This window comes from Cupressus sempervirens, chromosome 4, assembly GCF_028749045.1.
Source record: "Cupressus sempervirens isolate cs-2001-9-10 chromosome 4, ASM2874904v1, whole genome shotgun sequence".
In the NCBI taxonomy this organism is placed as follows: Eukaryota; Viridiplantae; Streptophyta; class Pinopsida; order Cupressales; family Cupressaceae; genus Cupressus; species Cupressus sempervirens.
This window is the reverse complement of record NC_143121.1, coordinates 640,290,735-640,362,823: the sequence shown is the minus strand read 5'-3', so window position 1 is coordinate 640,362,823 and position 72,089 is coordinate 640,290,735. Positions and strand designations below refer to the sequence as shown.

General features: G+C 36.3%; 2 long non-coding RNA genes and 1 pseudogene across 6 annotated transcripts; 2 read left to right on the top strand and 1 right to left on the bottom strand.

Annotated features, from left to right (window-relative positions):
* Nucleotides 1-21,675: 21,675 nt before the first annotated feature.
* On the top strand, nt 21,676-68,807 carry LOC149562861 (uncharacterized). Of its 4 annotated transcripts, none has more exons than XR_016364002.1 (3): nt 21,676-22,018; nt 22,529-22,684; nt 68,064-68,807. It is a non-coding gene; the product is annotated as an uncharacterized LOC149562861 (long non-coding RNA). The 4 variants fall into 4 exon arrangements; XR_016364003.1 differs by having other exon boundaries at nt 22,344-22,684; XR_016364004.1 differs by having other exon boundaries at nt 66,837-68,658.
* On the bottom strand, nt 36,583-68,399 carry LOC149562863 (uncharacterized). Its single transcript, XR_016364006.1, has 2 exons — nt 68,265-68,399; nt 36,583-36,944 (listed from the first exon to the last, which is right to left on the bottom strand). It is a non-coding gene; the product is annotated as an uncharacterized LOC149562863 (long non-coding RNA).
* Nucleotides 66,784-68,658, top strand: LOC149562862 (protein OVEREXPRESSOR OF CATIONIC PEROXIDASE 3-like; annotated as a pseudogene). Its single transcript, XR_016363607.1, has 2 exons — nt 66,784-66,915; nt 67,278-68,658. The product of XR_016363607.1 is annotated as a protein OVEREXPRESSOR OF CATIONIC PEROXIDASE 3-like (transcript).
* Nucleotides 68,808-72,089: the final 3,282 nt, after the last annotated feature.

The following is a 72,089-nucleotide window of genomic DNA, read 5'->3' as shown; positions in this document are numbered from 1 at the left end:
GACCTTGTAATGGAAATATTGGAATGGTATTTATGTAATGTATTTAGGGATCTACCAATTTTATCTACACATCCTTCAAATCAACATTTCATTGGTAGATTATAAAAGGTGGATCAAAACCAACCAATCATGAGGTGACAAAGAAACCATATTAAAATTAATAAACCAGTTTTGCATGTGCAATGGGTGATCTCTCAACTTCCATAGACCTCCATGCAAATTTAAGTATTTCTTATGTTTCATAGTTTTCATTTTTGCGTACCTAATTATTTTTATATCTATCTCAAAGTGAATGATCAACATATAATTGCCAGCTCTTAGAACATGGCAACATCATCTTGGGACTCAGTTAAGCTATCGATAACTTTCATGCATTGCGACTCCTTGTCACACATCTTTGGAAAATGTTAAAAATTTCATTAATTAATGCTAGAGTAAAGGGTTAATTTAATTTCTTTTATTAATTTACCTTTACTCTCTTCTTAAGATTTCCCTTTATGCACATGAATTCCCATTTAATAATTAAATGTCATTTACCTCTTAGGATTTCCCTTTTAGGTTTTACGACCTCCTTCTATAAGGATTGATCAATTGTAAATTTCATTCATTCTTTTAGTCTGATAATATATTCTTCCATATTTTCAAAGCTAAACCCTTACCTTCTCTTTGTCTTTTCTTCTTTGTGACATGCTTTTGCATGTAGGTGTTCTTTAGGTTTTTTATATTTGTATTGCTAAAATCCTTCATGGTATCAAAGCTCGATATGTTGTAGCTTGTTTAGTTTTTTTGACGAAAGTGGGAACGAGAGTTTGACACAATAGATCTAGCTGTTTTCAGATTTTTTGTGTGAAAATAGGGGGGTCTCTGAATTTTTAAGCACTATGAGGGAACAAAGACCTCACGGTTGGATTCAAAGGACATCAAAACCCTTATTTTCATATAAAATTCATTGTTTTTGGACAACGTTGACTGGGGAGGCAACCATTTTTTGCATACAAGGGTTGTATGGGCCTAACATGCATTTTGATGCGATTGTTTGCAAATAAATAAATAAATAATAAATGTGTTTTTAAACTATTGTGGTTATTAAAATTGCACGATGGTTATATACCTACTACAGTGGTTAAACTAATCACGCGAGGGTATAACTTGCTGCTTGCAGTTAGTATAAACATTGTCGGTGGTTTAAATCCCCTCGCTGACAACTCACCTCCTCTGTCGGTGCCACCACCCTGCCTCCACCCATGTGCAACTACCGGGCTACCACCGGCTAGCCTCACCTAGCTTGTGGTCATGTGGGGTGGGTGTGGACTTTGTTTTAGCCCCTTTCCAATTTTTTTAGGGGTTTGCAATTTTTTTGGCTTTCTAGAGGCCCTATCGATTTTTTGGCTCTAACTTGAGCATACTGTATCATTGTTTGGAAAAAGAAATATTGTCAAAAATATGATTTCGAGACGGATGTGATGGCAAAGGTATTTTTTGAAAATAAAATAAAATTTTATACCTATTTTTTTGCTTGAAGTCAAATGATGCTTTCTACCTTATAGGGGGCATAACTTGCTCATTTTAGCTCCGTTTTATGATTCAAAAGAAGCGCAAAAAAGCTCTTCTTGAGCATTATCTAGATTATCTAATATTTTCATTAGTATTTTTTAAAGGTACAGGTGATTTCCAAACTAAAGTTTTTTTCTCTTTGCTTGTATACACATTCTTTCTAACATCTAGGGTTCAATTTTTTGCATTGTGGGGGTGTTTAATTTTTTATTTTTGTTATTTATATCAGTAAACAAGAACTATTCAAATAAAAACCAAACACCTTCTAAAAATAATGGTTGAGATCTCTTCTTGTCTAAAATTTCTGACCCCTCATAACTATCACACATGGAAGTCCCTAATGACACGACTTCTCCAGTCAAAAGGGTTGTGGTCTTATTTAGACATAGTAAAACTAGTTTTACAGAGGCCTTTTGAGGTCATGCATCACAAGAAAAAGATGGATGAGGAAATGTGGTTGATTTCTTTACAGGTATTTGACAGTTTACAGTTTCATCTTGATGGGTGCAATACCCCTCTAGCTATGTGGACCAAACTTGATGACTTGTTTAAAATAATGACTGATTTTAGGGCACTTTAGATTGAGACAGAGCTTACCTCTCTTGTATCAAATTATTTTCCTTCAATTGAGGACTTCTTGATGAAGTTCAAAAAACAAAGATCTTTATTGCAGGGTTGTGGGAAAACCAAGACTTGCATTGAGTGGATTTACCTGATTCTTTCTAGGCTTCGTGGAAACTTTTAGATTTTTGCTTTGACTTTCCATTCCACCATGTATGCTTTGGATACTAGATTTACCATGTCATCCTTTGAGGTTTTTTGCGATCATTTGACTTGAGAGCAAGCTAAGCTCTCTCAGTTGGATTCTCTCACAAACTCATAAAATTATGTATTGGTAGCTCAAACATCTTCTAGAAGAAGGAGAAGAAACAAAAGTCACATCCTACAGAGTCTTAGATTGATTCTAGCCCTCACATATCATCATGCCCACCTCCTCCTAAGGGGGACAAACCAAAGCCATATATGCTAATGTGTGCTTATTGCAATAAACCCAATCATAATGAGTCACCTTGCTATGTGAAGAATAATGTTAGATGGCTATGCCAAATAGGTTTTAGATTTGACTGCTCTCCTTCAAAAGACCAACATTGATATTCCTTCTACTTCTCATAGATCTTCTTCTTCATCATCATTTCAGTCAGATGGTAAAGACATAGGAAAGGGTCATGCACTATGTGTAACTACTACTTCACATTCTTCTAGATGGTTACTAGATTCAAGTGCTTCACACCATATGCCATCTTCTTAGGATTTTTTCTCTTCTTTTGAGGCTTCTCCTACTCCACACATTTTGATGGGGAACAAAACTATTATGACTTTATGTAAGAAATGTTCTATTGACATTGATGATGGTACATTTCATGATGTACTATGTGTTCCATCTTTATCCTCTAACCTTCTCTCTATTTATCATATTATACACAATGGGATAGGGAAGACATTTGAGTTTGCACAAGATTTAATGCACATCAGAGAAAGCAAGACAAACAATATTGTTTCTACATGGATTGTTGATCGTTCTTCTCACTTATACTCTTTCTCTCATTTTGGTCCACCATTTCTACTATCAGAGACCTACTCTCCTTCTTCACGAGAGAATACTGAGGCAAAGTCGGGTCACTTGAGCTTATGTGTTGTTCTCGATATTAGTTTTGTGACTTCTACACCTCCACCTCCTATTTAGATTCCATCTATTGCACAAGATTACTCTTCAACATTTCCTAACATTGTAACTCTAGTCATCGAGCCACCTAGTGGAGTTGTTGAGGATATATCAAAGGACATACATCTCCTCTCAAATGATAGATTCAACACACCTGTTATCCCACCTCCATTGGAAATTCCATTTCAGGATTCTCATGCATTATCTTTTGAGCATCAGCTGAGACTTCTAGCTTCACCTTACATTTAGGTTTCATCCTCCTTTTCCAATGTCTTTGTTTCTTTCAGATTGGAGCCACATTGGTCTATTCATCAACACAGTATTTCTACCATTTTTAAGGGGGGGCAAGGAGTCTCAAGCCTCTATCATAGGGGGTTTCATTGTACTTATGGTTTTGAGAGAGTCTCTTGAGACATATCATTTGTACTTTTTCTTTCTATCTCTTTTTGGAGTAGGGTTTTCTCCATTTCCTTGTTTCATAGAGATTTGGTTATTAGGCCTTGTTTCTAGGACCCAAGTCTGCTTTCAACATTGTAGTTTCCTTATTTTTTTATGCATTATCGTAGCTGCATTATTGCTCATCTTAAGGGGGGGTGTTAGATTAAAGGGATTCTTTTATTAAATTACCTTTACTCCCTTCTTAAGATTTCCATTTATGCACATGCATTCTCATTTAATAATTAAATATTAATTATTAAATCCATTTACCTCTTGGGGTTTCCCTTTTAGGTTTTATGATCTCCTTCTATAAAGATTGATCAATTATAAATTTCATTCATTCTTTCAATCTGATAATATATTCTTCCATAATTTCAGAGTCAAACCCTTGCCTTCTCTTTGTCTTTTCTTCTCTGTGACAGGTTCTTGCATGCAAGTGTTCTTCGAGTTTTATGGATTTGTATTGTGTAAATCCTTCAATGATTTTTTTCTCTTCCTCACAAATTTTGTAATGTCCCCATTTTGGCTAGCATCATTTTGCGTGCCAAATCAGTCTATCACAGACTCTCGTAGATGGGTGGTTGTGATGAGAGAGTCATTCTAGCATTTATTTGAGGATTGGATGGTTTATTATGCTTTTGGAGATATTATTTATATTTTATCATTACTTCTTATATTGGGCCTACATGTTATAATTCTAAGTTGAGTTGCACTTTTTATTTTATAAAGTTATTTTATTATAAAAGTGCATTATAATGGAATTTTATAATGGATGTTTCTAGAAGTTCTTAGTAACTTCTTAGAAAATGATGCTTCTAGAAGTCCTTAGTAACTTCTTAGAAAAGTAAATAAATAGACGGCTTAACCTCTCATTTCGACAGATAGGAATTGATGATTCTACTACCATTCTCTTTGAGCATTTGTGGCACCATCCAGGTTTGCGAATATTCAGCATAATCCTTGAGAACAATACCTCTCAAGAGATTGCATAACTAAGGAAGTGAAAGACCTTATGAAGGGTTGCACTTTGAAGTGGTATTCAGCCATTTCAAGTTGAGCTTAATTTATATACTCAGACTACCTGAGGGTTTGAGTTTTTGGAAGCAAATCTGAAAAAGTAGTCTGAAAAAGCTATTTGAAAAAGAAGGTCTGAAAAAGCAATCCAAAAAAGAAGATTTGAAAAAAGCAGTCCAAAAAAGTAGATTCGAAAAAAGCAATTCTGAAAAGCAAACCGAAAAAAGCAGATCTGAGAAAAAAAAGCAAGTGAAAAAGCATAACAGGAAAAAGCAAAGCAGAAAGGCAGCATTGGAGAAAATTATTACAGCCATCTACAATTAGGTTCCTTTGGCTATTACATGCATTGTTCTTATCATTTAGATGCATATTAGGAGGTAAGGCTGTAGGTGAAAATTGTAACAGATTTAAGCATTATTCATGCGGATGTAAGCTAAGAGTCTTGGCCATTTCATACTAGCATTGTAGTTGACATTTTATGTGCAATAAAGGAGACATAAGTTGTTGGTTTGATATAGTGTAATTGAATATGCATTTATCATTCATGATCAACTTATTAGTTTGCATGCCAATTGTTTGACAAAATGTCAATTGGTTGTAGGTTCTCTTTTTTGGCATAAATAATGTTATAATTTTGCATCCCAAGTGTTTGTCAAAATTACTAGTTGTTGCAGCTGCAAATTGCAAGTAGTTTCAGTCACATATATGCATTAAATATTGTCAAAATAAGTTGCACATTCATGTTAGGTCATTGTTTAGTCAATTCAGAGTCCTCTTGCAAGTATTCTTATTGATGCTAAGTGAAGGAAAGAGCCATAAAAGAAAACTAAAATTTTATATCAGTCATATGACCCTTGTATGCAAAGTGTTTTCTTGAAACTTTATCAGCATTTTGGGATCAGACTTGAGCAGGGTCACTACAGTGGTATCAGAGCCAGATTATCCTGCCATCCTAATGGGTACAAACATAATGGAAAGGTGGTGATATGAAAGATTGGAATGTTCAATCTTTAACTCATCACTATAATTTAAGAAGAACCAGGGCTCGTCTAAACACAAGACAAGAGGAATAGGGAAATCTAAAGGATCATATTGATATAGGTGAACAAGTTATTGGCAATATGGGAGACAAGAATACTAGGGATCCTGGAGAGGACAAATTTTTATAGTTATTAGAGACCTTGGCATAGGGACAACGATTAGCAGAATAGAGGGCGCAGGAACAAAATCAGAGATTGAAGCTTATGATGCAGATGATGGCTCCTCAAATGGGGTTGAATGTTAACATGGTTGGTGGAAATAATCAAAATGGTAATAATCTAAATGGGAATAACTAGGATGGGACACAAAATGACGGTGAACAAGTTGGGAACAATGTCGATCATGTACCCCAGCAAGCTAGGATAGTGAGTTCAAGGCCTATGATTCCCACCTTTCCTCTTAGAGCTCTGGAGCGACCGGAACCAGAGCCCTCGATCACTGATATACAGGATCAGTTGAGGAGAGATTGGGAAGCTGGAGGACTAGACTTTACTGCTGCAATCACCTTTAGGGAGTATATGGATGTGTGGATGAAACATATGCCACATGGACACGATAGGAACCGAAATTGTGAGCTACGAAAGAAAGTAGTAAAACTTCAGTTACCATATTATGATGGCTTGGGGAAGTCTAAAACAAGAGCTTGGGTTCAAATGCTTGACACATACTTTCAATTGAACCCTATGCCTAAAGAAGAAGCTATTAAGTATGCAACAATTCATTTGGATGAGATAGCACACGAGTGGTGGCATCATGGTATGGTCACTATGGGTCATGCACACATTACCTCATATGTGGAGTTTATGGAGAGACTGATTGAATGTTTTGATACGAAGGAGCCAGAACTCCATTTCAAGGAGTTAGCTTAGCTTAAGCAGTGGGGATAATTGGAAACATACATTTTAGAGTTTTAGAAACTTGCAGTGTTAGTAACAGATGTATCTGAATGGAGGATACTGGTTTTATTTATGGATGGATTAGCAGATCCATTGAGAGGGTGGATTAAAGCTCTTAACCCTCCCACTTTGTAGGAAGCCATTAAGAAAGCTCATGACATGGATTCCTCTTCAACGTCTAAAAACAAATTCCAGGCAACGAGTTTCCCTTCAAGAAAAGATAAGGACAAGAAACCTTTTCATAAAGAGGCTCGGCTACCTAAGGAGGAAAGTAAGAGGTTGGACAATGAGACACTTAATGACCTGTGTAAGAAGAAGTTATGCTTCTATTGCAAAGGTCCCTATGAGTATGGACATGACTGTCTTATGAGGTCTAAAGGGAAGGCCAACCGGGTGATGTGGGCTTATTATGAGGGTTCAGATTCAGATAGCTCAGAAAACCATGATGAAGATCCTAATGAAGCAGAGGGTGAGCAGGAGATAGACAATCCAAAGCAAAAGAATGAACCAAAGCTACATTTATAGGAGGCACGTCCATCTAGTATCTAGAGAGAGGGATCTTTCAGACTTCGGGGAGTCTTGGCTAGGCAGAAGGTTATTAGATTGTTGGACACAGGTGCCACACATAATTTAATTGATGCATGATTTATGGAGAGGCGTGGACTCATTATTGAGGAGTTCGAGGGACTAAGAGTCAAGGTAGGTGATGGGTATACTCTTTGTTGTGGGAGGATGGTACAAGATCTACCTTTATGCCTGAATAACTATGAGTTTAAGGCGGACTTTCATGTGGTCAAAATGGGTGACATGGACATAGTACTTGGGATGCAGTGGCTAAATTCTTTGAAGGAGGTTACCTTGAGATTGGAGGAAATGGAGATACGATTCGAGGTGGATGGCAGGACTCATGTGTTGAAGGCTATCCGTAATGGTGATGTGAGGACTATCTCTTTTAGGCAGATGTAGAGATTAACCAGGCATAATGATATAGAGTGGGCAACAGTTTATACTTTGATGCCTACTAGTGATGAGCAAGGAGGTAGTTATCTTTCCTTGATAGAGATCCACTCTTTATGGGAGGCTATCCGGATTCTGAGATAGAATTATATGCAGTTGGTAGCCAATAGAGATTATCTTATGGAGTGGGACAGTATAACATATGACATATTATTGGACAAGGAAGATGAGGTGAGTGAGCTTACTCAGCAGCTCAAGGTGACTTCTGAGTTCCTTGAGAGTATACAATTGGCTTTCGAGGAGTCACATTTTCATTTGGCTAAGGTGACCACAGAGTTAGAGCGACTTCAGTCTTTACCAGAATCTATACAATCATAGGCCACGGTGTTTGGTGATCTAAGGATGTCCATGGTCAAAGTTGATAGAGGTAGCAGAGATGAGGATATATCTGTCCTTGATACTAGTATTGGCATGTTTGGTTCATTTCCACTGGAGGCAGGATCAATTGAGTTGGGTGCTACAGCTGAGCATGGTGGTATCCTTGACTTGGTGGTGATCTCTACTACAGATGGCAAGGAGACTAGCGATGTTGTATTAGAGATCATGTGTGATGTTGGTGAGTTGGCAGTTGGCATGGTTCCTGCTAGTGACACTACTCCCTTGGCAATAACTTTGGAAGTAGTAGTTAGTTCTGACTTGGTTAGTGATCAGTTGCAGTGGGTTGCATCACCTATGTATGGCAAGCTATCGATTGAGGTTAGTTCTTTTAATCAACATTATACTGTAGGGTATGTTCATCAGTTTGCATTGGATCTAGGTGTTGAGGACTTGATGGCCGTCAGATTTGGTTTGGGTTCTAGTTCTTGCTATTTATCATGGATGACTATTCGCCATTAGCAATGCATGAGAGTTATGGTTATGAGACAGTGGCCAGTAATTTACAAAGTTGTGCTAATTGCAGTAGGTGTACAGTGTGTGGATTCTCTGTATTTGGTGCAATTTCATGCGGGAGTGGTCACCATTATAGAAGAGTTGGAGTGTGCAATCTGCATAACATGGTGGGTTGTGTGGATGGTGTTGGTAGTCTGAGTTGCTCACTTTACTTGGGTTTTGATGTTTTGAGAGTTTGTGTCTTGTGGGTTTTTGGCTATGGCAGTAGTGGATTTGGAGTTCAGTTGTGCAGTGGTTCACGATCCATTCATGGTTTCCTCTTGGTTATATTTTAGAGGTTGTCGCTGGAGCCTACGTTGACTGACAATAGTATGGTTCATGACTACATTTGGGATCCAGGTGGATTGACTAGTTTGTTGTTCAACCATTGCTTGGGGACAAGCAATTTTAGGAAGGGCAGACTGTAATGTCCTCATTTTGGCTGGCATCATTTTACGTGCCAGATCAGTCTATCACAGACTCTCGTAGATGGGTGGTTGTGATGAGAGAGTCATTCTAGCATTTATTTGGGGATTGGATGGTTTATTATGCTCTTGGAGATATTATTTATATTTTATCATTACTTCTTATATTGGGCCTACATGTTATAATTCTAAGTTGAGTTGCACTTTTTATTTTATAAAGTTATTTTATTATAAAAGTGCATTATAATGGGATTTTATAATGGATGTTTCTAGAAGTTCTTAGTAACTTCTTAGAAAAGGATGCTTCTAGAAGTCCTTAGTAACTTCTTAGAAAAGTAAATAAATAGACGACTTGGCTTCTCATTTGGACAGGCAAGAATTGATGATTTTACTACCATTCTCTTTGAGCATTTGTGGCACCATCCAGGTTTGCAAATATTCAGCATAATCCTTGAGAACGATACCTCTCTAGAGATTGCATAACTGAGGAAGTGAAATACCTTCTGAAGGGTTGCACTTTGGAAGTGGTATTCAACCATTTCAAGTTGAGCTTAATTTGTATACTCAGACTACCTGAGGGTTTGAGTTTTTGGAAGCAAATTCGAAAAAGTAGTCCAAAAAAGCAGATCTGAAAAAGTAGTCTGAAAAAGCATGTCCGAAAAAGAAGATCCAAAAAAAGCAGTCTGAAAAAGGAGATCCAAAAAAAGAAATTTGAAAAAGCAAAGTGAAAAAAATAGATCTTAAAAAAAAAGCAAGTGAAAAAGTAGAACAAGAAAAAGCGAAGCAGAAAGGCAGCGACAATCAGGTTCCTTTGGATATTACATGCATTGTTCTTATCATTTAGATGCATATTAGGAGGCAAGGTTGTAGATGAAAATTGTAACAAATTTAAGCATTATTCATGCAGATGTAAGCCGAGAGTCTTGGCCATTTCATACTAGCATTGTAGTTGACATTTTATGTGCAATAAAAGAGACATAAGTTGCTGGTCTGATATAGTGTAATTGAATATGTATTTATCATACATGATTGGCTTATTAGTTTGCATGCCAATTGTTTGACAAAATGTCAATTGGATGTAGGTTCTCTTTTTTGGCATAAATAATGTTATAATTTTGCATCCCAAGTGTTTGTCAAAATTACTAGCTGTTGTAGCTGTAAATTGCAAGTAGTTTTAGCCACATATATGCATTGAATATTGTCAAAATAAGTTGCACATTCATGTTAGGTCATTGTTTAGTCAATTCAGAGTCCTCTTGCAAGCATTCTTATTGATGCTAAGTGAAGGAAAGAGCCATAAAAGCAAACTAAAATTTTATATCAGTCATATGACCCTTGTATGCAAAGTGTTTTCTTGAACCTTTATTAGCATTTTAGGATCAGATTTGAGCAGGGTCACTACAAATTTGCATACTCTTTTGCTCACATCATGTATTTTAAAATATAAATTATACATTATAATATTTCTAAAAAATCAATGCAATCTCTAATATATTAATAAACAATATTAAAATAGAATATAACTTTTTTCATTTATTTTAAAATGTGGGATCAAAAGATAATCTTGTGAAACATGAAGAATTAAGCAATGGTAATAGTTTAAAAAAAAAGAAAAAAAAAGTTTATTTATTTTGGATTGGTAAGAGACCGGAGCCAAGATTCATTATAATTATTATGTATTGTGATTAATTATTATTATTTATGAACTTTGAGTAGATTTGAACCCAAGACCTCCCAAATAAGAGGCTCACAATTTACCATTATGTTATAGACTCTTGCCTTAATATTACTTATTTTATAATTATACATAAAAATAATATTTATAAGTAGTATATTTATTTAATCATTATTAAATTTGAAATAGTAATAGTGTGGAAAATATTATAACTTAATTTGTCTTTTCATAGCATATTATTTAGGTAGTGGATCCTAAAAAATTAAGAAATCTAAGAGAATAAAAATACATCATTCTAATTGTTAAAATATATTTCATTAATAATTAGTAAAGGAAACTTATTACAATAGTATATACCTAAAAAGATCAATAGTTCAATACTAAGGACCAACCAATTTCTTGAAATTTGTTTTAAAGGATTTTTCAAAAGAACACAACTATGTAACAAGACTGTAACACCCTGCCAAGGGATCCAAAAGAATTAACCTAAAGTTTTACTAAGTTTGCTATACATTTTTTTTTAAAAAGTAAGAAAGATAGATCATACACACCAAACACATAGTAGTGGAAGCAGTGACATACAATCAACTATAAGCATGCATAATAGGCTACATTCATTAAAGATCCCATGATGTTGAGTCACATTTAATTAATTCTAAGTCTAACAACTACCACATCCACATGAAAGAATAATTAGAAAGTCAAAAGTCCATAATATACATTTGTTTTGAATGCCTTTTGGAAAATGAAATTCGGAATGCTCAATCATCCACTATACATGTCACAGGGTATGAAAGGCTAAAAAAATATACATATGTAGAAATAGAAATACATCATCCTACTCTAATCCATGGTACAAGTGCAATAAAATAAATGAATCTAATAGCATACATGATACATTCATCCATCATAAAAGAATATAACATCATAAAACACAACTAATTTAAGTGTGCGGTTCCTCCCAACCGTCAATAACATCATTAGACTATCATGGGTCCTAGCCATCCCCCACACGTAACATCCCAAGTCACCGATAAGATCATCGATATTATAGTAATAGGGATGTCACTACTAAAACATGCTACAACATATATATATATATATATATATATATATATATATATATATATATATATATATATATATATATATATATATATATATATATATATATATATATATATATATATATATATATATATATATATATATATATATAAAAAAGGAAATCTAACATGCTAATCATCAATATAAGTAAATGCATTAGTAAATCACATCATCTAAACATGATACACAAGCATCCCCATAAGCTCTAGCCATGGTAACTATGGACGGATCTCAATGGTAAGAATGAAAAAGCACTACCACCTGATCTCGTGGAACCTAAATGGCCCACTCCCACCGCACTGAGGAGATAGTCTCAAGTCCCAAATAGGATATCGAATCACATAAAATAAATACTCTCTAAGTCTAGGAAATCCTAAAAGTATACTAACTCAAAGGTTCTAACACATAGATCGACATCTAGACCCAGAGGCACCACAAAGACACGTAGGAAACCTACTATGTAAGTAGAAAAGTGTCATCACACAAATCACGTAAAAGTTACCCGAGCAATCCCTGAGCCATCTCATGGGAATCGTGAGTCCCTAATGATCCCTGTGGCCAGTAGTATCCTCTCATACTGACAAGGCACATTATGGAGTGCAAGGTCGTAACCAAGCATTCTCTCTACCCCATCCTAGTCAGTACTATCACTCAAGGCATGGGAGAGAACATACAATTATCTTATTAGGTTCATTTTAATCCCCATTTAGTGTAAATGTTATCATTTATTAAAAACAACTTACAATGAGTCATCCCTAGAGCCTCTTAGGGCTCCCGTCCCCCATTGCAAACCACTTCCCGACACTACACATAGATAACCTACCCTAGGCTCATGAAATCACAAGTCACAAAATCACCTTAGCCCTATACAAGCGACTGGAAAGTATCAAAATATAATTCACAATAATCACATCAGTTCTCCACAAGCAACTGAAAAGCATCAAATGATAATCATAATAATCACAACAGTTCTCTATCAGCAACTGAAGGCATCAATGATAAATCACAAAATCTAATGGTTCTCAACAAGTAACCATAAAACATCCCAAAATAATACCGATCAAAGACTAAAAAAGGGTCAAGTCAAACATGTCACAACATGACATCATCAAGAATAAATCATCCAAAACATCTCAGTCATCTCAAAGCGACTGGAAGGTAACTCAAGTATAACTGATCGAGACTCAAAAATGGTTAAGTCATGTATCTCATAAACATACACCTCAGCTTCACACAAGGAAAATGGAAAGCAATAACAACTAGTAGATACATACATAACATAGAGCATAACATTGCATTACCATGGTTGGGTTAAAAAGATTGAGACCAAATCAACATGACATCATAATCACATAACCCTTGAGCCTTTGGTAACAACCTAAGACTGGGCAACACCTAAAACAACCCCAAAACCCCAAAACATAGACAATACATAAAACACATAATATGATAGTCTCATAGTTTGGTTTGATTCGTAAACACATAGTTTGAGTTAAACAATAAGGTTTCAATTTCCAGTGTTTATGTTCAAGTAAACAGTCTCATAGTTCAATTTGATTGATAATATACTTAATTTTTTTGAATACACAAGTTTCCCAGTTTGCCCTACAAGTCAACCCCTTTCATTTATAGAATTACCCCTATTAGTTAGAATCAATTTTCTAAAATAACCTAAGGGTAATCTATTTATTTAATTCATTTAAATAATTCTTATTGATTTTCAAATAAATTGATCTATGAATTTATCAAATCAATATTATAATAATTTAATAATTAAAAAATTTAAATTAATAAATTTATTTATTAATTAATCTTAATTTATTCACATTTAATTAAATTAATTAATAAAATATAGAATTCATAGTCTACGATCCCAAGTCATTGTAATAATAATTTAATTAAAACTTAATTAAATATTATTAAAAACTTTAAGTTCCTTAATTAAATCATTAATAATAATTATTTATTTAAATATAATTTAAATTGTTATTAAAAACTATTAGTTTAATTAATAATAATATAACATCTAATAATTATTTATTAACAATTTATAAATTAAAAACTCCCTTTTTAAAATATTTAAAATATATTAAATAACATTAATTTACATTATATAGCATATAATAAAATCAACATTTATTAATAAATTAAATTTAACACATATAATATAATATAACTTTTATAGTATACAATAAAACAAAATAATAATAAATTTTAAAAACTTATCCCCACGTTTAGGGCCCGCCGGCCTTAACTAAGCCCGACCCTATTTAAAATGTCGTCGACCAAGGAGGTAAGTGGGCATGGGGTCAAACCCCTCCCCACAATTAATATTTTATTTTTAATTTTTGTTTGCTCAACTAACATATAAATTTTGTTTTAAAATTTTATTTGTTATTTAGTAATTTTAAACAATCCTTTCAAATTTAATAAATATATACTATTTAAAATTTAATTATTATTATTTTAAATAAAATTTAATCAAAATGGTCTCCTATATATATGCATGATAAAATATTTTATTTTATTTTATTTCTATTTATTATAAAAACTTAAAAACAAATTCTCCTTGTTAAAAATGTGTGTTTTATTTATTTTAGATTTCCAATAATAATATTTTAAATAATTAAATAGTTTTTTATTTTATTTTTAATTAAATTTCTCTTTTTTTATAACATTTACAATTTTATTCTATAGGAGAAATACAAATATCCATTCAAATTTTCATTTTAAACTTTTCTTTTAAATCTCAAACCTTCACTACATTTTTCTTTTACCTACATAAGGGGTTTCAAATTGATTTATTAAATCCCTATATACAGATGAAAATGAACAGCAAAAGATACAAGATGAAGAATTGACAGATTCGTATAAAGAAATATGAGAAGACAAGTTTTCACAATCACGAAGTAGACAGAAATATCAATTTACATAATTTAATTAGTGATCAAAACACAAGACCCTACCTGAACCTGATGCTAAGACACAACCACCCAAGAATTGTGAGAAGATTCGCTTCCAAAATTTGTGTCCAAATTCGTCTCTAAAATTTGCCTCTCCAAAATTCGTCCCCAAAATTTGTGTCCAAAATTTTTCGTGTTTCGTAAATGAACCCTCAAGTGATAATAAGGAGCTCATTCCTCAAATCGGAGCACTAATTGTGCATTCACCCCGAGAGGACTCCTTGCTCACAAGGGTTAACTCTAAAATTATCTTTTATTAATCTTTCTTTTTATTTTATTTTATTGTTTCATGCATGTTTTTTTTTTTTGCAAAAAGAGGGGTAAAAATTTATTAAGACAAAAAGGAATACAACAAGGAGAGCTCAACAAGGAGCTCGATCCTGAGCAACAAGATCATCAAATTCTTGCACCATCTCAAAGGACAGTTGCCTCCTATCCCTAATATTCCAACCCGGATCATGACTAGATGCCCATTTGGCTAAACAATCAGCAGGTCTATTCCATTCACGAGGAATATACGTGAACCTAATGAACTGAAAAGAGGAAGAGAAGAAAAGAATCTGCTTAACAACAGTGGCCAATTGCCAACTAACATCCTCAAGCTCTTGCGAAGAAAGCATGTTCACCACCACCTGGGAATCAAACTCACAGATAATCTTACTCCATCCCCGCAAGCAACACTGTTCCACAACATATAAAATAGCCCGAGCTTCCATAAGATTGTTAGTATAATCACCCTTATGAACTGAGAAGAAAAATTTAACATCCTCAGAACTACAACGAGCCACTCCGCCAATACCAGTCGGACCAGGATTCCCACGGGAAGAACCATCAGTGTTAATTTTCAGAACTCCACAGGGAGGAGGAGTCCAGTGCCCATCCCGGTTAACCCGACCCTTCCTCTGATGGTGAATTTGTTTCATGCATGTTAAGTGAATTATTAAATTACTTTATTTAATTTTCACTTGACTTCTATTTATAATTAATTTATTACTTTTAATCCCACACGCACTTTATGAAATTAAAATAACATTATTATACTTATTTTATTTTTAAATTAATTTTCTTCTATTTCCAACTCATGCATGCATTATGCGATCTAGTATCTTTTTAATAATTTAATATCTTTTTCACTTTTAATTTATTTTAGAAACTTAATTGATAAAATATTTATTAACTTAAATAACAATAATATTTAGCATTTATTTAAAAATGAACTCTAAATATATTATTATTAAATTAAATAAATAATATCATGTTCTAAATTTAAACTTATAACTTTTATCTTCAAATTTAATTCTTTTTATTTAATTAATTTCTCAATTAATTAAATATAATTAAATATTAAAATATAATAATAATTTTTCATTAAATTAAATCATTAATTTAATCTTTTAATTAGACTTAATTAATATAAAATTCATCAAAGACTCATAAAACAACATACAAAAATCTATCATAGCAAAACACATACAAAAACAAACTAAAGGGTTATAATCATGAATTAACGTCATCCGACGCATTCAAAGGGTACTCGACTCAGATACTTGTCCTAATTTTCAATTAGGACAAATGACTTAAAGGTTTAGGATTTGGACTTAAGAATTTATCTCCCCTCTCTTACCATTGAGATAATGCAATAGGGTACGCTCATCTTGAAAATTCAAAGAAGTCGATACCCTGTACTTGTAACTTGCATAAAATCCACGCATGTACAGACACCATATTCTAAGCTAAACAGACAATGGTAGGAATTGGTGGATCGTGTAGATCCCGACTAGCAGGTGACTACAACTCCCTTCCTTAACCACATCTGACATGTCATACATAAAGAAAACAAACACGCACACCATAAACATGCAAGTATGGGGTAAGTATCTATAAAAAAACACATGTGATAATAAACCATCTAACTAATCATCATCAATATCTAAAAACATTGAGTAATCATCATACATACATGAAATATAGAGTACCAAGTAATCTCATATAAAATAAACTGAATGTAAAACAATATCTGATAATCTCAAAATAATGCTACTGATAATCAAGCATAAAACTGGCCTAAAAGTGTTTGACAATGAGAGCAAAAATGTAAACTAGGGCAGACACTACAAAGACAATAATTAAAATACTTTTTAAGATTTTTTTTTGTTAATATTTATCTAATCACATAAATTGTATATATTAAATAACAAAATGTATGAAATCACTACCTTCCATAAATTTTGAAGCAACACAACTTGAGTGGTCAACATCCACCAAACACAATTAAATTCAACCAATCAAAACATTTTTTTTTCATTTATTAAATAATGAAAGTTTTTATTAAGTTCAAATTTAGATTTTTAAAATTTTCACAAAAAAAATATATTTATTTGCACTTTTGTTGCCAATTTGTGTTATAGAGACATTTTTTTCCTCTTAGTAAATGGATTTGTCACTGTGATAGTTACTTCTAAAACTGATCGTGTTCGCCTTGTGAACAGTGACATCTGTGCCAACAGTTGGAGAGATTGCAACTAATAAGTACCAGATTACAATCTTCCTCTACGTTTGAGAGAGACAGCTCCCTCGTATGATGGGTGTATTTGATTTTTCAACATAAATAAATTAAAACTTTAAAAGATAGAGAGAAAGCTATTGATGACGAATGCACCACACGCCTTTCACAATTTTCTTGAATAACTTAAACCACTAATAAGAACGATCAAGAACTACGCTTGAAGGCTAGTATTAGCTTAGTGCTGATTTGATCATTCACTAAAATCTACAATATACCCTGGAAACATTAATTGCAACTAGAATCAACACCCAAACAGTTCAGACTTTAAAGAAAAAAGAATACAAAATGCACATTCCTTTATTTCATTGCACCAAGAACATTAGAAGAAATTGATGACAAAGACAACTTCTGTACATACTTTCCAAAAATTGTCTTGTCATTGAAAACATAAGTGTTCCCTTCTTCCAAATTCCCAAAAGTCCCTTATTTCAATTAGATTAAAAAATTTATAATCGATTCTAGCATAACCAACTTTTTGAGTTCACAACTACCTAAAAAGTTATGATTTGGACATTGGGAATGCATTTCACAACAAACCCCAACCTTTTATGAAATTGAAGCACGACATCCTAACTTTGGTTACAATAAGTGACATATGTCAATTTTATGTTCGTAAAACACTTTGTGCCGAGATTATTATACCCGACCGAGCTATTGAAGTTACTCTCCCTTCTCGAAGTATTATGTCAAACAATTCACGTGCCTTGTCTATATGCTAAAATTAGCATATATGTTTGCAAGAACATTGTGTGACTCACATGCATGTGAGGATAAAATTTTCAACTAAATTATAGTTGTCATGTCCTCATGAATCCAGAAGTCTCCATCCATACTTTAACAATTCGTCTTACACACAAAGCCAAAAATATCTTCATTTCCTTAATGAGAATTTTGTCCACCAACTCACTTCTATTGATGAGAAGTCCTCAGGGATTATAAAAGTTAACTTCTTAGCTCTCCACCCAAGAAAAACACAGATCACATGTGTCCTTAAAAACTATCACGATTGATTCAATGACAACCACTTATTACACAAGCACTATTCCCTTGAGATGGTAGTTCTATATCCCTTAATCACTCCATTAAAAATTCTTTTAGTGGATATGTCTTGTGACTGTGTTTGTCATGCTCATACAGAAACCAGAGTGGATATGAATGCCGTCAATAAACTCCTCTAGGTTGAATTGGGGTTGAACAAGTGTGCTCAGGTTTAATTACTTTTTATAATATGCACATCAACATTGGCCTTCGACATATCTTCCTAGATGCGCAGTATTTCATTCTTAGGATTTTGAGATTCATATTAGAAGCTTACTAACTCATGTGCCTTGTTGGTACTATCACATATCTCCATGGCCAAGGTGGCAATATGTGCCTTGCAAACAAATAATAGAGTACTTTGTACCTTCGTGTTCATCATTTGTATCCTTCCTCATACTACATGTACATTGCATAACCTCTCTAATTCCTTTCTACGGTGACATTCCTTGAGGCATTTTGTCAAACAACTCGTAAACCTTATCAATGTTTTGTCAATGTTCAAAGCAATTATCATGTGCCGAAATGCCAAACTCAAAGTAGCAACGAAAAGATTCACAGTTTCATGAATTTATTGAAGACCCTATCTGTCCAAAGGCACTAGAGGATGTACAACATACATTGTCATTTCTTCATTCTTATTGAGTGAGCAAAATAAGCATCCCTTTACCACTTAGCGGTTATAGGGAAATGGTATATCACATGTTGGATGGTGTGAATATGACAAACCATGCACATTGCTCCTAATTATATCAAGATAGTCTCCTTTCGTGCATGGACTCTTTAAGTCTTGGATGAAGGACATGCCACAAGCTGAGAGTTGGCGTCCACATATATGCCTCTACACTAGCATGCTCTTGCAATTGACTTGATGTTCTCCCCCCTTCACTCGATGCAAGGAGAAGTATCAAGCTACGATTCGGTTGAGATGTTTTGTCGAACAACTTATAGGAATTGCTATAGTTTCATTCAGACTCTTTGTGTATACATATTGCACTGCACTCCCCAAATTCGCTATTAATGATTTCGTATTTCAAATGCATCTCCATGTAGATGTTGAGCTCGATGAGGGGCCATTCGATGGGTTGCAAAATAAGGTAATATCATGTGCCTCTATTCCACAAGCCAATACTGTTTAATGGTATTTAGTCAAACTTTCATGTGCATGGTCAAGGCATTCAGCTAAATAGTCTGCAAAGCCTTGTCATTTGAAATTCCTCCCACTACATATTGACAAGTGAAGCAATCACCCTATTATGACTTCAAATTCCCCAAATACAAAACTACATCTTCATTGCCAAAATCAAAAGAGGCTCTTGAGTAGTGGAACTAGGTCATAGACTAGGGTTTGCAATCCTCAATCAAACACTCTGCAATTCCCCAAGTGCCATACTCTTCTATGCCTCCAACATGATTATCATTACATAGGCAATATGTTAAGCAGCTCATGTGTTTTGTTTATGCTTTCATCTACGACTTTCTTTGGATTAAGACATTCAGCCAAAAAAATCTATTCCTCCACTTGGTTCTTATTCAAACAATGCCATGAGCGTAAGGAGGGGCTATGATGTTTTATCAAACACAGAGATGCTTTGATAGCGATGCTCTACATATCTTGCCAAGAACCTCTTTCTAAAAGTTAATAACTATCTTCAACATGTATGCTTCAAGAAAAGTCAAAACTCAAACCCAAACCTCTTTGTAGAAGTTTTAATACATTGAGAGAGAGGATTTTTAGTACATGTAGAGAGGTAGTACGTATTGAGAGATGATTTTAGTACGGGGAGAGAGAACAATTTTAGTACATGGAGAGAGAAAAGTATGTGGAGAGAGGTAGTTTTGAATAGTTGAGAATTAACCTCTCTCTGCAGAATTAACTTAACTAACTCTCACAGTAAAATAGCCAGGTAACATTTCTAAAGATGAATTATTTCCTCCACTTACATGATAATTCTCGTCACAATTTGTGCATGTTTCTCTTATAGACATAATAATAAAATACATTTAATAACATATATATTAAATATGCAATTTTGTTTTATAAAAATATGACTATTAGTATTATATTATTTAATAATATTATATATTTTATTATTATACTTATTTTAATCTCCATGATATTTGTAATAATTATCATTAGTGTAAAATATAATTTTAAACTCATTAAAATTATATTTATTTATAATAATTAGGATTTGTATACTCTATTACATGAAAAATGCTAGACTACGAGTTCTTTTCTTATTCTCAAATTCTAATACTCATTTTTAAATTCTACTACATAATATAGTTATATAAAAAATAATTTTTAATTTATTCTAGAAATACATTATATCCATTATAATAAATAAAATTACATGAAAATATTGGAAAAAATAAATAGTTACGTTTCAAAAATTATAAAAAATGCACTCTATAATTAATAAAGTTAAATTTTAAATAGACACAGACTAATATTGGAGTTTATAAATCTTTAAAAGAGTGTATTTATAGTATAAGTTATATTATCTTAAACTAATAACAGTTTATTTCATATAATTGATAAAATATATTAAAGTGTTAAAAGACTTCTATTCATTGATTCCATACAATTGAAAAATGACACATACTATAGAATTTACATAATATCATATTATTTTAGTTATATATTTATAATTATACTTTACAATTTAATAATCATAAAATTTATTTTGTGTCACTTTTGAATAGTACAAATATATTTAGATTTATAACAATATTCAAGTTATGACAATTCATTTATTAAAAAATATAAATATAATTTATATTCATTAAGGTCAATACTAATTGACTTTAAGGTAAGTACACCCCACTCCACATAACACTTCTAAAATCATTCATTCATTTATCTTAATCATACAACAAATGTGCTGATAGTAAAAAGTAATAAAAATTCAAAAAATAGAGATTAACAAATATAGAAATTAAAAAATAGTCATTGTGAGACCGGGCGTTGGAAGAGGCCAAAGGAGGCTTGGGAAGAGAGAATTTGCAGATTCTGCAATTCTGGGAAAGTGGAAACTGAACAACACTTTATTTTAGAATGTGAGGCCTATAAGGATAGCAGAGATAAATTTGAGGATACTATATGTGACAGTTCTTGGCATAACCTATTCAACGAAGAGTACATTGAGCAATTGGGTGGACTCATCATCATCCTACACAAGAAGCGAACAGTGCTACTTAAATCTGCTTGAATTGTCTTACTGTCCCACAGGGTATTTTTAACCTCGTAGACATTAAATTTTTATCTATCTATCTATCTATATTTAAAAAATAACTATTATAAATGTGAGACCTATGAATCTGCTTTAATCTCTAATCCCCCGTAAGAGTCCAACTTTATTCGGTATTCTAGATAACTGATCCCCATATTGTTTGTTGAGAAAATACACAAGAATTTCGAAGAGTTACTCTGTTTTTTCAGAAATTGATGAGTTGGCGGTAAATCAAAACGAATTCCGGAAAAGCATATGGTAATTCAAATGCGCGAGAATATAACCGTTGTCCGAGAAAACGCAGAGCATATAACTATGCTAGACTTCTAAACGTCAATTCCGCTATATATAGAGACATTCTTTGTTTCTAATATCTGCTCTAAATCAAAAATGCCAGAGAAGTGGGTCAAATTTGGCAAGGATGCACTCAATTTGAGAAGACGGAAACGAAAAAGGTATGCAATGTTTTGATATTGTCTAGCTTGTGTAAAACCCAACATGATTATGACATTTTTTTGGGGTGTGGCATTATATACATTGCCGAGGACTATTGGGTTTTTTAAGGGCCTGCAATTATCTTTCTCAATCGTACTCACTAGGTTAAATTTACACTTCGTGGGCGTTTTGACTCTAATTAATTTGTGGCTCTGTAGTATATTAAGAATAATGGAGGCCTGTGAAATATTTCTTGCATCTCTATCAATTGATATTTATTGTCACAACAGAGCTATTAGGCTTTGAGTCTGCCTAACTAATTGTAGCATGAATCTGAACTGTTAGGTTTGGGTTGGGATGCCCTAATCAGATAGAATGATGTTCTTCTTGCGATTATGACTATGAAGATCTGATCCTCTGCTTGAGGTTCTCTCCCAAGAATTAGAACAAGCATGAAAGAATGCTGAACAAAACATATTGGATTCGTCTAGGAGCCTTTGAATGACATTAAAAATTGCTGGAATTCGCAGGGATGAGCGGGCATTAAACAGAGCTATTGAGCTGTAGAAAACCAAGGGAGATGGATAAGAATGAGAAGCGAAGGGGTTGGATTTTTACTTATGGGTCTGAATTTTCTCAATCCATTGGTTCAAGAATTGTAATACCCTTCAATCTTCCCCTATTAGGTATGTACATGCTCTCACCGGTGCTGATTTTCCCATTTTATATCCTATTTGTGTTTTTATAAAGGCGGTCAGATAACTTTAATATATAACTTTATCGTTATTTTATTTAGCTTTGTCGCATTTGCTTTGATTTCTATTATTTTATGGTTAGATTGCTCTCACATCGGTTCGTTTACATTGACAGTTTTAAAATCTAATTATCATAGTAAGAATAAGAATTTTGTGTTAACTGAACAGGAATTTGATTCAAACATGTAACCATTTGCATAACTTGTATTCCCTATCTTACATATTGGTTTTCTACTATTACAGTAATTCGCTTTATTTCTCCATCTCCATCAATTGAATATATGGTGAACTTAGGAAACGCTTAGCATGCATTATAATATTTGTAGAGAACTGGAAAAGTTTTTCTGTAAGGTTGAGGAATAATTTTTAATTTGTCATCTTGAATGGTTCTTGCATGCCACTTCCCTGTCCAAAATTTAATAAAGATAAGTAGTTTTTAAATGTAAATTTTACAGAGCAATCTAAACGCAGATCAAATAAGAGCAAATCACTATGTATGATGGATGTAATCAAATCTGTAGAACTTGAGAGAACACTTCATTGATCTTTGCACAATGAATAGGAGTTAAGATAAAAGTACTTTTACTGAGTAGAATTTCACTAGAATAACTAGCAGTGCACGTAATTTTAACAGATATTAATTAGCCTTTGTCATTGAGCTGAGAATCTCCAAATCTTTTTATAGATTGAACACATTTCTCTATAGCTGATGTGAGATCCAATTTAAATCACATATCTCAACTTAATTGTTTGATAAGATTTGTTTAGTGGTAAGAAGGAAGCACTTTAATAAGACGTAGGTCTCCACTTTACAAGGTCACTAAGCCATTCAACTATGTGTGTGATGGAAAGAGGGGAATTTCCAAATATGATTCCACTTATGATCCAAATTAGATTAGCTAGGACCCAATGGAAGAAGGGAGCTAATACTAAATCCAAATTATAAAGAGAAATGCAATACAAATAAATGTACTCTCTTTGATCCTTAATAGGACAATGTGAATGTGCAATTGAACTAATTGCTTAAATAATGTAAATCTAGATGCTATATAAAACAAATAGCACAATCAAGATATAAATCTAGGGTGAAGATATGAAAGGAGATAAAATATAAATGACTTACCTTGAAATATGTAGAGGAAGATGTATTTTTGCCCCAAACCTTGCAGATCTGAACTGTATTTGAATATCCACCCGAGGGTCTACAAATGAAATGACGAAAGAAAGAAAACCTAGAAATCTCCGTGAAATCTAAGACTCAAGGACTAAGTCGACTTGGGAAGATGTCTTACAACAAGGTTGATGTAGTCCGGTGATCTGCAACTGACGACTCCAGAAAGCTTGCGAATAGTAGGTTCTAGATTTGTAATCCTTTTTGCTCCCAACTTGCAAATCAACACAGAAAAGAAAGGTTTGGGGGTTGAAGTTTGATGAGGGCTTTCCTTGGTCAAGCCATAGGTTAAGGAATTGACCGTAATTGAGAAATGTAAGCCATGGATAGAAAAGTGCATCATGGAGGAGATGATGAATGCTTCAATGTAGATCTCCTCTCTTGATGGCTAACAATAAGCTAGATCTTGAAGAGGAAATGCTCACAAAGGGTCCTTCAACGCTAGATAGAAATCTCATTGCTTAAATGCTTGAAAAACTTGAATGTCTTCACTTGAGAGCAAGAGCTCGAGTGCATGAATGAATGGGATGAGAGATATTAGGTGAGATATGAAATGAAGCCTCCAAGTCTCCTTATATATGAGTTTTCGGGAGGGAAAACAATACAAGCCGATTGGGTAATGACAAAAAAACTAATTAAACCCCTGAAGCCTTTCGGGGCCCGAGCTTTGGAACTACTGGGGACTAGGTTGATTTGCGAGGACTAGGTCGACCTAGTCTTGGAGGTCAAGTCCCGGGTGCCATAGAAAGAAGGGGTAGGTGCCAGAAAGATAAGGATGGAAAGAGAAAGAAGATAGGTGAAAAAGGAGATCGAGCACATGCATATCCATGGTCTACAAAGGGAATTTTGAAGAGGGAGCTAAAAGGTTTTAAAAGGCAAGTGCATCCATTTTAAGATGATACATTTAGCCCCCACTTTAGCAGAAGTATGAGTTGCCTCAAACTAACAGTAAAGTAGATCAAAAGAAAAAGATGATCTTATCACAACTTAGGAGACAAAGAAATCATCAAGCTAGGAACAATGCATAGATTTGAAGATAAGTCAGAAATCATACCAACCTCTAAAGGCTAAAGTACTCTAAACCATACTCAGAATCCGTATTTGCCACTAAGAAACTCGAGTCTTCATCAAATCCCAAAATCACAATAAGAGAGATATCATTGAAAAGAAAGAGAGAGAAGGGGGTGTGATCAACTTGTCCAATAAAGTTTGTGTTCCTTATTGTGAATTGCACTAAAGGGGATAGGATCAAATGGTCTAACAAGGTTTGTGTGCCGATAGTCAATCTCACAAATTTGCTTTACACTCTCTTGATACAATACTCCTATATTATGAGAATGGTTTTTGTATGCACTTGGATAGGTCAAATGGTCTAGCAAGTGTGTGTAGCATGCTAGTCAACCAATCCAAGACATGTATAAAAAGAGAGAGTAGCCAGCCCTAGCAAGTTGTATCATGCTAGTGTACTCTATATGGTGTGCTTTGAAAAATAAAAATAGGGGACCATGTATGCCCCCCCGGTTAAGATGGAAAAGTAATTGCTTATTTTGGCATCTTAAGGAAGTGATGAAGAGGATAAAGCAATTTCAGCATCAAGATAGTATCCACAAGCAATACCCAATCTAAACCAAAGAGGTCACAACTCCTATGAGGTCATGGAAGGGTAGACTGCAGAGACAACATGCAAGAAGTAAAAAAGGAAATCCTTGAAAAAGAGGATACACTAGTATGAGTATCCAAGGTAAGTGATCAATCTACCATGAAAACCCACTAGTTAATAATATAAGATTGGATGTGACATAATAAACAAATAATACTCAGCCGATGGAAATAGTGGATCCGTGAGAAAGTTAAAAAAGGAAATGATTCCCTTGCCCCCCAAGTATAGGAACAAGGAAACAAACCTATTATGCTACTCACAAAGCAAACCATGTATGATAGTGAGCCCCCAGAAAGAAGGTAAAAAATGTTACATGGCGTGAAGAAACATAATAGGGACTTAAATGTTATTTAAAGAAATTAGAAGTAAAAGAGAGCTCATTATAAGGAGATATGTGAGTAACCTCATTATTTAATGAGTTGTTGAATCTTGAAATGTAAAGCTTGATAATCATTAGTAGAGTGGTCATGATAACGGTGATTCATGCAAAATGAAAGATTCATAAACTTGTGACTATGTTTTTTTCTATCTTTAGGCCTACTAATTATCTTAGCACGAGGAACTTTAGGTAAGATAAGTTCTTGATTAGTAGGAGAAGATGTGTGAGAGGATTTGGACAAAGAATGAGATTTAATATTGTGTTGCGCACATCTTAAATTATGATCAACAATGATGTTAAAAGAGTGCTTATGCCCCTCATTGCTTAAGGGCATATGATTTTTATCACGAGATTTAATAGATTCATCATGAGTGGAAATAGAAACAAAATTGGTGAAGAAAGGAGTTGCGGGATCTCTCATGAATGGCAAGTCCTTGACTCTATATTCTCCAATAAAGGTTGGTGTGAAATCTAAGGATCCCCAATCATCACCTAGAAGGGTACTTGTAGAAGGAGGATCATCATTAGATTCTTGTTTTTGTTGTTCCTCAACATTTAGACAACTATTTGGCTTAGTGTCTGGATGAAGAGTATACATCACATTATTGTAGAGAAACTTGACATTTTGATGAAGATTTGAAGGAACAACGTGCATAGCATGTAACTAAGGTCTACCGAAAAGAAAATTGTAATTGAGAGGTCCAAGCATATGAGTATTCAAAACAACTGGACCTACTTTGATAGGTGAAGTGATGGTGCCTAAAGTTTCCTTAGAAATTTTATCAAAGCCATGAATAGAGGTACTACGGGGTTTGATATTTGAAAGATAGACATTAATTGCTTTGAGCATATCCATGCTACAAATATTAAGCCCATATCCATTGTCATCTAGAGTTTGACGAATAAGGTTACCATTCACTAGAACAACTACCATAAGAGCGTCATATTGATCTTGAATCTCTTTAGGAGGTATGTCATCATGAGTAGACACAATTTGAGATGGGATGGATGTGGTATTCATGCATTGTAAGAGGGAATTGATGTTATCTTGATGAAGGAATGGAGTTGGAATAGTGGATAAAGCATTTATCAAAGCTTCATGATATGTTGGGGATGTTTGAAGAAGTTCCCAAAGAGAAATCTTGGCAGGGGTATTACACAATTTTGATACCAAATCATAGTCAAATCCAAGATTTTGAGAAAGATGAGGTGGAGGGGGGAGAATCAGTTGAGAAGGAGGAAGAGAAGTAGTAGGCTGAGGATTATTCCTTGGATAGTAGTTGTGAGACACCATACGATAATCCTTAGAATCACTATGTCCCCCTTTAAGAGTTATGGGAGGACAACCCTTAAGGGTGATGAGAGGTTTATTTGATGAATTGTAGCCCTTGAGAGTGAGAATAGGTTGAGCAACATTAACTTGATTAAAATCTTGCTTCTCTATAGATTCATCACTAGAAGAGAGACTATTAAGGAGAATTCCATTATCCTCTTTTTCCAAGGAAGCCTTAGAATAGGGATTATGAATGTCCATTAATCTAGTAGGAGCATCAAATGAAGGCAAGGTCACATTAATGAAAGTATTTATAATGCCTTTCTCTTGCTCTATAATATCACCAAGAGAAGGATATATGTTAGGAGAAGAAGAAACATGAAAGGAGAAGGTATCGATTATGTTAACTCTTTCGTGAGGAAGAGAATAATCAATATTAGCATCAAGAGGTTCATCCCAATAGTGGCATTATCAAGGAAAGGAACATAACTATCAATAAAGCACACCATAGAGGAATAATCATGTGTTGAAGTGAGGTCCGTTAAGAGGGGAAGGATTAAAAGAAGATATAGGACCATCCTCAATCAATGCATTCCCATAGTCAATGTGTATATTAGGAGAAGGGTCAATATCAATCCGCTACTCATCTCCATATGGTAAATCTAAGTTGATGGGAGGGTGATGTTTAATGTCAAAGATGAGGGAATAATGTTTGGAAAATTCTTTAAAATAATTGTGCAATATGAGAAAAAGATGAGTGCATATAGAGTAGATCCCACTAATCATTGATTCATTAAAATGTATGCAAGATCCCATAAACATTTGAATAATAAAGCATGAAAAGTACATATTGAATGTTGCAAAATCCATGAAAATGAAATATTATATGCAAAGAGGGAAATAATCCACAAGAAGTTTGTTATTGAATAGTGTCGGTCAGAGACTGCAGATTGTACCTGCAAGCAAAAGTACAAACTTGTTAGTAACCTGTGATTAAAATTTAAAAGAAACATACGGTTGGATAGAAGCTTAATTCATTTACATGGTATTAGAGCACACAATTACAACAAACCAAAATCAAACTCGAGCATTCAGACCACATACCTTTAACATATAAAATTCATATTTCAAAATGACAAGTGCAATAAGAGTCGAGGATCGCCTTGAGGGAGCAAATAACTTCACAGCATGGAAACTATGAATCATGATGGTTTTAGATGAAAACAAAGTAGATTCACTTGTTAAAATTAAAAGTATTGAACCTGAGAATGAGCCTAAAAAATCACAATGGATTGAAGAAAATAAAAAGGCTATGAAATTAATAGTGGATTTTGTAAGGAGTCACATTGTGCCTATTTTAGAAAAACAAACAATGACATATCTCATGATCAAATCCTTAGAAAACACATTTGAGATAAATAACACCGGAAGGAATCTTGCACTGAAAACACAACTAAATCACATAAGCATGAACAAAAGTCAATCTGTAAATGCTTACTTTATGAGAATTAGAGAATTAAGAGATCAATTGTCTAATGTTGGATATGAAATAGACAGTAAGGAATTATCTCTAACATCACTAGGTGGCCTTCCAAGTTCATAGGAACCATTCAAACAAGGCATTAGTGCAAGATCAAAACTTCCTAAACTAGACCAATTGAGATCTGATTGTCTACAAGAAGAAGCTAGACTATTACCAAAAGGAATCAAACAAAAATCCTTAGATGAAGACATACAAGTTCTTAATACAAATACGAAGAAGAAAGGAAAGAAGAAGAACTTCAAAAGAAAGAAGAATTTTCATGGGAAAGGAAAATATAGAAAAGATACTTCGCAAGTTCAATGTTTTAGATGTGACCAATATGGACACTATGCTGTAAATTGTCTTGATAGGACAAAGAAACAATCATCTTACGCCCACATTGGAAAAGTAAACACACAAGAATCTGAAAAGTTTCTATTTTATAGAAAAGATACTTCGCAAGTTCAATGTTTTAGATGTGACCAATATGGACACTATGCTGTAAATTGTCTTGACAGGACAAAGAAACAATCATCTTATGCCCACATTGGAAAAGTAAACACACAAGAATCTGAAAAGTTTCTATTTTATTCCGCACTATCAAATCAAGTATCAAACAAATCAAGCACCTGGGTAATTGATAATAGACACATTACAGGATTCTGAGAAAATATGGAAACTATGGTAGAAGAAATCGATGAAGAAGTAACCAGCGGAGATGATCCTGCACATTCTGTAAAAGGTGTAGGGACCTGTACCATCAAATTAGAATCAAGCATGGAAATTCAACTAAAGGATGTTCTTTATGTACCTGAAATCAAAAGAAATTTAATATCCATTTCAGCTCTTGAAGATAATGGATACAGAATCACATTTATGAATGAGAAAGTTTTGGCTTGGCATAAATCCACCACATTTAAGAAAGCCAAACTTATAGCTATAAGGCAAGGTTATTTATATAAACTGTGTACCGAACCTAAACAAGCTCTCATCCTTGAAACATCTGACATAAATGAAATTTGGCACAAAAGAGTAGGGCACTTACACTTTCGAGCCTTAAATTCCTTGGATAAATTGGTGACTAGACTACTCAAATTAAACTCCTCACATGGTGGAACATGCAAAGGATGCGCTCTAGGGAAAAACCCCAAGGATCATTGCACTCTAGCATTAGTAAAACCAAAAATATATTGGAACTAATCCACTCTGATCTTTGTGGACCTATGTCAACACCCTCTAAAGGAGGAGCCCTATCCTATGTAATCTTCATAGATAACTTTTCAACGAAAACGTGGATATATTTCTTAAAATACAAAGAATCTGAGGAAGTCCTAAATAGATTCAAAGAGTTCAAAGCTCTTACTAAAAATTACTCCAAAAGGAAAATTAAGACCTTGATAACTGACAATGGAACATACTACACTTTAGAATTGTTCAAAGAATATTGTATTAGTTCAAGGATTAAGAGGGAGTTCACTGTACCCTACAATCCTCAACAAAATGGGGTAGCTGAAAGGAAAAACAAAACTATTGTAGAGGCAGCAAAATCCATGATGTTTGATCAAAATCTAGATTCCTCTTTCTGGGTAGAAGCATCTAGAGCAGCTGTCTATATTCAAAATAGATGTCCACATTCTCATCTTGATAATAAGACTCTTGAAGAGACCTTTACCGGACAAAAACCTAAAATAAGTCATCTAAGAATATTTGGCTGCCAGGTATACCTACATGTACCCAAAGAGAAAAGAACTAAACTAGAACCCTTCGGAAGAAAAGGAATCTTTGTGGGATATAGTGAAACATCAAAGCATATAGAGTATTCATTCCTGAACAAAGTCAAATAGAACTTAATAGAGATGTTATATTTGAGGAAGATATTGCTTTTAAAAGAGCAAAGAATTATGATGAGCAAGAAAATCACAATCCTACCATAAACAAAGATGTATATTCTACTCATGAAACTCAGTCAGAACATCCTGAAGACACTTCTTATGAAAGTCCACCTGAATCAGAGAATCAAAACGAGTGTCTTGATGAAGATCAAAATTCCAACAAAAGGAAACAACCACTTTGGGCTAAGAAAATTTTGCTGTACCTGATAGAACATTTAGAAAAAGAAAAAGACCCCACAAACTAACATATAATGCATTGATGAGTGAAGTTCTTAATTCTAAACTAGCAAATGTTGATGAAGCCCTCAAACAACAAGCTTGGAAGGATGCTATGACAGAAGAATATCAGTCCACCTTAAAAAATGATGTTTGGTATATAGTTCCTAGACCTAAGGGAAAATTAGTTGTTTCTTTCAAATGGTTGTTCAAAATTAAATATGCTATAGATGGTAGCATAGAAAAACAGAAAACACATTTTGTTGCCAGAGGATTCTCATAGAAGGAAGGCATTGACTACGAGGAATTTTTTGCACCTGTAGCCCGATATACTTCTGTTCGAGCTGTGCTAGCTATTGCAACAACCAAAGGTTGGAATGTTCACCAAATGGAGGTGAAGACTGCATTTCTAAATGAAACAATAGAAGAAGAAGTCTATCTGGAGCAACCTGAAGGATTTATAGTTCATAATGCAGAAACTCATGTATGCAAATTAAAGAAGGCTCTATATGGACTCAATTAGGCTCCTCGACCTTGGTATGAAAGAATTGGCAAATACCTCATGAGATTGAATTTCTCTACAAATGTTGCTGATCCAAATCTCTACTTGAAATATATCAATGGTGATATGATAATTTTAATTCTTTATGTTGATGACCTATTACTCACAGGAGAAGATCACCTTATTATGCAATGCAAGAGAGATTTAACTTCAGAATTTGAAATGAAAGACTTGGGAATTCTTCACTATTTTCTAGGACTGGAAGTATGGTAGAAACTTGATGGTATCTTTCTGATTCAAGGAAAATACACTATTGATTTACTTAAAAGATTTGGAATTTTAAATTGTAGACCTATGTCCACTCCCATGGAGACAAACTTGCACAAATTAAAGGAATCTACATCAAAATCCAAATTTGCAGATCCTACACTCTATAGACAGATTATTGGATTACTTATGTATCTGATTTTTATTGGACTGGCTGTGTGGCAGATCGGAAGAGTACATCTGGGTATTGTTTCAGTCTAGGATCCACTATGATCTCTTGGACAAGTAGAAAACAATCCTCCGTTGCACAAAGCTCTATTAAAGCAGAATATATTGCAGCTGCTTTAGGAACCAGAGAAGCTATATGGCTTAGGAAGCTGATTGTGGGACTATTTGGAAAACCTCTATTGCCTATTACCATTCTATATGATAATTAAAGTTGTATCAAGCTATCAAAAAATCCAGTATTCCATGATCAATCCAAGCATATTGAAATTCCTTTTCACTATGTCAGAGATATGGTAGAAAGGAAAGCCATTTAGTTAGAATACATCAACACTGATGATCAAACTGCAGACATTCTCACCAAGCCTCTTTCCAGAGTTAAAGTGCAGCACTTAAGAAGGAAACTTGGTATGATTGAAATGTAATTGAGACTTAGTCTCTAAAATTTATTTCATGTATAAAATTATATATATTCAAAGATGTTTAATGTGTAAACTCTTTTGTCATGTGTGACTCTATGACTTATGGGCCCTCTACCAGTATACATTACATTAAGATGACGATCTTTCTAATAATATATTCTTGTATTAACATTGTGATGTGACGACTTTACAATGTTTCCTATCATGATGGATTTCATGTGACGTGATATCTTTTGTAGGTCATGATAGTCGGATCTCTTGAAACATGTTGATGAGATATCATGAGACATGATGTCTTTCAAATCATTATGGTCCTCTTGATATAATCATGGTGAGACACCATGATGCATTATGGTAGACATCATGCGACATAATGTTAGTGCACATACCACAACAAGGATATATGAATATCATGAGACTTGATATTCATTATACTTGATATCACGAGTAAGGTGATATCTAATTTGCATACTTAGTTGTCCTCCCTAGCTAAGAGGGAGTGTTATTGAATAGCGTCGGTTAGAGACTGCAGATTGTACATGTATGTGCGTGTATAGTTTACATACACTCACATACATATATAATCCTAGTCTGATAATGCATCTCAAATTTGATCGAGCACTTCATATCAAACTAAGATGAAATCTGTACATATATACTTGCATTCGATAACAAACATAAATGGTCTTGTGGATCGACCCAATATATCTCTTATGTATAACATACCAGTCACAAATTAGTTAGTACTAACTAACTAATTTGATCTTGTAGAAGATCAAATTAATTAGTTAATACTAACTAATCAATTTGGAAACACATGACTATTCATATTGAAGGATCGTGACCTATCTTGGAAGGTGTCCATTGGAATCAATATATATGTGCACCGATGCTTGTAGTATTGACATCGAAATTAATAAATGCTCAATACCTTCAGCGACAGATCAACATATATCATATTGCTCATTATCATTTGTATTCCATCTAATATTATATCTTATCTATATTGTATTTGCAATACACAGAGATTAACATATTGCAGATTGATACACAGAGATTAACGTATTGCAGACCGAGACACATAGATTAACATATTGCAGATGAAGAACCAAAGATCCTCAATATTGCAGATTGGGCTCTCACATGCAAGGCAAATCACTTATACTGAAGGTATTACATATTGAACATATTACTCAACATTGTAGAAGGTACATTTGCTCTTATACTTGCAAGTAAATACAAACTTGTTAGTAATCTGTGATTAAAATTTAAAAGAAACATACAATCTGATAGAAGCTTAATTCATTTACAAAGTCAATGCAAAAGAACGTAAATGCCAAAAATAAGCTATCTAACTCCAATAAGAAAGGGGCACGAGGTCGGGTTCACCAAAAGAAGGTAAATACCCAATGCAAATAAGGGAGATCTAACTCCAAAGATCAAAAAGAAGGGGGAGAGAAGTTGGGTTCACCAAAATATTTAGTGGTAACATGGAAGAATTTTAATAAGATGTAGGTTTCCACTTTATAGGGTCACTAAGCCATTCAAATATGTGAGGGAAAGGGGGGAATTTCCAAATATGATTCCACTTATTATCCAAATTAGATCAGCTAGGACCCAATGGAAGAAGGGAGCTAATACTAAATCCAAATTATAAATAGGAATGCAAGACAAGGAAGTGTACTCTCTTTGGCCCTTAATAGGATAATGTGAATGTGAAATTGAACTAATTGCTTAAATAATGTAAATCTAGATGCTATGTAAAAACAATTAGCCTAATTAAGATATAAATCTAGGGTGAAGATATGAAAGGAAATAAAATATAAATTACTCACCTTGAAATGTGTAGAGGAAGATGTATTTTTGCTCCAAAATTCGCAAATTTGAATTATATGTGAATATCTGTCCATCAATGTTGAAGTGAAACAACGAAAGGAACAAAACCCAAAAACCTCCCCAGAATTTGTGACTGAAGGACTAGGTTGACTTGGGAAGACGTCTTATGACCAAGTTGACGTAGTTCAACGATTTGCAACTGATGGCTCTAGAAAGCTTGCAAACAGTAGGTTCCAGATTTGTAATCCTTTTTGCTCCCAACCTTTAAATCAACATAGAAAAGAAAGGTTTCGGGGTTGGGGTTTGATGAGGGCTTGCCTTGGTTAAGCCCTAGGTTAAGGAATTAATTGTAATTGAGAAAAATAAATGTAAATGATTGAAAGACAAGATAAATGTTAGGATTTACCTTGTAAATGTAATGTAGATCTTGAATTAGGAATGTAGGGTATCTCCACTCTTTGCAACAGATGTACCATAATCCTGTCATGGTGCCATGGATATCAAAGTGCATCAATGAAGGAGATGTTGAATGCTTCAATGTAGATCTCTTCCCTTGATGGCCACCAATAAGCTAGATCTTGAAGAGGAAATGCTCACAGAGGATCCTTCAACGCTAGATAGAAATCTCTTGCTTAAATGCTTCAAAAACTTGAATACTTGAACTCTTTGAATGCAAAAGGGAAAAATCTTCACTTGAGAGCAAGAGCTTGAGTGCATGAATGATTGAGATGAGAGATATTAGATGAGATATGAAATGAAGCCTCCAAGTCTCCTTATATATGAGTTTTTGGGTGGGAAAACAATACATGCCGACTGCATAATGGTAAAAAACTAATTAAACCCCCAAGGCCTTTCAGGCCCCAAGCTTCGGAACTGCTGGGGACTAGGTCGACTTGGTCCAAGACTAGATTGTCTTGGGAGGACTAGGTCGACTTGAGTCGACTTGGTCTTGGAGGTCAAGTCCTGGGTGCCACAGAAAGAAGGGGTACATGCTAGAAAGATAAGGATGAAAAGAGAAAGAAGATAGGAGAAAAAGGAGATCGAACACATGCTATCCATGGTCCACAGATGGAATTATGAAGAGGGAGCTAAAAGGTCTTAAAAGGCAAGTGCGTCCACTTTAAGATAGTACAAGATTAACTATGTGTTTTTTTTATCATCAACATTTCGGATCATACTCAATGATCCATCATCCACAAGATGCTAATCCAGCAGCAAAACTAAGACATATTACATTGTTGCGGAGAATGACTTCCCCTCCCCTAGAAAATCCTAGAGTTTGCTTGGATGCTCCATTGAAGAATATGGAGAAACTGGGGCAAAGTTAAGGAAGAGTGTCTTGGATCAATTTCTCCTATTGTGAGAGAGTTGATTGTGGTCAATGCTCTTCTTTACATGTGAATTAACAATATTAGCTATAACCCAAGCTCGGGAATTTTTCTCACAAAAGATTTTTGAATTTATAGCTTTTTAAACTCTCCAAAAGAAGTACCTTGGTTGAAGAATGTGAAATTTCAATATCTTGGTTGAATGTGAATTTGTTTTGTTCCACATTTTGTCCTCCAAAATTTTGTGTAAAAATGTTTTTTTCCTTGGGTGTTGAGAAGAACAAAATGCTCAAGCTCTAAAATATGGTTTGATATAATTGTAATGGATGTCTTTTCCCCTTCCAAACTCTTCTTTTATATTCACCCTTTTTAATTTCACTTTATCTTTTCCCAGCTAAAATCATCTCCAAAGGTGTTTGAAAACATCTTTGTAATAAAATATCTCATTAGTTTGACATTAAAAGAACATAACAAGCACTGCGCACAGCTGGAATCCCTGCCTTAGGTACGAGAGTAGGAGGAAGTTTTAGACAGTGGAATTCAGAGGATAGTGTTGTTGTCACATAATGAATACAATTTTTCCATCGAGAAAGCCTAGGCATCAAATGCAGTGGTAAGAATAGAGGGCTTCTGGTAGCTTACATATGTGACAATTAAAATTAAAACAGTAGTCAGAAGAAGAGGGATTCAATAAAAAATGTCTTCTTAAAATGGACAGAATTGAAGTTATAATAGCCATGCCTATTCAAAAGAAGGAACAGGGCATGGACAGAAGAAACAGAACAAGATACAAGAATCTCAGAGCGAACATGAGAGGAAGACAGTGGTGTTATCAGTGACTCACCCAAATCACTGTATGCAATTACAGAAAAGGATGAAGACAGTGTAAAGGTATGACTGTAATAGTCCCATAATACATAAAACAGTACCATTAGATGATGCAAAGGGCATCCCTGCCACAATCCTTCAGTCACTGGATTAGCAATGGAATAGAAGGTTCAATGAACAGAGGTATAATTGAAAGAACAACAATGCCCTTGAATATCAAAATACAGTATTGTCGTTATGAACATGAAAGTGAAAACAGAGCTACAATATTCTATCTACATGGATATTAATAGATTGAGCCTTCAAACTTGACTAAAATGTGAATTATCATTTACTTATTTCATTGTGAATACAATCATAAGGGATTGTCTTGAAGTTAAACATTCTATATTTATATGCAAGTTTTTCATATCTGCTATGGAACACATGGCCAAAAACAAAATCATTTGGAGGCACCAAAAACTGAGAAGTGCTTGGATTCTCAATAACTGGTCCATTTTTGTATGTTGTTGCTGTAATTCTCCATTTAACTCTTTGCTGAAAAGGGCCAACATTCTTGAATCACCCAATGAAACTTTACTGGAAGAGTTCAATATTTCATCACATTTCCGATGAAGAGAATAATGAACTGGAAGCTATCTCCAGATATCAACATCTTCTTAAATCCGACCTGCAAACAAAGCGGCAAAAGCAATCAAAAAGTCAGAGGATGGACATGAGGATGTCTTCATCACAAAAATGCAGAAATTCAAGTGGCATATTTGATAGAGGAATACTTCTAGATGTTACAGTTGGCTGTCATAGACAGATTAATTGCTATATTGTTTGTATGTGATCTCAGTAAAAGTGTAAAATCAAAAGCATAAATGAAAAGCAATTACTATTGGAAGTGCTCATGAATAAGCTAGTTCTGTGCATTTCCACATGGATATCAAAGAATGCAATGTGGGATAGTAACAAGACCGTGAAATTTGAATTTTAAAAATAGATGCAATGACAGTCAGGGAGGTAAGGAGTGCCCATTAATGACCATACAGTAACTCAATATGGATAGCATTAATTTAATATGAAAGCATTTACATATAAGTTCTAATAACACTGAAGGGAAAAATTTGGTATTTACTGCAACACTGAGAAACGGTACCATAAATGAGTGAATAATGTTGGTCATGAATGTCAAAACAGTAGTGAGAACACTACTAGACAATGCTATAAGAGTTGAAGGATAACAAACAAGAATGCCAAACTAGTAACAGCAAATGACCTTATAATCCAAATGCAATATTTGGAGCAAAAAAGAGCCATGAAGATGCTAAGGACATTGGATAACTGCTTCCAAGGAAATAGAGCCAAGATAAAGATTGTCCCACTGTCATGAGTAGATTAGAAAGATGTAGAAATTAGTATTTAGAAAGATAAGTTTGAAGGCTTACTATTTAACTGCATTAGTTCTCTGTCTAGGACATGCACATGGGTCATGAATGATAGCATGAGGCACAAACATCCTATATGCACAAAGCTTGAAGAGTCATACTAGAAAGTAAAAAAATACTCGGACAAGAAAAGGGAAACGGACACTTATAGATGGTCCACATTTGAAGGTCCCAACACATTCAAGTTCACCTTCGCTGTACCAGTACACATGCAACCGAGGACAAAATGTAGGGGGTGGCTGTGAGAAGAGGTTTCCTATGATCAGACCCCACCTCAATAGATGCCTAGATAAACGGATGGTGATTGAAATAGACAAAATGTTGCAAAAAGGCATTTATGATAACAATTCAATGAAAGAGATGGTACGGCAATCTGAATGATACAACTTGGTAAGAAGACATTTCCTTACAATACCCAAAAAAAGGGGCTTTTTGGAGTGAGGAAGAGTACAATATTTTCAAGTTGTTCGAGCTTTGTTGTAAGCAACAATGGAGATGAGATGAACCAAAGAATGGAGTGAACAAATTGTAGTGTTAGAATCCCTTGGAAATAAACTCAAATCTGGGAGATATGGAGGGCTGGGTAGTGCTTTGATGTTGATGAAAGCCCACAAGGGCATCACATTGCTAGTAATTAGATAATGTAACACCCCAATGACTTAGTCATAGAGATTTGTTGGACGAATGCATTGCACACAGACATCTTCATGGTGCTCATGTATCTATGAATGTTTTGTGATGGATGACTGAAAAAGCAAGGTGGCAGATGACTAAGCAAGTTTTTCTGAGGTGAAGAGGCAACATTTTAGTTGATTTGGCTGAAGGGGAGATCTCTACGACGAATTGCATGTGGTACAATTTACGTCTTAACATTTTGCCCCCACTTTAGCAAGCATTTCTTAAAGAGATGCAGGTTAAAGTAGAAATAGGGTTAAGAGATATACCAAGATGCAAAGGTGAAGCAAAGCCTTATATTCACGCAGAGTTACCCATAGGGAAGAGACTTGAATCAAGCCGAAATAATGCTAAACTGCATTGTCACAACATGTTAGCTGCAGAAAAAACATGTTAGATGAAAAAGTGCAAGTTAATATGCAAGAACGATCATCAACATAAGACAAATCACAAATATTCAAACACAATCAAAAGACAAAATTCATATGTATGGGTGGTGAGCTGTGTTATTCTAGAAACTAAATGGTCATGCTATCGATTAGTGACAAGCTATGTTATGCCATAGAAAAGAGATAAAAGATCATTTGTTAAGGTGCAATGGTTTAGCCCCAATACTAGGTAACATTGATAAAAACAATCATGAGATAATAAAATTATGATAGAATTATTGATAAATTAAGAGATGATAAGATAGAGAGATAGGTTCTCCCCCGTGAATGATTTTTTTCTCATAAAGGTGAACACAAGTCATTCTAAGGAGAAAAGGATGTTGTGTCATGAAAACATAAGATGTATCCATGGAATGCTAGTTTGACAAATAACACATAGCACCCATAAAATTAGACAAGAGACAACAAGATCCCATTGTTCAATTGTAGGACAATTCATAACAATGACATCAAGACATGTATATTTGGTGCATATCAATACTCATCATATCCCCAAAGTTTTCAGACCATATGAAGAAGGGCACATGAAACAAAAGAGAAATAAATTCAAATCGACATGGAATAGGGGCCTACATACCACTACTATTTTACATTCTTGAAAATCCATTACGAACAAAGAGAAGATCAATGAGACAAATAAAAGTGCATTTCAAATTTTTTGCCTCATTTACAAGTACCTATAGAGAAAATTACATCCTTTAGGAGAGAAGGAACATAAAAAGACAAGCATTGGAATTCACAAGATGAAGAAAACAATTACACATGAAATCTAATCTAAAGATTGGGAGAGACACAACTCAACAATCATCCAGTAACAAATCATTGTCCTAATTTTGATCATATGGGGAGGGAGCATGAGCTTGAAGCAGCATGTTGGTCAAAATGGTGCCAGGCTTGTCATTGGTGGTGTGGGCTAATGATATGGTTACCTCAATATTCTCATCCAATAGCTCATGTGAGGCAAGAGTCAACAATCTTGTAAACATAATAAAAAACATTGAAATGTACCTTCGAGAGTCAAATATACATACTATAAAGGAGCAAGGCAAATCAAACAAGGGCTCAAAAAATAGGAGATGCATCACCGACTTCTAGAAAATGGGTGCTAACAAAATCCAGTGAAGGTGGATCCTCCTCAATGAAATGGATAGATGCAAAAAAGGAAGTTGAAGGACCTCAAGAAAATTGCGATGGATTGTAGAGGAGACAACAAGAGTAGATGAGCCACACTAGACATCATCAACAACTGTAGCATGTCTATGGGTTAAGAGTGATGTTTGGGAGAAAGGTGCTAAGAAGATGCTCAAAAAAGGGAGCAATGAATACTTGCATCCCCTTGGCGTGAGGCTCATTAGCATCTCCTGAAGAAGTTGGGATCAAGACAAATGTTGAAGGAGAAACGAGAGTAGCCTTGACGGACACAACACAAACATGAGTGGGAACAGAGGGAACCAATACAAAAGTAGAAATTGAATATTGACTCTCAACATTTAAAATAGCATCATGCTCCCTAGCTATCACTTGTTGTTGAATGTTATATTCACACACAAGGTGGTTTAGATGCAGACAAGCTATGAGAGCAGTGTTCAGATTTCAGAAGCAAAATAGAACATCAGATATTAGAATATAATGCTTCCAAAATCATATTATTTTCACCCAAACAAGGCAAAGTGGTGGAACACAGAGATGGCTGCTCTGTTTCCAACCACACAGCGGAATGAACCAAATAACAGTGGAGACAATGGAAGTGCTGGAGTATTAGATGCACTCTATTAAATAACCAAATCAAAACAAATTACAACTGACAAACATCTACATCCAGTACTCTACTTGTATTTACAGAAACAAAGACATATACAACACTACAGGGCTGCAATGAAAAGTTTGTATGCCTGGAGCAACCACTGCTCTACAAGGCAATACAAAGAACCAACATAAAGTTAAAAACTATGTGCTGAAATAGAGTACAAGATAAGGTTATTTGCTGCTGCAAATACAACTGCTGTTTATCCTCTGTTAGATGGCATGTATGCATTTACCAAATTGAAAACATTCTCTTTTTATAAAATAGGAAACTTCATTGCTAAGTTAACTTGTCCTGCTGACTTGCTTGAGCTGCTGAATAGTTAATAAGCTGCTCAAGGAAGAGCCTGACGGATCTGGGCAAGATCTGATTAATAAAATCAATAATTCCAACACTCCCCCTTTGTCCTAAGCCATCAAAACAAAAAACTAGATCATACTTGATCCAAAACAACAATGCCTAAATCCTTTCTTAATCGCTGAAAATTTCCAATGCTTAAAGGCTTGGTGAAGATATTTACCAGGTGCTGCTCGGACTTACAAAACTCCATATGTATTTCACCATTCTCAACCTGTTCACGAATAAAGTGATATCTGATTTCTATATGTTTACTTCTACCATGAAAAACAAGATTTTTTGTTAAAGCAATGGAGACATTATCACAAAATATGGTGGTTGCTTCCACTTGTTCTTCCTTCAAATTTGCTAAGATCCTTCTTAGCCAAACCGCTTGACACGCTGCTGCATTTGCTGCTATATACTGAGCCTTAGTTGTAGATTGGGCGACTATGGTTTGCTTCTTGGAAGACCAAGAAATCACTCCAGAACCCATGTGAAAAACATAACCAGTCTAGACGAATTGCTATCCGTATAGCCAACTAGCCTAGAATCACTTTCAGTAGTATAGAAAATACCATATCCTTTGGTTCCTTTCACATACCTCAGGATTCTCTTACCTGTTTGCCAATGGGTGTCCTTTGGTGTTTCCATAAACCTGGAAATCAAACTCACTACATGCATAATGTTAGGCCTAGTTGTTGTTAAGTACATCAAACTTCCAACCAAACTCTTACACATAGTTGGATCCACACCATTGCTGCAATCTTCCTTACTCAACTTAAGACCTACCGCTGTTGGTGTTGGGGCTGCCTTGCTGTTCAACATTCTAAACCTTTCTAAAATCTGATGTGCATACTTTTCTTGAGAAATAAAAATGCCATCATCCATTTGCTTAACTTCTATGCCTAGAAAGTATCTCAAGATTCCTAAATCTGTCATTTCAAACTCATCCTTCATAGCTTGTTTGAAATTAGCAATAAGGCAATCATTATCTCCAATAAAAATCAAATCATCAACATATACGACAACAATTAAAATCCTACCATCTGTTGCCTTAATGTAGAGAGTAGGCTCACCATCGCTTTCGTTGAAACTGTTGCTCAACAAATATGAGTCAATCCGAATGTACCATGCTCTTGGCGCTTGCTTCAGCCCCCATAAAGAGCTTTCTTCAATCTATACACTTTACCTTCTTCACCCGGAACTTCATAACTAGGTGGCTGATCCACATAGACTTCTTCTTTCAACACATCATTAAGGAAGGCGGATTTCACATCCATTTGAAATACCTTCCACTTGTGCTGGGTTGCAATTGCTATGACAACACACATTGTTTCCATCCTTGCAATAGGTGCATATGTCTCATCATAGTCTCTACCAAACTGCTATTTATATCCCTTGACCACCAAACGTGCTTTATGCTTATCTATTTTTCCATCAGCATTACACTTGGTTTTATACACCCATTTCACACTAATAATTTGTTTGTTAGGAGGCAAATTAGCTCCCAAGTTTCATTTCTTTCTATTGCATCTATCTCATCATCCATGGCCTCACACCATTTTTCTTTTTTCATAGCTTCTTCAAAGCAGATTGGATCACTATGAGAAAATAATGCAAAATTACTATTCTCATCAAAATCATTATACCTTTCATCTTGGTATATCTCCTTAAGACTTTTAGTCTTTCTTGGTAGAAGGGAGGCGAGAGTAGGATCAAAACTCTCACTATTGCTATTGTGTTGTGCAAGCTGAATCCAAAGTTGTCTGAAATTCTTTATGTTATTCCGAAGCTGTCTAGACCTATCTGAAACTGAGTGTCTCGTTGTCTTTGGTTGCTTTCCTTTCAACTTGTTTTTGTCAGGAGCAATCCAGAGCTGTCCGGAGTCTTCTGTTTCTGTTGCTGCTTCATCTTGCTGATCATCCAACTCATCACCTTCATGAATAATAGGCACTTTACTTGAAGTGCTAGATGATGCATCCACTGAGCCATCCCATGATTCATTCTCTAAAAACTCAACGTCTCTTGAAATGATGATCTTCTTGGTAATAAGGTTATACAATGCATATGTTTTAGATTCTGAACTATAACTCGTGAAAATACACTTCTCACCTTTATCATCAAGCTTTTGTCTTTGCTCCTTTGGTACTGTGCATATGCTACACAACCAAATACTCTCAAGTGTTCTACTGTCCATCTATGGCTTGCCCATGCCTCAAGAGGTATCTTATCACGGACTGCTTTTGTAGGATTTCTATTAAAATCAAGTATGCTGTTGTCACTACAGCTTCTCCCCAATATTCTGTTGGAAGACCTTTTGCTTTCAACATACTTCTTGCTATCTCAATGATAGTCTATTCTTTCTTTCAGCCACTCCATTTTGTTGTGGCGTATAATTGGTTGTTAGCTCCTTCCTTATACCATTTTGCCTGCAAAATTTCACAAAAATATTGGAGGTATACTCTCCTCTATTAGACCTTAGGACTTTGATGTAATGTCCACTTTCCTTTTCAGCTTGGGCTTTAAACTCGAAAAACTTATCAAAAGCTTCAGATTTATTTTTTAGAAAATCCACCCATGTTCAACGGCTGAAATCATCAATAAAGGTCATAAAATAAGTACTCCCTCCTATGGAAGTAACTCGCATAGGGCCTTCCAAATCAGTATGCACCAATTCTAGTGGTGCTCTAGGCCTTGTGAAATTACCAGACTTAAAGGGCAGCCTATGTTGCTTACCCAAAATGCAAGCCGCACACTTGCTACTAGACTCTCCAACACTTGGAAAACCATTCACCATTCTTTTATTAGATAACAAATTCAAACCAGCATAGCCAAGATGACCATACCTTAGATGCCATAGCTTGGAAGGGTCTTAATTGTTGTACTGCTGTGCACACTTGCTTGGGAGGTGCAACTACAGATTGAGAGCTGAAACATGTCTCAATTTTCAATGGAAACATCCATATTTTTGTCATTTGGATTGCTGCAACAACTTTCTTGCTCCCATCTTTCTCACGAATGACACGCTGGTCATTTTCTAACAACACTTTGTAACCATTCTGAATGAGTTGTCCAACACTCATCAGATTGTGCTTAATATCGGGGGCAAAATAAACATTCTGAATTTCTTTCTTTTCACCTTGCTTGGTAAGGATCATAACAGATCCCTTGCCCACAACAGGAACAGTTACATTGTTCCCCATCTTGATTTTAGACATATAGTTCTTATTAATGAAAGAAAACATACTTTCATTACCACTCATGTGGTTACTACAGCCATTGTCCAAGTACCAAACTTCAGGGTTGCCTTCTTCACCAATATTGAACATGATGAAGGTTTTATTGTTCTTTCTTTCTCCAACGTTTTCATTAGCAACATTAACATGTTGTAGCTGGTCACTCTGTTTCTTCTAGCATTCATTTGCATAATGCCCAAACTTGTGGCAATAATAGCATTCAACGTTGCTCTTATTAGAGCTGCTATTCCTTCTTCCTCCTTGGGGGCTATTCTGAGAGCTACTTGCTGAGCTTTCTCCAACAACATTTCTTTGTCCAGAACTGCCACGTCCTCTTCCTCTAGAACCACTTCCAGAGTTGTTTCTTCCTCTCCCCTTGTCTCTTGCATTGGCTTGAGCTCTGAAAGCGAACTCTTGAGAAGAATTTTTTGATCTATTAATGTGATGCTCATGAGTATGGAAAGAACCCATTAACTCATCAATTGTCAACTTAGACAAGTCTTTTGACTCTTAAATGGAAATCACAAGCGTATCAAACTTTTGAGGTAAACTCCTCAAGATCTTCTCCACAAATCTTTGTTCTTCAATCTTTTCTCCATTAGCTTTCAACTGGTTTATCAAAGTAGAGACTAGTGCTAAACTCTGAAACAGATTCATTCTCTTTCATAAGAAGAGATTCAAACTCTCTTCAAAGCATCTGCAACTTCACAACATGGACTGGATCGATCCCTTTAAATGTGGTTTCGAGAATATCCCAAGCTTCTTTGGAATATCTAGCTGCTGCTATTCTCGGAAATAATGCCTCTGTCAAGGCTGCTTCAATCATGCTCATTGCCTTAGCATCTTTCCTTCTTGTCTCTCTCAACCAAGTCTTCTGGTTGTTTGTGAGGGTAGCGAATTGAGTAGGATCTATAGTATCTGTGAAACCACTTAACACAAGATCCCACAAATCATTAGCTATCATGATGGTCTTCATTTTTCTCGCCTAAACATGATAGTTTTGTCCATTAAAGGACAGTGATTGCTGCCACACCTTTCTCTCATCGCCAACCATGTCTGATGCACAATAACTTTAAATACCTAATGAACACAAATGCTCGAACTCACTCGGATTAAGGGCTCTATAGCTCTGATACCATGTTCAGATTTTAGAAGAAAAACATAACAACAAATATCATAATATAATGCTTCCAAAATTAAATTATTTTCACTCAAACTGGGCAGAGTGGTGGAACATAGAGATGTCTGCTCTATTTCCAACCACGCAGCGGAATGAACCAAATAACAATGGAGACAATGGAAGTGCTGGAGTATTAGATGCAATCTATTAAATAACCCACTTAAAACAAATTACAACCGACAAACATCTACAAACAGTACTCTACTGTTGTTTACAGAAACAAAAACATATACAAAACTACAGGGCTGCAATGAAAAGTTTGTATGCCTGGAGCAACCACTGCCCTACAGGGCAATACAAAGAACCAACTTAAAGTTAAAAACTATGTGCTGAAACAGAGTACAGGATAAGGTTATTTGCTGCTTCAAATACAACTTCTGTTTATCCTCTTTTAGATGCTCTGTTCTGAGCTCTTGCTGATTGCACATATGCATATGCATTTACCAAACTGAAAACATTCTCCTTTTATAAAATAGGAAACTTCATTGCTAAGTTAACTTGTCCTGCTGACATGCTTGAGTTGCTCAAGCTCTTGCAAGCTGCTGAGTAGTTAATAAGCTGCTCAAGGAAGAGCCTGACGGATCTGGGCAAGATCTGATTAATAAAATCAATAATTACAACAAGCAGAGATTTGAAAAGGCTTTGTGGAATCACATGTCACAAGCAGAACCATCTATGCCATTGTCAACAAAAGAGAAGTTGTTGTAGAAGTAGGAACTATAGTCTCAACCACAAGTGCCTTTACTCATTTTTCTCTGGGAACAGTTAGAGGAATAGGAGGGACCCTTAGGAGTTGGGAAATAGGTGCTATTGGTTAGGGGTGAGGACATGGGGACTTCCTACCCTTGGCATAAATAGCAGGATGAGGGATGCTCAGGAGGATGAGAAGCTCAAAGACACAAGACTTTGATTTTCATAACATTGTTGCCATTCTTTTTCCTTTGTTGGGCACAATTGAGGGATCTCGAGGCATTATCAAAGCTTGTATAGTTTTGGGAGAGCAAGGAAGTCTAGCCTAAAAAATGGACTTTCCCTTAGCTCTCCGATTTTTTAGTAGAAATGAGCTTTGTACATTAGATCTCTATGGTGTAGCAAGGATTCCCATGTGGCACGGATAGCTTGCATCCCATGTCCTGGATAGTGTCCAAAATGTTATCACGAGGAAATTCAAGCACTTGTGCAACATTGATGGGACTGCCGCCACACGAATCATCCAATGGATATCCACATTCGTTGTTGGCCCTAGCTATCTAAAGAGGTTTGACTTAGGGATCTATTAGCCCTATTTTTAAATTTTCAAAATTTTAAACTGTTGGCATTTAAAACCTCATGTGGGTAGTTCTTAGTTTTGAAAGGCCTATAATTATCCTGAAATTTTAAAATCACTAGCTGTCATGATGAAGACCTTAAAGAGCAATATTGTAGCTTGAGAACAATAACAAGAATCATTAAATTAAAAAATCTATGAGGAGTCAAGTATCCTTTTATCAGAATGTTCTTGACAATATTCCAAGCAATGTAGCTAAATTTTGAGAGAACACAATTCACACATTTCAAGATGCAATGTATTACATTTTTCACAACATGGTCATGAAAAAGAGTCTTAATCAAGCTTTTGACGACTCCTCAAATGCTCATTTTTCTGGGCTTTTCTCATAATGGTATTTTAATCATTTGAACCAAATTTAATGGCAAAAGTCTTAATAGTTCAAAAGTTATCAGTATTTCAGTCCTTTATGCCCTTACAATTTTAGTTGCAAAATATGTACACATGGATGCATCATCCCTTATCATACCGAGTGACATCAATAATCTATGAGGTTTAAGATGATCAATCATTATATAAACATGTGAAAAAAGCTGCTCCAAGTTGCTTTTATTTCCACGGGATGCGATGCACTTGTTGATTAGGCTCAAATTATTGAAATGAAAGAAAGATGCACTCATTAGAGATGTGGCATAGTTTCCTAATTTCTTTGAAACTCTGATGCTTTTATGTTTACATCCACTCCATTGAATGCAGAGAAGATGCTATATTGGCGAGTTGGCTCATTTTGACAGAAATGCTGATTTTGAAATTTCAATTAAATAAATGGTGGCAACAACTAAGAGAAAATAGTCTTTTTAGTGTGTTGCTCAACATTCAAAGTTCCCGATAAAGTTTGGTTGTTTTTTCGTATCCCAATAAAATTGCAAAACTTTCTCTCCTATGGCAAATGGGTAGCTTCAAGAGGTTTCCAAAGCAACCCAATTCTCCAACAAATTTTGTAGTCATAAAAGAGTAGAAATGGTAAGTTTGGAAACTTTCAAAAGTACCCAAGATTATTGAAGGATGCATGTGGTATTGTTTGTTGTCAACATATCTCAAATGGGAAACTAACTTTCTAATGTTAACTAAGATACCCATCCAAATATTATCGCCGATGTTACAAATTTGTTTGCGTTGATCAAAACGTCAATATGTAATTACAAAAAGATGGATTAAAGAAACACAAAGTTGGAATATGTTAAGAAAATGGTGAGTAGTGAGGAGTTGGCAATAGTCAAACTTCTTTTGAGATTTTTAAGATTGACAAAAGTTGAGAATGGTAGTAAACAACCTAGACTTCATTGACAAGTTATTCATGTTAGAAAAGTTATGAAAGAAGCCAATAAGTCAAAAGGTGGTAGTTATTTTGAGTTAAAAGTTGGTAGTTATTACAACTATAGTGCTATCTTCCAAAAGATCCACTTCTTGTAGCATATAAACATTGCAATGATCAAAGTACATACAAAAAGTGAATTTCATCAAATAAGTTAGAAGCTACCTTAAATGACATGAATGCTCATAATGAATATGCATGCAAAATGTGAAAGCAAGGACTGTGCAAATGCCTCAATAATCTATAACTGTGGCCTATGGAAGATTTGTAATGAAGATTTAAGAACTGGTGAATGTAATGTAAATTCCAGCAATCTATGTCAACATCCACTTTGCATGTGCAAAAGGCGAGTTTTTTGAACAAGTTACAAGCCTTCATTAAAGCATAGAGGATGAATGATTTTCTCAGGTTTTGTAGTTGCAACATCTATACAAAATATGGAATCATAGTATAAGCTCTTGCATCATTTGATATAATCCTTCAAAGATGTAGCTTCATGGAATATCATGACTACAAGATATATACAAAATAGGTTTGTTGAAAAGGCTCTAGAAATGTTCATTGCAAATATATTAGATAGGCATAGTGAAGCTCAAATAGTTGTGAAAGTGATAAAAACTGATGAATGGACCTAGCAAATGAAGGCAACACAATATTATCAGACTCAATAAGAATTCTGAATGTTATTGAACATATTTTGGTTCATTTTCTTTTGAATCTTTTATAGTTGGAAATTCTTATTAGAGATTCACGCAATATGTTGAATAATAGACGAAGAAGCTGAATTCCAAATGATGGTGGTTACATGACATGCAATGATTGTGATATATGGTTGAATTGAATTTGTTGAAACAACATTGGAAACTTTCAAGAAAGTGCAATTGATAGGATTAAAACTGAATCCCACAACATTTGTGTCATCCTCCTCGCCCATGCCACAAAGGGATCTTTTCAAATATTGTTTGGGCATCACCAAAGCATAGCAAAAATTTGGATTTTATATTAGGTAGTTGGTTGGAATGTTATAGTGGAGTTGCATGCATAATGTGGGAGCATAGAAAGAATTTGAAACTATTTGATGGTGTGGCTCAAAGAGATGTCAACTCAAGGAATGAAATGAGACGATTCCAAAATACTCGTGAAATGGGATTATCGAATCAGTTTTAAAAAAAATTCAAGCAAATGAACTAAGCTAACATAGAAGCTAGCATGTCTGCATCAAGTGGAAGTTTGGGATATATTACAAGTTTCTACCGAAGAATGAGGAAGGGAAAAGAATATATATCAAATGTTAAACCTACAAGAGTTATGTAAAATGTGGAAGCATGGACACAAGTATGTCTTATTTGATAGAAAGCCTCAAAGGTAGCATCTCATGGGATGCACTAATTACAAAATGGTTACTAAGAATAATGTTTATACTATTATGAAAGTATTATCTAAGTTTGAAGTTATCCCAAACACAAAATCTTGATCTCCCAAATCATCACTTATGGACAAGTATCAATGCATGAATAAATGCAAACCTTTTGTCAAATAATACCATTGGGAATCCATTATTTGACATGCAAGGAACATGTAGAAGTTGTAATGACCCTTGCCAATAGGCCACTAAAACCACTAATACTGAACTGTGAAATTTCGTCAAACACTTGATATGCAAACTAAATACACTGCTGAAAGTAAAATGCTGAAGGAAATTGTTGTGCAAGAAATCTACTCAAATAGCTGATGTAAAATAGTGCCAATGTATTTATTCAATGACAACCAAATGCTTTTACATATGATATGCGATTTTCAACTCAAAACATTACAACATGGCACATTGCAAACAAGCCCTTACTGGCTGAATGCAACTGAGAATTTCTTGCAACTACAAACTGAAATGAAAGAACTTGGATTTGAGTAGATGCTGGAGACTGAATGCTGAAGACGAAATGATGAAAATGCAACTCCAACCTGCCCTCAGATTTGCTGATCGTACGGCTTGTAGGTACAACCATACATGTACGGACTGGTACGACACCTGGCAAAAATAAATACTGTGCTGAAAGGTGCCGAAAATGGTATAGAAATAATCGCCAGGCTCCAAGGAAAATTCTCCCAAAAAATGAAAATAAAACTCCCAGCCAACAGTGAGATATGAGCAAAAATGTATGTCCAGGCTGAAAAATCGAACCCTACTGGAAATGTCTAAATAACAAATAAGCCCAACTTGAAGTAGCTGAATACCACTTCCAAAGTGCAACCCTTAAAAAGATATTTCACCTCCTCAGTTATGCAAATCCTTAGGAGACTCCGTTTCTAATGATCAAATGACAATCTGCAGACCAAGATGGCACCACAAATGCTCAAAGAGAAAAGTAGTGTAAACTCAAAACTTGGGCTGTCCAAATGAAAGGCCAAGCACTCTATTTATGCACTTTTCTAAGAAGCCACTAAGAACTTCTAGAAGTATCCATAAAATATTCTTATGAAATCCCTTTGTAATGCACTTTATATAAAAAGTAACTTTATAAAATAAAAAGTGCAACTCAACTCAATTATAATATTTTGGCCTCACATAACACATAAAATAAAAATATGATAAACCCCATCTTCCCAAGAGAAAAATAGACCATCCGATCCTCAAATAATCATCAGAATGACTCTCTCACCAAAATCATCTGCCTACGAGAGTCCATGATAGACAAATTCACTGAAAAATAACATGTCATTAAAAAGGGGACATGACAGTCCCCCCCTCTTGGAATTGCTTGCCCTCAAGCAATCTCAAAGTTGGATGTTGCAAAATATCTTCCCCCTCCCATGTGGCATCCTCCTCGAGTAAATCTCTCCACTTCACCAAGTACTCTTTGATAGTCCTCCTACGGAGCTGTCTCTCTCTACTGTCAATGGTGCACTTGGGAACAAGAACCAATTTCCCTTCATCATCCAATGGAGGAAGAACTGCTGAAGGCACAACATGCTGACCCAACGCCTTCTTGAGCCGTGACACATGGAAAACATTGTGCACCCTGCTATCTGCTGGAAGCTCAAGCTCATAAACCATCTCACCTATCCGCCTGATAATCCTGAAAGGGCCATAGTATCTAGGCTTAAGCTTCTCTGACCCCCTCTTCCTGAGAGTAGACTGTCGGTAAGGCTGCAACATGAGGTAAACCATGTCGCCAACCTCAAAACTCCTCTCTGTTTTCTTCTGATCTGGATACTGCTTATGCTGATTCGCTGCTAGCAAGCTCACCTTACCATCTTTTGACAGCAACGGACAAATGACAGCACAAGCCTGGATCCATAAGTTAGATACATTCCTAGCATTGAGGCCTATGTCAGAGACGGATGCTATTAGGTATGCCACTTTGCATTTAGAGGGCGCAAGACATTATTGGTGGTCACATGTTATGGTTACATTGCAGCATAATCAGGTGACATCCTATTAGGATTTTGTGGATAGATTGTTAGAGCGCTTTGATAAGAAAGACCCGGAGGTCTTCTTCCGTGATCTTGCACAGCTGAGACAGATAGACAGTTTGGAGGTCTACATCAATGAGTTTTAGAGATTATCAGTGATGATGCAAGATGTGTCCGAGAGGAGGTTGATTATCCTATTTACAAAGGGGTTGTTTGAACCTCTAAAGGGGTGGATCAAGGCATTCGATCCCCCTTCATTGTAGGAGGCTATGAGGAAGGCACGAAGCATGGAGCTCACAGCACCCTCCAACAAGTTCACCTCCAGGAGCACTTCTTCATTCAAGGACAATAAGAAGTTTGATAAAAACAAGGGCAAAAAAAGTGACACCAAGGGTAAGTCTACTGCACCTTTGGATATGGAGACACTGAATGACTTGCGCAGGAAGAAGCTATGTTTCTTTTGCAAGGGTCCCTACAACAGAGATCATGATTGTCCTATGAGGCTTAAGGGGAAGGCCAACAGGGTTATGTGGGCTTACTACGAGGGTTCAGATTCTGATAATTCTGAACATGAGGTTGATCATACTGATGTAGAGCCTGAGGCAGAAGCAGAAGCTCCAGAGACTAAAGAAGAGCCCAAATTGCACTTACATGAGGCACGCTTGTCTAACATTCACCAGGAAGGATCTTTTAGACCGCGTGGTGTTCTAGCAGGGTAGAGAGTTATTACTTTGGTTGATACAGGTGCTACGCACAATTTCATTGATGCACGTTTTGTTGAACATCGTGGAATTATGACTGAGGAGTTTGAGGGACTACGAGTACAGGTTGTTGATGGTTACACTCTTAAGTGTAATAGGATGGTTAGAAATTTTCCTTTACACCCGAACAACTATGAGTTCAAGGTGGACTACCATGTTGTCAACATGGGTGATCTGGATATTGTTCTTGGGATGGAGTGGTTGCGCTCATTGGAAGAGGTCACCTTCAGATTGAAGGACATGGAGATTAAGTTTGAAGTGTATGGGAAGCAACACATTTCTTTCACTAGGGTTATTTCCTTCAGACGACTGGAGAGGATAGCCAGACATGATGACATTGAGTGGGCAGCCGTATGTACTCTCATGCCTACACAAGAGGGAGAGCATAAGATAGAGTATCACCCAGACATACAGAGATTAAGAGTGAAGTATGACAGAGTCTTCAGTGACATTCCACCTGGCAGACCACCAAACAAAGTTATTGAGCACATCATTGAGTTGGAGGAGGGTGCTAAACCTATGATGATTATGCCATACAAGCATCCTAAGAGGCTCAAGGATGAGATCGAGAAAACCATCAAGGAGCTTCTTGTGATGGGTCACATTAGGCCTAGCAAGTCTCCTTTTGCTTCTTCGGTTGTGATGGTGAAGAAAAAGGATGGTACATTGAGGATGTGCATTGATTACAGGGTGCTGAACAAAAGGACAATCAAGAACAGGTACCCCATTCCATGGATTGATGAGTTGATTGATGAGCTTCACGGTGCATGTTACTTCATGAAGATTGATTTGAGATCCAGCTACCATCAGATCAGAGTTAGAGAGCAGGATACTGAGAAGACTGCCTTCATATGTCATTGTGGGCACTTTGAGTTTGTGGTCATGCGATTTGGGCTGACCAATGCACTAGCTACTTTTTAGTCCACCATGAACAGGGTCTTCCGTCACTAGTTGAGGAAGTATGTGTTAGTCTTCTTTGATGATATTCTGATTTACAATCGAACTTGGCAGGAGCACATGAAGCACTTGGAGACAGTTTTGGGGATCCTGCAGTCGGAGTCCTTGTATGCCAAGGAGTCCAAATGTGATTTGGGCATGACAGAGTTATTGTATTTGGGTCACATCATTAGTGCAGAGGGAGTAAGGATGGATCCTGATAAGATCCGTGCTATTGTGGATTGGCCTACTCTAGAGAACCTGACACAGTTAAGAGGGTTTCTTGGGTTGTGTGGTTTCTACCACAGATTTGTCAGTGGGTATTCACGTCATGCAGCTCCTATGACGGATTTGTTGAAGAAGGGAGCCTTTGTTTGGACACCTGAGGCACAAGCTTGCTTTGATAGATTCAAGGAGATCATGACTACGTGCCCTGTGTTAGCGTTGCCCGACTTTTCGAAGCCATTTGAGCTTCAGTGTGATGCTTTTGGAGAGGGTATTGGTGCTGTTCTGATACAGGACAAGCAACCCATTGCATTTGAGAGCAGGAAGCTCCATGGGCCAGAGAGATAATTTAGTATATATGACAAGGAGATGTTGGCTATTATGCATGCATTGGCTAAATTCAGGTAGTATTTGGTGGGTGGTAAGTTTTGCATTAAAACTGACCACAATAGTTTGAGACATTTCCTTGGATAGAGAGATCTCAATGTCGGGCAACAAAAGTGGGTTAGTAAATTGCAGGCTTATGATTTTGACATCTCCTATGTGAAAGGGACTCAGAATGTGGTGGCAGATGCATTGTCACGTAGACCACATCTCAGTGCTATGATTCAGATATTGGAGGATTGGAGGCACTTGATCATTGCTGAGTATGCTAGAGATTCATGGCCATCTGGGATTGTTGATGGGACAGTTGTCGATACTAGGTATACACTTGTAGATGGTTTGATTATCTATAAGAACAAGATATTCTTAGTCCCAGGATTGAAGGTGAAGCGTATTGTTATGAGAGCACTTCATGATTCACCTACTGCTGGACATCCTGGATACTTCAAAATGTACAGGTAGGTACGGGAGTAGTTCACATGGAAGGGGCTCAAGGCAGATGTGTTGCAGTATGTTAGAGAGTGCCCTGTTTGTTAGCAGAACAAATAAGAGCACACTCTTTCCAGCAGGGCTCCTACAGCCACTTCCCATTCCTGTCAGGAAGTGGGAGTGTATATCCATGGATTTCATTACAGGCTTGCCTAAGGCCCAAGAGCGAGATTGCATTTATGTGTTGGTAGACAGGTTGACGAAGTATGCACACTTTTTCCCCATCACTACTATTTACACGGCAGTGTAGGTGGTTGAAGTCTTTTTCTAGGAGAATTTTCCTTGGAGCTTGGTGATTATTTCTATACCATTTTCGGCACCTTTCAGCACAGTATTTATTTTTGCTAGGTGTCGTACCAGTCTGTACATGTACTGCTGTACCTGCAGGCCGTACGGTCAGCAAATTTGAGGGCAGGTTGGAGTTGCATTTTCATCATTTCGTCTTCAACATTCAGTCTCCAACATCTACTCAAATCCAGGTTCTTTCATTTCAGTTTGTGGTTGCAAGAAATTCTCAGTTGCATTCAGCTAGTAAGGGTTTGTTTGCAATGTGCCATGTTGTAATGTTTTGAGTTGAAAATCGCATATCATATGTAAAAGCATTTGGTTATCATTGAATAAATACATTGGCACTATTTTACATCAGCTATTTGAGTAGATTTGTTGCACAACAATTTCCTTCATTCAACATTTTACTTTCAGCAGTGTATTTAGTTTGCATGTCAAGTGTTTGACAAAATTTCACAGTTCAATATTAGTGGTTTTAGTGGCCTATTGGCAAGGGTCATTATAGTGGTATCAAGCAAATGAACTAAGCTAACATAGAAGCTAGCATGTCTGCATCAAGTGGAAGTTTGGGATATATTACAAGTTTCTATTGAAGAATGAGTAAGAGAAAAGAATATATATCAAATGTTAAACCTACAAGAGTTATGTAAAATGTGGAAGCATGGACAAAAGTATGTCTTATTTGATAGAAAGCCTCAAAGGTAGCATCTCATGGGATGCACTAATTACAAAATGGTTACTAAGAATAATGTTTATACTATTATGAAAGTATTATCTAAGTTTGAAGTTATCCCAAACACAAAATCTTGATCTCCCAAATCATCACTTATGGACAAGTATCAATGCATGAATAAATGCAAACCTTTTGTCAAATAATACCATTGGGAATCCATTATTTGACATGCAAGGAACATGTAGAAGCACAATCAAAAACATTGTGGTTTCAAATAAACCTTCAAAGAGACACCTTTTCACAATATGATGATTGCTAGATTTGGAAAAAGTGGAACTTGTTGAAAAAGCTCTCGAAAGTTTCATGAAAATACAATAAATCCACTTTCGAAAACATTTGGCAATATTCACATTTGTGGAAACTTTGCTAGCAATTTTTTGTGCTAAAACAAAGAATGGATGTGTTATTAAATGCTTCAAATGTCATGCAATTCTCTATTGCTAAGGTATGACAAATGTTCATAGATGCTTGTATTATTTAAAATCAAGGTAAAGGATGGTGATGTGATATTATTTTAAAGCATGGTTAATAGTTTTGGAAGGTTAAAAAGGTTACACAATGTTTCAAATTATGTATGGATATTCTTTCTACCAATGGTCGACCTACTGATTTGTATGTGATGAAATAGTTGGTCTTCAAAATTATTTGTTCAAGCAGAAATATATGTCTTTTTTGATCTAAAATGGCTAGATAGCGAGATGATGATGAGTACAATTAAAGCAGATGAAGATGAAAAACTACCCTAGTAAGGATGGTGATTTGTTTCTTTTAAAAGTTACAATTGTCCACTTGTCATTTTTAAAAAGTGACTATCACTTGTTGTAAAGATAGCATTTGGGCTCTATTGTTGTAAGGTTAGGTAAACCGAAATTTGTTTTAAATAGGTAGTTACTCTAAGCGATAACTTGGGTAGTTATGCTAAGTGTTTTCCTTGGTGGTTATCCTAAATGGTTACTTAAGTAGTTATCCTAAGCAATGTTTCCCCAAGTTCTGGGACGGGTACAATCAGGGATGAGGAGATGAGTTTATAGGACAACATTTTGTTTGCCAATTTTTGGTATGGCTAGGAGACAACTATATAACCATAGGGTATTTAAAAATATATAGAAACATCTAAAATACTCATATGAAAACATGGATAAAAGCATGCACTCATACATAATAGAACCTCAAAATATAAGAATTAGCAGAATTCATATGCCAAATTTGTGTTACTTTGAGATTCATAGTCATATTTGCTCTAGAAGCCAAAGTTAAAGTCCCCTAGGCATCCTCAAGTTCTCGAGATGTTTCTGGGACAAGGACAATTGAAAAACTACTAGGGATGCGTCCCCAGACAACACTAATCCTAAATGGTTACAAGTTAGTAGTTATCCTAAGTGGTTACAATTTGGTTATAAAAGTAATGTAAAAACATTTTACAGATGGGATACTTTCGAGAAATTTCCAAAGAAACTTTTGGTTTTATACTTTGTACAAAAGGGTTTTTGAACTTGTTTTTTAAAAAGAGATGATGAAGAATACATTTAGTCTTATGTCTTGAAGGTATTGATGAGTTATTATTGCTAATTTTTTGTATGTTAAGTTGGTTATCTCTTTATGTATTGGTGAAGTCCAATGGTATTGCTAATCTATGTAATTGATATGAAGATAACTCATTTCTTGGTATCTTCATTTGAATGTGTTGGCATAGCCTATCTTATTGTATGTTGGCATAGCCTATTCTTCTTTTGTCATCATTGCGCACTATGCTTGAACTCCCTTTGTATTCATTATTCATTGTCAATCTCAAATAATATTTAAATGTATACTATTGGGGATTCTTGTTAAGGAATGTGAAATCAGAGATAGAGAATTCTGGACTTTATTTTCAGACTCAATCAGTTGGATCTTTCTTTCTTTGTCACAGATATTTATACTTCCTTGAAGTAAACTGTTATATATTTATCACTGATTATTGCACTTGATGTTCTTAATTGCAGACGTTGATATGGAAAACAACTTTATATTGTAATGTAGATATTAATAGTTGCCTTGCAGGGGTAATCAAATGCCATGGTATTGATATTTTTCCCACAGCAATCACTTGACATATATATGCAATGAAAGGTTACACTCACGTAGGGAGATGACCCTTACGTGGCTTTTGCCATGTAGGGTTATGACCATACGTGGTGATTGCTATTAGTTAAGACCAGTGTTACGGGACTCGGACTCGCCTCTGACTCGGAAAGGTCAAAATCCGACTCGGACTCGGACTTGGCGACCGGACTCGGCAAGGACTCGGAAAATTGAAAAACTCATGAAATCCAAAGATTTTTAAGTATTTTAAGATTGTTTCTTGCATCTTTTAGTCAATTAACATCAAATACACAATAATTGATATAAATAGAACCTACTTAATACACATACACAATTTTGCATAGATCACATAAGTATAAAAGCGAATTTTTGAAGGAAAAAAATTGAATAACCACAATATAAAGTTATAAACTATAAAGTAATAAACATAGTGTCACTCCAATATCAAAGACTCAAATGTCTACAACATTCATGGATTACAAAATCCATGGTATCAAATTCAAAGGTTCAAAACATTTATCAAAATAACAACTAGAGCCATCCTCTATGTCCTCCTACAAGTGCGTCTAAGATAAGTCATGGAAGACTCTAGAGTCATCCTCTCTGCCTGTGTCTGAGGCTGACCCTGAACCTCCTCCTCATCCTCATCATCATCATCCTCCTCACGCACATAATCCTCGTCATCAGCCTCGGATCCATCACTCCTAGCTTAGGGTCCACTCTGTCTCCTCGTGCTCTAGCCTCCTCAACTGCCATCGCTACTGCCTCAGCCTCTCGATCCACCTGATCTACCCACTCCACATCTTCATCATTGAAGATAGGATCATCCACCTCTGTGTTCCACTCTGCATGAGGATCAACATTCTCTAATACAATCGGAGTTGTATCGGTGCCAAGGATTTGTCTATGGTGAAGGCGAAGGTTGTAGTGAACAAAGACAAGATCATTTAATTTTTGCACTGCCAACCTATTGCGCTTCTTTGAGTGTATGTGCTCAAAAAGACTCCAATTACGTTCGCATCCTGATGCACTAGATGGCCAACCTATTGCGCTTCTTTGAGTGTATGTGCTCAAAAAGACTCCAATTACGTTCGCATCCTGATGCACTAGATGGCTGGCGAATCATAGGAGGGATTATATTGTTGAGAATAGGAGACGTAATGTTCCAACAACCACATATGGTCTATAGATTAATGAGATAAGCACATCACAAGGATTTCTTTGTAGTGCTTATGTGACTAGGCAACTATGGTCAAATGAAGGCTTAAGTGGAAATTAGATTTTGGCTAAAGTTGAGGTGCCATGTGATTAAGAATTGCATGACATACAATTTATGACGTTATGTTTTTCCCCCACTTTAACGAGCACATCATTAGTGCAATGTAGGGTAAAGTAGAGAGTGAAGGGTTAGAAAGATTATACCAAGATACAACAGGAAAACATAATCTTGAGTCCACGCATAGACTCCTTATGGGTAAAGACCCAAACCTTTGCGAGAGAGTCCTTAGTTATACCATAACATGTTAGCTATAGACAAATTACTAGATTTAGAAATATTTAAATTTTATAAAAAAAGATAAAAACATGATGGCAATCAAATATAGCTTGCGAGATAATGATTATTGCGATTTTTCCTATATGGGTAGTGAATTGTTTACTGTACAGGTAAAGAAAATGAACGCATACAGACAATAAACACGAACAACAGAATTATATTTGCAATAGTAGATGAATGATTAATGCTTTACAATGATCCCAAACGGGATATAAATACTATCGCCGAACCTTCTCGAAGGAGTCCGTTGGCCACAATTATTCTATCCGCTACAAACTGTTTACCGATGATGTCGGCTACAGAATATAGAAACATCGCCGGACCGTTGGCTACAAAATACAGAAACACCGTCGGACCGTCGGCTACAGAGTACAGAAACACCGCTGGACCGTCAGCTACAGAGTACAGAAACACTGCCGGACCGTCGGCTACAGAATACAGAAACACTGCCGGACCGTCGGCTATAGAGTACAGAACACCGCCGGACCGTCGGCTACAAAATACAAAATACCGCCAGAACCATCCAGTCGGCTAACACCATCCCCCCCAAAAAGAAAAGTCGTCTCTGGACGACAATTACAACATATCTGAGACAAATTAACAAACAAAATATATCATCAAAGTGACTACAACAAGAAAAATCTGCTTCTGCCACATCACTTCCACATTCATCCCGTTACATCTATAGTCTCTGCTAACACAATACTGTCTCCTTAAGCTGACCTTGATAGCCACCTGTGCTGCTTTCTCTGTTTTCAATTCCTCGGTACCCTGAGCCAAGTGTCGCTGCACTGCCTCCAACTGGATGATTAGCTCCTCCCGAGCTCTCTACGTATCCACCAAGACAGCCTCACAGCTAACACGTGCTCCCACTGCCTCTGGTACACAGAAAGTCCATGCCTGCAGCAACTTCAACTCTTCTCAATTGGTCAGACTCACACGATTGATATCCGAAACGACTGGGGGTCCAGGGGACAACGCCCCCGGCGGGGTCGAGGGGCAGCGCCTCGGGTGCGCTCCCTGTCGCAGTACAGGGCGGGGTCGAGAGGCAGCGCCCCTTGCCGCCAAGACCAAATTAGCACTCCGGAGCCCACACAAAAATGCACGGAACAGACTATTTCTGCCATTTTCTTCCGACTCTACACTCTTTCTGGCAACCATTGATGCGTCCCCTTCCTTTTGGCATCATCTGTAACTCATTCTAAACAACTTGAATCTGTCGTTTTTTTTTTTTCTCTTTTTTCTTTTTTAATTAACTGCTTCGTCTACAATCCACCACAAATCCCTCTGCACATAGAAATTCTTCTCCTTCTGGCAGAACAAGCACTCTTCTTTATGTCTCTGTTTCCCTGCGGAAGTCTTTTCCCTTGCAGCGTGGAGGAGAAACTCTGATTGGCGGAATTGAATCTTTTGTCTTAACCCGCGTCCTATGCACGGCCTTTCTTCTCCTACCCGCGGCCTTTCTCTCCTCACCTGCGGCCTTCCTTTTTCTACTCGTGGCCCATTCTTTCGCTGGCGGCTAACTGGGCGAGGATTTATAAAATGTATGCTGGAAGCGGGGGCTCTCTCTGTTTTTTTTGTTCTGCCGGAAAAAAAACTTTATGCTCGCGGATAGTTGCCTGCGGGGCTTTTAACAGCCCGCGGACAGACTGTCCGCGTGACTTTTCGTAAACTCCTGCCGCGGGGTCTTCTGCCCGCGGGACCTTTCGCTAGACTCCCGCGGGGTCTGCTGCCCGCGGGACGTTCATTGCCCGGGGACAGTAGTTGCCCGTGGGACTTTCACTGCCCGCGGGCCTTTCTGTCCACGGGTCCCCCTTTTTTTTTTTTAAAAATTTTTTAAAACTTTTTTTTTTTTTTTTTTTTTTTAAAATTAAAAATTTTCTAAAAGAAATAAAAAATAACAAAGGTACCTCCATTTTGCCTCCAGGCGTCGCCATTTTGCAACGACGACGGAGTCAGTTGGCCATTCTGTGACAGCGACGGAGTCTTCCTGGCACCATATATTTTGAATTTGGATCTGTTGACTGCTGGAAGTATCTTCTGCCCGTCCAAAGTTGATAATTTGATCGCTCCATTGTCGCCGACCTTCCGAATCTGATATGGTCCAACCCATCTGCCCTTAAAATTTTCCATTTTGATTTCATTCTGACCGTCATATGCCTTACATTTGTTTTGTGCCACCCCCGTCGCCCACTGTGCTTGCGGTCGTCGCGCAACTGGATTATTTCCTTGCTGTCGGTGCCCTTCCACTAAATTTATGCTGCGGTGTAACTTTTTCTTTCCGCGCGGTCCATTCACCATGTACTAGACAGTGGGATTTTTCGTTTTTCTGTGTTCAGACTGTATGTTCTTCCCCTCAGCTTCAGCAATGGCAGCTTTTCCTTCTTCCACTTCCCTGCATTCCTCCGGACATTCGTTTTCCTCCTTTTTCTCATCTTTGTCGACTCTTAGCATATTACAACTCGAAAAGAGTTCGTAGTCTTCTATCTGCCAGTGGTAAAGGCCATTCACCGAGTCTAGGTCGTCGTCATTTGATCCTCCGTCAAGTCTCAATACTCCTTCATCCGGTTCCATTCTCCTCTTTCCTTCGTCATCACTCTCGCCTTCACTGTCAGAATCTGACAATGTTGCCTCCTCGCTAACCATTTGCTTGTGCAGGTCAATTGTGAATCTTTTGCCTCCATGCTCCATTGATAGAGTATTTCGTTTCCAATCATGTTTTACTCTTGCTTGCACCAACCAATCCCGTCCCAGAATAGCATCATATCCTTTTCTTTTTAATGGAATGACCACAAAATCCAATAAAAATGGTTGCGTACCAATGGTTACCGGTTGCCCCCTCAAGATTCCCAACGGTTTGATTCCGTGCTGGTCCGCCGTGAGCAACTGAAATGTAGGTGGCCACAATGTCGGCTTTCCCAACTTCTTCCAAGTATCCTTCGACAACACATTCATGCCAGACCCTCCGTCAACAATTGTCTCTGTCAAAACATTTCCCAAAATTCCCATCTCGACGACCGTCGGATGCCGTCCGAATGTGAATGCCAACAGCATTGGGTCGGTTGCCGTTGCTTCCCTACTGTCCCTTCCTGTGTCCTCCGTTGCTTTCAGAAACGGTGTATAATTCAAAATGGCCGTCCGTAATTGGGGCATTGTGAGAAGGAGGTCACTTATCTTGACTGGTATCTCCGTTTGTAAGATCTGTCGTACAATGTTTTGTTCTGCAAAGTTCCGTGCCAAGGTGCCGGTGATATCCTTCAACTGAGATGTCCCTGGCAATGATGCTTTTGCAATTTTTGCCTGCGCTTCCCCCAATTTCCTCTTTTCCTCCGCTTGCCTCCGTGTAATTGCCAGAATCTCCTCTACATCCGTGCCGACAGTGATTAAGTTTACTCCAGACTTTGGACACTTGGAATCTTCGTGATCGCCGGGTCCGCACCATCTGCATAATAATTTCGGTGTGTTTGCCATTGTACAATCCCGCGCAAAATGACCCCACAAATTACATGCTCAGCATTGAACGATCGGCCGTCCATTTGCATCATACTGATTCGACTTCGGCTCCCATTATTATTGTTATTGTTTGCATTGTTGTTATTTTGCCCTCTGCTATTATTCCTATACCCTGCGGATGTAGCACCGGCGGTATTCGTGTTTCCGCTACTACCCGACGGGGAAGCCTCTTGTGTGAGAAACACCTGCGGAGATCCTCTTGTCTTCATGTTGAAGGGACAGTCCTTTGTCGAATGGCCCATGATCTGACAAATGTCACAGAATTGGTTCTTCGGACACGATCCTTTAGTATGACCGTCGGTCTTACATTCTGTGCACCACAGTTCACTACCTTTTGGCTCCTTCTGCATATTTTTAAACTCCTTCATCATTCGAACCATATCCTTCTGTAAGGCACGAACCTTTTTGCTACTACCTTCGTCGTCGCTGCTATCATCTCCAGTAGATTCGTCGTCATTAGAGTCAGAGGAGCTAGTTTTCTTCTTCTTTGTCTTCTGTACACTTTCAAAGTTCATTGCTCTATTATAAGCATCCACGTATGACGACGATGGTACAATTTTCATTTTCTTCCGCAACTGTGAGCGTAGGCCGTCCACAAACCACCTTTTCTGCAATCCATCCGCCGGTTTGCTTTCCATTTTGTTTATTAAGTCTTTTAATCTCCTGGTGTAGACGAGGACAGTTTCGTGCTTCCCTTGTTTCGTATTGAAAATCTCTGCTACGATTTCATTATCATCTCGCAAGAGTTTAAATTCCGCTAGGAACTCCTTTTTAATGTTATCCTAGGTATCCAGCTTTTGTGGATCCGTATCCGAAAACCAATCAATTGCCACACCCCATAGGGTTGCCGGAAATTGTCTCATCCAGTCGTCTTCATTAGTTATGCCATTTGCCCTCCAGATCGTTTCACATGTTTTGCAATGTCGAATAGGATCAGCCGTACCATCGCCATTGAACTTCGATAGTTTCTCTTTTGGTCCCGCCATCACAATTGGTTTCTGTAAACAAGCGTTGCTCGGTCCTACAACACTGACGCTCTTTACTCCCACACCAGCGGTCTGCACTCCCACACTGGCGGATTGGTCTCCCACACCGGAGGTCTGCACTCGCACATCGGCGGTCTGCACTCCCACACCGGCGGAGTGCTCTCCCACACAGGCGGACTGCTCTCCCACACCGGAGGTCTCGACAGTTGCGAACCTTGGTGAAGAAGAAGGATCCTCTGAAATTGTTTCCCGCGGAAGTCTATCTTGGACGAAGAGATCACTCCACGCTCGTGCTCCATCGGCACTGCGAGCCGTGCGAGTTGATGCTCTTCCGTTTGATTTTCTTCCCTCGGCGAACACAAATTCAAGAACTCCCGTGTTTCTTCCACCAATTCCACCCGCTACCGAGTCTCCTCCAACAATTCCTCCGCACTTCTATTTCTGTCGGCAATCTTCTGAAATCTTCGTCGGTGTTCGGCTTGCTGTGCCAGAATTAAATTCTCCTGCGCAGTACGGATTCCATCTTTTCCCTTCGCCTTATTCCGATCTTTGTTAAGCTGATTTGGCATTAATCTTCATTCCTCCCACCTTCCAGATTCATAAGGCAACCGCGCCAAATGTTTACCGTACAGGTAAAGAAAATGAACGCAGACAGACAATGAACACGAATAGCAGAATTATATTCGCAATAGTAGATGAATGATTAATGCTTTACAATGATCCTAGACGGGATATGAATACTATCGTTGAACCTTCTCGAAGGAGTCCGTCGGCCACAATTATTCTATCCGCTACAAACTGTTTACCGACGACGTCGGCTACAGAATACAGAAACACCGCCGGACCGTCGGCTACAAAATACAGAAACACCGTTGGACCGTTGGCTACAGAGTACAGAAACACCGCCAGACCGTCGGCTACAGAGTACAGAAACACCGCCGGACCGTCGGCTACAGAATACAGAAACACTGCCGGACCGTCGGCTACAGAGTACAGAACACCGCCGGACTATCGGCTACAAAATATAAAATACCGCCAGAACCATCTAGTCGGCTAACATGAATTGTGTAATGTTAGATAGCCATATGGCGGGGCAAGGAGATTTGGATAGTGTTTTGGCCTCCACAAAGGCAACACATAAATCAAGATTGTGGATTGGCACTCATAAAAGGCAACAAATCAAATAAGATAGTGCATTGCCTGCTGCAAAGGCAACAAATAAAATTAGATTGGTTTTTTAAATATTTCTAAAATGCAATTGATGTAGAATTTCTAGCCCCCTATAAAATGGAATGTGTTTCGTAAAGTGGAACACACTTTATTCCAAGGAAACCACAGACATTGCAACACATGAGATGTTTTCACAGAATTTCACCCTATAATAGATGGTACATGATATCCACAACATGATATCAAAAGAACTCATAGTAGTGAAAGTTGTATGGCTACTTGAGCTACTCAGCATGAGCTCAATTTTTTTGGATCTAAAGTAGAGCCTATGAAGACAAAGATAAAATAAAAATTTGGGTCAGCATGGGAGAAGGCCTAAATGTCGCTAATAGTTTTAGTCCCTGAAAGTTGAAAATAAAGATTAAAAAATAAGAAGAAAAAAGAAGAAGTGTATAACAGGCAATACATTATTTTCAAGTATCACTGAAGTAACTTGTGTTCTTTAGACGGTAGAAAGGTGTCACTTGTAAAATTGAATCATAACATATGCATTCCTGGCGTGCACTAAATAATCCCCCTATTAAAAAAAATATTGCCCCAAACTCCTTTTTTGTCAACCCACTCCAATACCCACCCAATATCCCATACACCTATTCTCATGTATAAACACCCACCCCAGCCGTAAAAACCCTCCACTATTAGTCCAAAGGGATTATATTACTAAGACGGGCGGGGAAGAGAAGGGGTTGAATCACTAATTAACCAATCAAGCAACTTTTCAACCTTTAAACCTTTATCTCAAGAATAACTTAATAGCAACACTAAAAGATTTCAACACATAAACATATCCACAAGATTGACATAGAGATTTATGGTGTTGAGGAATGAAAATTGTGGTGGTAATCAATACCCACAAATTGTGCAGTCTTCTAAAGTATGCCCTGTAAGGAGCTTGACCCTGTTAGGAGTTAGACACTATTAGGTGTCATCCAGTTAGAAAGATTTACCTCTAGCCCTGTTAGGAGCATTACCTTGTTAGGAGTAGAGTAGTTAAAGGACTTTAAACACATATCAAATTGCTACCCTGTTAAAGGATTTACAATAAAGGACGTGTTATGAGCTACTTAGTTAAGGGATTTTACTGCCATAACTGTTAGGGAATAAAATAAAGAATGATCTATGGAATACACCTACTTCTACTTGATTAGATCTACCAAAACACACTTCACAACATGCTTAACTCTACCTTGGCTTGATCACAACTTGCACCCTTCATTGCACTTGTTCAATCATGATCAACAATAACAAATTGTTCAACTTCCACTAGTATATGTTGGACTTTCAAGTCCACTGCCTTAATCAAGACCTAATATTTGAAATCAATATGTATTTCAAATATCCCACTTAGATCATACACTCTATAAGACAACTCTTGAGCCACAAAATATTTTTACAAGTCCACAATAAAAAATTCATGGAATTCTGTGCCAAGAGGTCAAACACACTTTGACCATAAACTTGGTTTCTCTAGAATATTCTTCATACAGTATCATTGATCAATGTGATGCTAGATCATCACCTCCAATTAGGAAGATAAATAAACATACTGTGACTAATACAATTGAATCCATAACAACCCTAACATCAATCATCAATTTACCGACTGTTGCTCAAGAGCTCAATACACTTTAACCTATTAAAAAACCCTATCACCACTTCACCGATCACCTTTCCATTTTGTCAGTGCTTCACCAATCATAAAAAATGAGTTACGGTCATAACTGTATCATCTTAACTGTATCTTTTATGCCATCGCGAGACCATTCCTCTTTACTCATCGTATATTTGACAAACCAATAAAATCACCTATAGCTTGTCGCTAACTGTTATAGTAGTTGCAGTGTCAATTTGCCTGACCATATCTTTCTTCACTTCAACAGTAATGGTCATAACATAGACCTTCAGAGACATTCCCAATTCCCTTCTAATGATTACAACCACTGAAACTCATTGTAACATCTTTCTTATCATGTTTATGTTTGGCAACATACTAGGTGATGGAGCCTAAGATTTCATAAGTCTCTATTCTCCTAGTTGCCTCGTCGTCCATGTCGTATCAGCTAATGGGAAAGACATAACCAAGAGATGCATATGTTTGCAATTTATATATTCAAGTCTATGATTATAATATTGATGTGGAAGCTGATAAGAGGAGTGAATGGAGCAAACAAACAAAACTAATGCATCTTCTGTTATCCATTATTGTTTCAGGAATCTGAGATGGAGTATTAGTTTCTTGGAGTTTATCAGAAATTTGTATCCTTTCAGACAGCCTTCGCAATGTGCTATTGTAAATCTAAGGATCATTTCATGATGGAAAGGGCTCATTGATATCAAGGCATTATAATGCAAAGTAGATTAAATGCAGAAATATAAAACAACAGATCTTAAATGCATATTTTAAAGCATATTGGAGTAAGGATACAAGTTAGGCCAAACTATAATGCAAGTAGTTTCCCTTCAAGGATCTAATCTGATTGAGGTGCATATAGTACATCACTCAATTGGAGTGGCATACTGGATTCTATTCTGAATGGACAGTACCTGAATCTCTTACATGATAACCAGCATCATCTCCAATAGTTGCTTCTAGATAAGATTGGTGCAATCAGATTTGAGAGATTGTTTTTGAACCCTGTTATGTGTTGAGAGGCCCTACTATTAATTATTCAGAAGCTACAGAAGGATGAAGAAGACAACGAGGACTATCAACTGCAGAAATTGGCTGCAGCATTGAATGTGGGTCGTCGTAAAGCCAGCATTAAAAAGCTTACAGCAGAAGTAGGCCTCAAATGAGGAACAGTCCTTGAATTATTGCGCAATCCTCCTCTTTAGCCAGTTTTATTTCTTGACAGGGAGTATCCAACAAAATCAATTGAAGATACTGAGTCTACCAAATATAATGTAGAGTCATCTGAATTTGAAAGAAAACCTTCAAACTCTATATTGACATCTCAGGCTGAAACTGAGGTGCAAAGAAATGAATCCGAGTCACCAGTATTTGTGAATCTGAGGGGCTGGAATGCAAAGAAGAGGTTAAAAAAGTGCAACTTGCAACACTAGAGAAAGTATATCAGCGTACGAGGCACCCAACTGAAGCCATGCTTAGTAATATGGCGCAGTTGACAAACTTGCCACGAAAATCTATTCTGGATTGGTTTGATGGCAAAACAGACAAAGGAAGATTTTTGTCTAGACCATACATTGGTAGAATGCAGACATCTAAAATAGGAGTCGGCTTTTCAAGATGGCCTACAAAACTGTGGTGCGGATGTAATATTAGGAGCAGATATCTGTGAAAGAGCATTTCAGTGCAACAACAAATGCTCAAATAACAATTCTGAAGGCTTTCGTACCATATGGGAGTTTCTCAAACAGGGTTTTATACTTATCATTATTTGAAGATCTATATCTGATGATGTTTTGTGTCTCTCGCAGGTATGAAGGATGCTGTCTGCGTGGATAAGGGCATGAATGAGTGCATGGAGAGGGGTCCTGAAGCGGTTTTTGTAAACATGAAATCTATGACATGATGCTAGGATGCATCACCAGCCAAAAGACACAATCCCGAAAGCTCACAATGGATTAGCAGCATGATATTCGCGGAAGGAATCAGGAGATCGAAGTAGGAAGACGCACCAGCAGTACCTCCGATAATGATGAATAAGTGATAGAAAAGATAGTATCTCAGATCCAGCGGGAGGAGCACTAAAAGCGTCTGAAGTCATTGTATAATGGGGTTGATTCACGCAAAGCTATGTTGGAGGAGTTATTGTATATGATCGGATGCAAAAGATTGTGCATTAACGCAAGTGGGAGATATAAAGCAAAGGCGTTTAATTATATTTTGATAAAATTAAAACATATAAGTTTTCAGTATCCGTTAGTTTTATTTATGAAAAGACGCAATGCTTGGAAGGCAACCGTTGCCCTTTGGATATTTATAAATATATGTAAAGTAGAACCAAGGAGGATACGATATTCATTCATTCTTATTTTTAAAACAAAAAATTCTATCCTATGTTTTATGATATGTTATATCTTCTCATCGACAACGGAGTGACCTGTTGAACCAAGCTTGTGGATGGTGGATTTTTGAGTCTGTCTCATTTGGTCCTGATAAATTTGCTGTGGATAGATCATTCTTAAGGAGTGTCTCTACTAATAAAATTTTCGACATAATCTGTAAGCGCATTTATTTCTATTTGCATTAGAGTTAAACCTATTATTAAATTGTGTCCTTTGTAAATGTCTTTTATTTATTTTTTATAAATATTTTAATATTTGGATAAGTGGATTGGATCATTATAGCATTTTAAATTTGATAAACATAAATATTGTGAAATATTTTAGTGTTTCCATATTTATTTCTAATTTGTCTCTGTAAGAGTTAAAGTGCATTTTAGACTTACTTAAAATTGCATTTAAATAATTGATCCATCGTGTCTGATTATTAAAATTGTTTATAATTTGAATATATTAGATTTTATAAAGTTGTACGTTTCAATCGATAATTTTGACTCTATTGCCCATCTAATTAAGCAGTGATCTTTTGCTCTTAATTCATAATCCATAGGCTGGCAACTGTTTCATTTTTTTCCATTGAAAATTTAATATATTCATATGATGCATTAATCTATATTTATACTTTATTTAAAACATTATTTCAATCATTTATTTTTGTTCTCAGTTCATAAATCGCAAGTTTAAAGTTTTTCTATATTTCTTGCCACTTGGAAAATGTTTATTGTGTTCGCATTCTGATTGATCTGTTTTAAGTGTCTTGGATCTAAGTGTTTCGTCCAAGATTAGGTACACCCGCCTCGGTTTTGTAGAGCCGAAAGTGCAGGGAAATTGAACTGTGTTGTTTAGTTCCGTCAAGTTGGCCTTAACCGGTTGGATATCCCAGCATCGAGCAGGCAAGGCTCGTAGGATTCCAATCTGCGGTTTTGGGAACCAACACTAGGAACACTAGGTCAATAATTGACATTAATTTATCTATCGACCTAGAGTTCCTAAAGGCAACACTAATCAATAACTTAATACCAACACTAAAAGAATTCAACACAAATATATCCACAAGATTGACACAAAGATTTTTAGTATCACGGAAACCTAACTTGGGATTAATACCCACAAATTGTGCACTCTTCTGAATTATGCCTTGTGAGGAGCTTAACCCTATTAGGAGTTACAAAGACACTTTTAGGTGTCACCTTATTAGGGGATTTACCTTTATCCTTATTAGGAGCTTTACCTTATTAGAAGTAGAGTAGTTAAAGTACTTTTAACACTAATCAAAGTGCCACCTTGTTAAAGGATTTACGACAAAGGACTTGTTCGGATCTACTCAATTAAGGGATTTTACTACTGTAATTGTTAGGGAACAATAGAAAGAATGATCTATGGAATAACACTACCTCTGCTTGATCAGATCTATTGAAGCTCAAACACACTTCACAACATACTTAGTTCTACCTTGGCTTGATCACAACTTGCACCTTCAATTGCCCTTGTTCAATCATGATTAACAACAACAAACTGTTTAACCTCCACTACAATATATTGGACTTTCAAGTCCACTGCCTTAATGATGCCCTAATATTTGAAATCAATATGTATTCCAATTATCCCACTCAGATCCAACATGCTATAAGACAACTTTCGAACCACAAAATACGTTTACAAGACTACACTAAGCAATTCGTGGAATTCTGTGCCAAGAGGTCAAACACACTGATTAAACAATTGCTTTCTTTAGAATCTTCTCTATACTCTATCCTTAATCAGTGTGATGCTAGATCAACACCTCCAATCAGGATGATACATCACTAGATCGTGAATGATATAATTGAATCTACAACAATCTTAACATTGATCATTGATCATCAATTTACTGATTGTCAATCAAGAGCTCAATACACTTTAACCTATTCAACAACTCTGTCACTACTTCACCAATCACCTTTCCATTCTGTCACTGCTTCATGGACCATAAAAATGAGTTGTAGTCGTACTGTATCATCTTGACCACTCAACTTATTGTAGATTCGACAAACCAATCAAATCACCTATTGCTTGTCAATAATTGTATTAGTAGTTGCACTGTCAATTCACTTGATCATACCTTTCTTTACATCAATAGTAGCAGTCATACCACAGACCTTCATAAACATTCCCAAGTCTCTCCTAATGATTACAACTACTGAAAGTCATTACTTGTGCTCTTCATATCATCAACATTACCTATCCAATCAACACCAATGAACACATTTAATATCATAGACCATAATCTTTAGTCCCCTTGACATATCTTAGGATTCTCTATACTGCAACCAAATGAGATTCTTTGGGATTAGAAGAAAATCTAGCCACTAACGCAACTGCCTATGCTATATCCAGTCTGCTATGTATCACATATTGTCGCTTGCCAATCATGGTTCCTTTGGCCTGTTGTCTGCAGAATTGATGGCAAGTTAATTCAAAATTCGTGTGAACGTAAATGAGATTAACCTGTGCTTGTATCATTGAAAGTTGTCTTGTTGAAGTGCGGTTGAGTTCCAGTACAAGTGAATAATATATCTTACTAGCAAGCAATACTGAACCAAACCCTTTTCAGCCTCGTGTTCCCAGATTTATCTCTTCCAGCTCCTCTGCCTTCTTATCTTTCAGATCTGGTTTCACTCTGTCCTGTTTATCAATCATATTTTCCAAAACAACCAAGCCCTTGGCACTTTTGTTAGTTTAGAGCTGTATGACATCATTTCCAAAAATAGTCTCTTTCGATCTACAGTCTCAACAAAAGCATTGCAATTCAATTCCTCACCATGGTACTTACCTTCACAATTAAGGAAATTCAGAATGTCTGAATCATCTTCAAACACCTACCAATTTTCAATGTTATCAGGTATTGACAGTCTGGCCTGTACCTCAACCTTGACCACTCCTGCAAAAGTTATGTCATCAGGCTTAATGGCTACATCAGCTAATAGATCTTCCATCTTATTGTTGGTTCTTCCATCCATGTTATTCCAAAAGCATCAAAAGCTTCAATTTCATCCCATACAACATTCCTATACTGTTTCAATCTTTTATTTTTCGAAGCATACATTATTCTGACTTGTGATACCACTAATTCTGAGTCTCCAATTACATGCAAACACTTAATTCCATGCTTGGCAGCCATTTTGAAACCTAAGAGCAACATCTCATACTCTGCAATATTATTTGTACATGTGAAATCTAATGAAAAAGAAAATCTGAAAGCTTTCTTTCCAGGGGAGATGAACACTACTCCAGCTCCAGCTTACTCTTTAGAATTTGCTCCATCAAAATACTTAGTCCACAATTTTCCCTTTTCAGACTTACTTTTAACTTCTTGTGTCATAGGTGGGAGTACTTTTTCTTTTTCTAAAACAGTAACTTCTGCTGTAAGAACATTTACATCAGTGTCCAGGAAGCATA